Source organism: Oryctolagus cuniculus, chromosome 1 (assembly GCF_964237555.1).
Source record: "Oryctolagus cuniculus chromosome 1, mOryCun1.1, whole genome shotgun sequence".
Taxonomy (NCBI): Eukaryota; Metazoa; Chordata; class Mammalia; order Lagomorpha; family Leporidae; genus Oryctolagus; species Oryctolagus cuniculus.
Window position 1 is genome coordinate 111329186 of NC_091432.1, and position 68480 is coordinate 111397665.

The 68480-nt window shown below is 59.8% G+C and overlaps 2 protein-coding genes across 6 annotated transcripts; one reads left to right on the forward strand and one right to left on the reverse strand.

The window, feature by feature from the left end:
- Positions 1–9423: 9423 nt before the first annotated feature.
- Positions 9424–40724, forward strand: BCL9L (BCL9 like). 5 transcript variants are annotated; one of them, XM_070079473.1, is made up of 10 exons: positions 9425–9563; positions 15251–15302; positions 24852–24953; positions 26077–26462; positions 27076–27195; positions 33639–33849; positions 33978–34062; positions 34172–36473; positions 36775–37038; positions 37426–40724. In XM_070079473.1, exons 3-10 carry the CDS (start codon positions 24928–24930, stop codon positions 38517–38519), a joined length of 4488 nt encoding a protein of 1495 aa, XP_069935574.1. In that variant the 5' UTR covers positions 9425–9563; positions 15251–15302; positions 24852–24927; the 3' UTR covers positions 38520–40724. The 5 variants fall into 5 exon arrangements, with proteins under 5 accessions (XP_069935575.1, XP_069935574.1, XP_069935568.1 ...); XM_070079467.1 differs by having other exon boundaries at positions 15251–15295; XM_070079474.1 differs by lacking the exon at positions 15251–15302 and having other exon boundaries at positions 9424–9563.
- CXCR5 (C-X-C motif chemokine receptor 5) lies at positions 40582–52080 on the reverse strand. Its single transcript, XM_002722702.5, has 2 exons — positions 51897–52080; positions 40582–43157 (listed from the first exon to the last, which is right to left on the reverse strand). The coding sequence occupies exons 1-2, from the start codon at positions 51951–51953 to the stop codon at positions 42090–42092; spliced, it is 1125 nt and encodes a 374-aa protein (XP_002722748.1). The 5' UTR covers positions 51954–52080; the 3' UTR covers positions 40582–42089.
- Positions 52081–68480: the final 16400 nt, after the last annotated feature.

Consider the following 68480-nt stretch of genomic DNA (forward strand, 5'->3'; position numbering starts at 1 on the left):
GTCTAGAGCAGGCTAAAGCCAAGAGCCAGGCACTGCATCCTGGTCTCCCACACGGAGGGCAGGGTCTGCTGCCTCCCTGGGAGCATCAGCAGGAAGCTGAACTGGAAGCAGCGAGGATGAGGGGTACCCACATTGCAGGCAGCGGCTTAACCCGCTGGGCGGCCCCAAGCGAAGTCAATGTGAAGCTGTATTACTGGAGAGACGATATTTGGAATAAAGGAGAGGATGGATGGTCCTGCCTGAGGAGCTGCTCAGGTGTCATCCTGGAAGTGACTGGTTGGTGGGATGGGAGTGTTCGGGCCAGAGCAGAGGAAGGCAGGAGTCCCCAGGGCTCAAGTATTGAAGGGCTGTTCTGGGAGGAATGAGTCTTCCACTGGGGGGACTGCTGGGGGGCGGGTTCAGCCCCAAGCGGAGCTGGCTCGGTGGAGAGTGCTAGGAGACGGAGTTCAGCTCAGAGCGAGGAAAACCAGATGTTCCTAAAGGGAAGGGGCCGCCTCGGGCGGCCGTGCGGTCTCCACTCCTGCGCTTGTTCCGGATGATGCACTGCTTGCCAGAGATGTTGGCAGGGAGTTGAACATCAGAAAGGATCTGAACTTGGCAGTTGGTCTTTGAGATTTGTTCCCACCAAGATCCGGGTTCCTCTCCTGTTTGCTCTTTCTGGGCCACTCACCGACACACGTATGTATTTGGGTTGGGCAGACCCAGAGTGCATTCAACTTATAAGTTCTTTTTTTTTTTTTTTTTTTTTTTTGACAGGCAGAGTGGATAGTGAGAGAGACAGAGAGAAAGGTCTTCCTTTTTGCCATTGGTTCACCCTCCAATGGCCGCCGCAGCTGGCGCACCGCGCTGATCCGAAGCCAGGAGCCAGGTGCTTCTCCTGGTCTCCCATGCGGTGCAGGGCCCAAGCACTTGGGCAATCCTCCACTGCACTCCCAGGCCATAGCAGAGAGCTGGCCTGGAAGAGGGGCAACTGGGACAGAATCCGGCGCCCCAACCGGGACTAGAACCTGGTGTGCCAGCGCCGCAGGCAGAGGATTAGCCTAGTGGGCCGCGGCGTCAGCCCAACTTATAAGTTCTGTGACGGTCACAGCACCCAGCTTGGTGCCGGGGTGTCAACACCCCAGACACAGTGCCATGGTCCAGCAGTTACCATGGATGTGGCCCTGAGGTCATGGGACCCCACAGACAGAAGCATTAGGCTTTACCATTTCCTTACTCAGAGCTCTTTTTATTATTATTATTAAAAATATTGGCCGGTGCCGTGGCTCACTAGGCTAATCCTCCACCTGGGGCACTGGCACCCCAGGTTCTAGTCCCGGTCAGGGTGTCGGTTTTGTCCTGGTTGCCCCTCTTCCAGGCCAGCTCTCTGCTGTAGCCTGGGAGTGCAGTGGAAGATGGCTCAAGTGCTTGGGCCCTCCACCCGCATGGGAGACCGGGAGGAAGCACCTGGCTCCTGGCTTCAGATTGGCGCAGTGCGCTGGCCGTAGCAGCCATTTGGGGAGTGAACCAATGGAAGGAAGACCTTTCTCTCTCTCTCTCTCACTGTCTAACTCTGCCTGTCCAAAAAAAAAAAAAAATTTTTTTTTTTTACTTAGTGGCCCAGTGGGTTAAGCTGCTGCCTGCAATGCCGGCATCCTGTATGAGCACCAGTTGGAAACCTGGTTGCTCCACTTTGGTTCCAGCTCCCTGCTAATGTGCCTGGGAAGGCAGCAGCAGATGACCCAAGTGACTGGGCCCCTGCCACCCACGTGGGAGACCTGGATGGAGTTTCTGGTTCCTGGCTTTGGACTAGCCCAGCCCTTGCCATTATGGCCATATGGAGAGTGAACCAACAGATGGAAGATCTCTCTCTCTCCCCGTAACTCTGCCTTTCATAAAATAAAATCTTTAAATTTTTTAAAATTTATTTGAAAGGCAGATTGAGTGGCAGAGACTTGAGCACTAGAGCCATCTGCTGTCTTCCCAGGTGCATCAGCGGGGAACCGGATAGGAACAGGAGCAGCCAGATTCCAGTGGGTGCTCTATATGGGATCTGGCATCTCAAGTGGAGGCCTGACCCACTGTGCCACAACACTGGCCTCAGAGCTGTATCTTTTTTTTTTTTTTTAAAGATTTATTGATTTGAAAGGCAGAGTTACACATTATAGAAAGAGAAGGAGAGACAGAGAGAGAGAGATCATTCATCCACTGGTTCACTCCCCAAATAGACAAGGCTGGAGCTGGGCCAGTCCAAAGGCAGGATCCAGGAGCTTCCTCTGGGTCTCCCACATGGGTGCAGGGGCCCAAGCACTAAGGCCATTCTCTGCTGCCTTCCCAGGTGCATCAGCAGAGAGCTGGATTGGAAGTGGAGCAGCCAGGACTTGAACCTTGGAAGTGGAGCAGCCAGAACTCGAGCTGGTGCCCATATGGGATGCCAGCACCGCAGGCAGCAGGCAGCCTTACCTGCTACGCCACAGCACTGGCCCCAACCTTTTAAAAACTCTTCCTGAACTGGGATTTCAACTTACCAGTGCCCCAGGGGTTATGAGAAGTTAAAGATCTTTGCACAAATATTTTTGAAAATTTTATTTATTTGAGAGAGAGAACACTCTTGTCTGCTGGTTCACTGTACAACAGTCAAGGCTGTCCCAGAGCTGTAGGTGGCAAGGATCCCACTACTGGGGCCATTACTGCCCCCTCCCAAGGTCGCGTGAGCAGGGAGCTGAAACCAGGAGCAGGAGACAGGCACCCCACGTGAGACCCAAGCATCCCAGCCTGCGTCTTAACCATCAGCCTGGGAGCCAGCCCCAGGTTACGGTTCCTGGCAGGTGAAGACATGAGGCCCAGGGAGGTTAATCAGTTTGCCTGAGGCCACAGAGCAGGCTTCAGGCTGCCTGGGGCTCAGTACATGCCTGCCCCCGCTTTGTGCACAGTCCAGAGATGCCTCTTGGGAGCCAGTGAGCGACATGCACGTGAATAGGGTCGTGATGAGGGGGCAAAAAGGGGCCTGGGAGACGGGAGGTTTCTGAGCACCCTTTCAGGCTGGGGGAGGGGAGGGGTCGATGTCCAGATTGCCTTCCCAGATCCTCTGGCCGCCCAGGGCAATAAGCCAGACACAGGAAGAAGTCCAGTGGAACGCTGGATACCAGAGGCCCAGTGGTGTTGTGGAAGAGTCTGGATGGGGTATTAGGAGGCCTGGGGACTTCTGCCAGCTGTCACTTCCCAGCCACGTGATTTTTTTTTTTTTTTTTTTTGACAGGCAGAGTGGACAGTGACAGAGACAGAGAGAAAGGTCTTCCTTTACCGCTGGTTCACCCTCCAATGGCCGCTGCAGCCAGCACACCACGCTGATCTGAAGCCAGGAGCCAGGTGCTTCTCCTGGTCTCCCATGCAGGTGCAGGGCCCAAGGATTTGGGCCATCCTCCACTGCACTCCCGGGGCACAGCAGAAAGCTGGCCTGGAAGAGGGGCAACCGGGACAGAATCCGGCGCCCCGACCAGGACTAGAACCCGGTGTGCCGGCGCCGCAGGTGGAGGATCAGCCTATTGAGCCACAGCGCCGGCCGTCACGTGATTTTACCCAAGTCCCTTCCCCATCTTTTGCAAGTAGCAGCTCTACAGTACTGCATATAAGAGCAAATTCATGCAGCAACTAAGCATGTCCTGTGGGCACTGTCCCCCAGCCTTCAGTTAAGGGCACGAATTCAATGTTCCCAGCACCCAGAACAACCAAGGTGGGGCGTCGGGCAAGCAGAGGTGCCTGGCTGTGACTTCCTCAGGGGCCCTGCTCCGGTTTATGAACTCCGTCCTCCCAAGTGGACTGGAGCCAAGCAGTTTTCTCTCTCTCTAGCTTGCCATTTAATCTCTCTCTGCAGGGTGAAGAAGGCCTTGCAGACACACTCACTCCTTTGTACATGTTAAGAGACAGAGGCCCGGCGAGAGGGAGTGCCTAGGCCAAGGTCACATGCACTGGACTCCCAGGCCAGCCTCCTCCTGGAATGTGGATTGAATGGATGAGAAATGGGTTGTGTGGGAATGCAGCCCCACAGGTCTCTGGCTGAGACCTCTTGCTGGGCTCCTGCTCTGTCTGGAGGCCCCCAGCGACATGCACCACCTGCCTGAACAGAACCACACCCATGGCTGGAAGAAGTCTCCGCTCCGATGTCATTCCCTGTTCTGGGGTCCCAAGTCTGGGACATAGATCTCCCCTGAGTGTGCCCAAGCCCTCATCACACTGAGTTGAGCCTGCCTGTTACTGGCTGTCAGTCTCCAACCAGGCTGTGAGGGGGGCCAGGACCTCATATGTCTTGTCACAAGCATAAGCAGTGCCCAGCACATGGTAGGACTAAATGGGCGGAGTTGGTCAGGGGAGGGGAAGGCAAACGTTGAGTCGGGTATGGCGACCTGTAGGGGCAGCACTGCCCGCACAGGAGATCTGAGAGGGAGGCGGGCAGGGGAGTGAGTGAGGCAACGGCCTGGCCCTGGGTGACCGTGGGCTCTGCCAATCTGGGAGGGCTGTTGGGGAGAAAGGCAGTGGTTGTGAGCACCCACAATCCCTCAGGGGGGATCTTTTGATGATCTGAACCCAGAAGGCCGCTTGGTTGGAGGGCGGGAAGCTCCAGGGGACAGGACTGCCAGTGAGAGCTTTGAAGCCGGCCAGGGCTTTGCAGGATTCTGGGGTCTGGAGGCATGTGAGCTGGAGGCGGGCCTGGGCCGCAGAAAGGAGAGGCGGATGCAACTCCCTCGCGTCCCTGTCTATTAGATGGCGACTTCGGAGGGCATGGCCTGCATCCTCTGTGTTCTTTCTGCCCGGCTCCAGGTTGTCTGGGCACCTGGGACGCGCGGCGCGGAGTTGCTAGGGCAGGGATCTGTTGGGAGTGGCTGGGGCAGTCCGCTGTGTGGGACAGCAAGGTTAGGGGTCCTGCGAGCTCCCTTCTTCCTCCCCGGAGAGCTCTCCCTCCCTCGGACGGTGCAGTTCTCAGGGAAGGACCCTCTAGCTGTCCCCAACGTCCTTGCGCGAATCCCCACGTGAGCATGTTTTTGCCAGCGGCTGCTAAGCCAGGTCTAGCCACCAGGGGGCAAGAGAAAAAAAACGAGCCGTCCTTAAGGTCAGTGTCCCTCCTCTTCCCACCCACACGCACCTGACGGCCAAGGTGGGCGGGACCACACCTGGCTTTCACGTAGAGCCGGCTAGCTCCGTTAACCCCTTCCGGCCGAGTCCGAGGCGTCTCCCTCAGGCAGAGTCGTTCCCACAAGAATTCGGGGGTGCACATCTGACAGGGGAGGGGCTGGGGCAGGGTGAGGTCAGGGTCTCCGGGGGAGACTGGCACTCTCCGCCCCTGGGGATGGCCGGAAAGGTGGAAGAACCCCGCTGGGGGGCGAGCGAGGCGGGAGCTGTGGTCACCTGCGCGGGGCCTCGGCGGCGGACGCGGGGGAGAACGCCGAGGCTGCTAGGGCACCCAGACTCGCGGGCTCCCCTCGCCGTCGCGCTGCCGGGGGCCTGGGCCGCAGTCAGCGGTCGGGGCGGGGAGAAGGAGGGCAGACACAGGGCGGAGGGAGAGACGCGGAGAGTGCGAGCTGGGCGGGGAGGCCGTTCAGGGTGCGCCGGGGAGCCCGCTGGGGCCGGGGTCTGCGCGGGACAGCCTTTCCCGGCCCTAACCTGCCCGAGTTCCGGGCCACCAGGTGTTCAGCTGCGGGCGGGAGCGGGGTCCGGAGCCCCTCTCCCACAGCGTCCCCACCCCGGAGTCCGCCAGGCTGGGACGCAAGGAGTTAAGTCTGCCCGCAATCTGCAAGACTGGAGCCGGGGAGGGGGAGGAGGCCGCAGAGGAGGGGGGCAGAGAGGAGAAGGGGGAAGCAGACAGCAGGGAGACAGCGCCAGGAGCCCCCTCCCCGGGGACCTGGCCCCTGGGCCCCCAGCCCCAAAAGAGGCCCTGCCCTCCGCGGGGTCGCGCTCTCCTCCCCCGCCCTGCCCCCGCCCCGCAGCTTTGTGTCCCCGGGAGGGTGGGCTGCAGGATTTCCAGCCAAGCCTTGGCTGCCTGCTCAGTTTTTCCAAACCCTCCAGTCGGGGAAGGCGGGAGCCCTGTCAGGATAAGAGTCCCCCCCCCCCCCCCCGCCCCGGCCGGCCCCTCGCCCAGCCCCCGCGGCGTCTCCGAACTCCTCTCCCTCTCCGACCCTGGCCTCAGCGCCCTCTGGCCCCACCTTTACTGGCTCCCGAGTTCCAAGTTCAAGTTGGAGGGGGCCAGGTGGGTCCCACAGTCTGAGAGAGGCGCTGGCGAAGCCACCCGACCGCAGGCGAGACCCTGAGACCTTGCGGGGCGCCGGCCCGGCTGCCAGCCTGGCGCCCGCCGCGCCTCGGGACTCGGCCTCTGGGCCATCTGGGGGCCCGGGGTCTCCCGCCGGGGCGGCGGCGCAGCAGGCTCTGCGCGGCAGGTGCCAGGCCCCGGGGCAGGCTCCGAGGAGGGGCGCTGGCACGGGGCTGCCCGGCAATTCTGTTATGTAATCATCACCCTCCGTCGGGAAGCCAGGCAGCTGGAGAGAGTGGGGGACGCCAGGAGGCCCGGTCCGCTCTTCCTCCAGGGCCCGGGAGGCGTCGCCAGCAAGATGGGGGTGTGGGAGCAGCCCAGCCGTGAGAGGATGTGGGGGTCGAGGGGCAAGTGAGGGGCTCCGGGCGATCCGGCGGCGGCCCCGCAAGCCCCGCCCCCAGCACGCTGACGGACAGCGCCCTGAGCCAATGACTGCGGTCGCTGTGGGGCTCGCGGTTAACTCTTTCTTGGGCGCCCGGTTGTTTGATGGGATAGTCCCTTACCGGGAACGGTCCTCACGGCCTGGAGCCCTCGCGTCTTCCCTGGCTTGTGCGCGGGGCCAGTGAGGGGAACCGACCGGGCAGCCGTGCGCCCCAGCCACGCCGGGCACTCGGGGTGCCCCATCTCAGACGCTCTGCAGGCCCTAAGTAAGCGTGACAGGTGTGCGCGCCCCAGTTTCCAGCGAGGCGTCGCGTGGCGCTGGCACCCCCCACTCGCTGACACACCTGTGACACCCCTCGTGACTCAGTGACACACAGATACACCGAAATCGCCGCGGTTCCCCCGCTCGCCAGTAGAGGGAGCCGCTCGATTCCCGCCGCGGGCTGCCCTCAGCCTGTCTGCTTTGGCTCCTCGCTCTCTCCCGGGTCCCACCCAGAACTCGTGGCTGCCCCCAGTCCGCTCGGCATCCCAACCTGGAGCCTACGCTGGGGCAGTGAGTCACAGCCCCACCCAGGGGAGCGCTCTACATGGCCGCTCCCCAGGACGGGCGCACCGTATGTAAGAGACCCCCTTAGAACCTAGCCATCACGCACCCCTACAAACCCCGGTTTCTGGGCCTATGAGGAACAGGCTCGTGCCAAGGGCATCATATGACCACGTGGCTGGTCATGTATGTAATGCAAGACTGTGCGTGCGCTCTTCTAGAAGCATCCTGTTTGAGAACTGTGGCCTGTATTATCCTCCAGGGACGCCGCAGAGAGAAGAAATTGACGCCTGTTTCCACGGACCAGGCACTAGTGTAGGTGCTGGGATCTCCCACAGCAGAGCTCCGCCTCTCCGGACCTCGGTTCTCTTTTCCTCCCACCTGGTAGGATCGTGCTGCTCCCACCCGTGACCTAACGCGGTGCGTGCACAGCAGTCAGCAGGCACTTGTAAAGTTCTCTTCGTGGATCAAAGCAGGATCCTGCCACTGTGTGCATGAAAGGACTTTGCAGACTGTGATGTGTCAGACACAAGCTGGGCTGGGTGGGTGGAGGTCGTCTTTCCAGGTCGGCCTCCCCCGAGCTTGCCCAGTGCCCGGCGGCTCGCACCGTGGATGCATCAGATCCTGAAGTCCTGTTGTGAGGAGCACAGAGGCCCCAGGGAGTCTTTGGTGGCGACCAGACACGGGCTCAGGGGAAGGAGTTCCAGCATCTGGGTCCTGGGTGGGGTAAAGATGTGACAGGGGTCAGAAGGCAGGGAGGTCAGTGAGGGCTGGAGACCCCGGGAGACCGTCCGTGCGGAGTGGCAGGGGAGCAGCAATTAAATACACTTGCTGGTATCCAAAGCAAGTTTCCAAAGCACGAGGAAACGCTTGTCACCTGGTGATCATTCCAGGGAGGAGGGGTCGAGACCAGTAGGATGGAGGGAAAGTGACTTGGGATAGGGAGATGGAAATTCTAGCTCTGGACTCGCCACTTTCTAGTGTAACCCCCCCCCCCCCAGTAAGTCCTTCGGTAAGGCCCGCCTCAGTCTCCTCACCTGTGTAATGGGACCATATGCTTTCAAAAAGTGCTTTACAGTTCCTTTTGCATTGCATCCACGGTGCAATAGGGCGCGTGTGTGTGATTGAAAGAGAGAGACTGACACTTGGAGGTTAGGAGCCAGCTCTTTTGAGAAGACAAAGGTTTCACTTCCACAATTTCTCAGCATCCACTCAGCTTTGCTGAGGACCGAGATGAAAATGATCATCTGTGTCCTCCAGGACCTCATGGTCCACCAGGAGACACACGAATAAGGAGATGCTCAGCGCATCCTGGATGCGGGTGGGTACAGGAGCAGAGGGGACCCAGAGCTGGGTGCGCGCGGGTGTCCAGGCAACCCCCACTCCTACCAATCAGGGCAGACTGGAGGCCAGGCTTGTCAAATCTCTCCTGAGCCGAGCCTGGGATGCTCCTCCCCTGCTCGGGAGTGGGGAGGAGAGGAGGGCCAGAGCCCCCCTCCCCGCCCCCGGGCCAACCTGCCTCCCGCTAGCCGGCCGGGCGCCTTACCGAGTCAGACCGCTGGGAGGCTGGGGGAGCCGGCTCGGGCGAGGAGGCGAGCGAGATGGGGGAGCTCTTATTTTGACAGGGGCCTCTCCGGGCTCTGGTATGAAGGCAGAAGGAGGCAGCCAGAGAGCCCCGATGCTTATTCAGGCTGGGGAGAGGAGCCGAGCGGAGGGGCGAGCGAGGCTCCGGCAGCGCAGGGGAGCCCGGGGAGGCGGCGGCGCGCGGCGGAGCCAGTGGCCGGACATGCCCCGGACTCGGGGCCGCTGCACCACCGCCGCCGCCCGGAGCCAGCCGGCCGGACGCCCGCACGCCTGGGTCCCCCGGCGCCGCGCCGCCAGGGGGCTGCGACCCGGACCCTCGGCGTCCGACCAACAATAAGCGCCCAGACAGCCCCCTCCCCGCCCCGTGCCCGCCGTCCCCGCGGGCCTCGGGGAAAGTGAAAGGAAGAGGCGAAGGAAGGAAGGAAGGAAGGAAGGGAGGAGGAGCAGGAGCCGGAGCCCTGAGGTTCGGGGCCGAGACCCCAGCCCCGAGCCCCGGCCCGGGCGGGTGCGCGCACTCTCCCGCCGCTGCCCGGCGCCCACGACCATGCTCCGCAGTTGGGAGGCAGGAACCCAGGCGCCCCGCGATTCCCGGACACCCTCTCCCGGGCCGGGCTGGGATTGAGATCAAGGCGTCCAGGATCAAAAGATCACCGCCTGCCCGCCCTCTCCGCACCTCCAACTGTGAATCAGAAGGACCCCAAGCCACCCACCGACCCTGACCTGGTCATGGCGTCCAGCTCCGGCCTGGCGTGAGGACCACCGGACCCGCGCGAGGTGAGGGGTGGGTTGGGGGCGAGGGCGAAAGTCATGCCAGGCCAGCAGAGGTGCGAAGAAGAGAGCACCAGTTTGAATTGGGGAGGGGGAAACACAGACTGATTGTCTCTTGCCTGCTGGCACACACTCCCAGGCTGTTTAAGGGGTGGGGGACACCCCCAGGGCCGGCAGAGGCTACTCTTGGGCACCCCATCAGGTTGGCAGCCCCAGAGCCCAGAGAGGAGGGCTTAGGGGCAGCAGGGGGACCCTGCCACCCTAGCGCAGAGAACAAGGCCGGCCTTGGGCCAGCTGGAGCGGGGAACCCTGCCCTGGGGGCTTCTGGGAGATGTAGTCCCCTCCCAGGCTCCCCCATCCCGTGGGTCTCAGCACCCCAGCCCTCCTCCCCTGGGCTGCAGAGCCAGTGGAAGGAGGTGGGTTAGGATTGGGGGAGCGCCGGGGCCACCCTCTGCCCCTAGCCACTGCCTGTGAGCAGCAGAGCCTGTGGCTGCTGGGGATTCTGAGTGGTGTGGGCTTGGCTGGGGGTGGGGGTGGGGGTAGGGCAGTCCCACAGTTCCTTGGAGGTGTCCCCACACTGCTGAAGGGAGGGGGCCCCTGCCTTGGTCCACAGGGGTCCTTGGGGAGGAGAATGTGGGGGAGAGAAGTGAGACTCCACAGGAGGGGGGACGACCCATCCCTGCGCTGCCCGGAGAGGCCAGGTCTGCCCCACTCTCCTCCCTCGTGGGGGCTGAGGAAGACACGAGTGCTCAGAAGCGGGGCGGCTGGAAGGTGTCTGCGCCAAGCAGCGGAGCCCCGCTCGGCTTCTGTCTGTCTGTCCAGCTTCCTTCCTTCCGGGTTGTGCTGACACCCCCTCCCTCCTCCTCCTCCTGTCTGCCTGCTGCTTGGGGTGTGTGTTTGTGTCTGTGTCTGGGGGACGGCTGCTGCCAGGAGGAAGAGTGTTGCCCTGGGAAGGGGGCTCCCGGGCCCCCTCGGTCTTTCGCCTTCCCTCCCAGGCTCCGCGGACCCTTCCCGTAGGAGGGCCAGCTGCGCACTGTACCTGCTACAACCCTGCGACCGGCCCTGAGCAGCTCTCTCCAAGAGAGACCTCTGGGGCGGGCAGGCGGGCTTCCACTGCCTGCTTCTCCCCTCTCCCTAGCTCTCCAAGGAGCAGCTACTTTTTCCTGACCTGGGCCACCGGCTCCTCTGCTGGCCCCCAGTGTAGGCTGGGCTGTCTCCTCTGGGTCAGGACCACAATTTCATGGCCCCAGGGGAAGAGCAGGCTCGGGCCCTGTCTTCCTGGTGTCACTCCAGAGGTCCTGCTGGTAGAAGCCTCAGGACAGAGGGAGAATGGGGCAGGGAGGGAGACAGGGCATCTGGTGTCAGAAAGGTGCTGGCTCCCGGGGGTGGGGGCCTCTGCCTCCTTGGCCCTGGAGGACCAGGCCTTGGAGGCCAGCGTCTGGCCACCTCTTTCGGGGTTCTCTGCTTACCTGCGTGGATCCTGGTGGAGCTGGGCTAGGGGTTCGTGTTGAGAAGGATGCTGGGGAGGGGTGGAATATCTTTCATCTTGAATCTACAGTGACTCTTGTGCCCAGGGTAGCAGGGTCCCGTGGCTAGAGACAGTCTCTAATTATGGCTATGACAGGGCCCTGGGGGGCTGCTGGTGCACTGAGGCTGGCCAGCCAGTGGTGAGCACACCGGTGGTGATCTGGGACCTAGTGACCCTGCATTGGGCCCCCATGACCCTGCTGAGCTCCTAGCTCCTGGGTTATGGAGGAGTCTTGGGCAGTGTACTCAATGTCCATGACCAAGTCCATGACCAAGGCCAGAGACCTGGCGGGTGGCAGTGTCGACTCAGCAAGGGCTGGAACGCTTGGCACCTGCTTTAGATTAAAGGGGGGCTGCCTGCCGGGGTAGGGGGTGGGGAGCGGCTAGGATGGAGCTCAGTGGAGACCAGGAGTGGGGTGGGAGAGCAGCACCTAGGTGGCAGACAGCAGCAGCTCTGGCAGGAGTGGAGGGAACCAACAGTCACCCAGGCCTGCAGCCTCCCCCCAGGGAGTCTAAGAGGAAGGGCCGGGGGTACCCACCTACTGCTTCTGGCACCACAGGCTGCGGTCCAGTCCCAGAGCCCCGAGGCAGCTCCTGGGAGCCAGGGTGTCTGTATCCAGGCTTTCCAGGATCAGCAGAGGCCTGCAAGGGGGGGGGGGGCGCACTTTGGGCTTCCTGCTGCCTTGCTGCTGGGTCACTCATCCCGGGCTTCCTGGTTGCTGAGACTGGGGCGCCGGCAGGGCCTGGGCACCCAGGGTTGACAGGGAACGGCACCCTGGGCTTTCTTGTACCAGAGCCCTGGGCACTGCCCGGGTGCTGACCTGGGGGAGAGGGTGGAGGGGGATGGCACCGTGGGAAAGTGGGCAGCCGTGGGAGCCAAGCGGGCACAGGCTGGGTGCCGCGGGCAGGGAGCCTCTGCCAGGCCCGCTCTCCCTGGGGTGGGGCCGACTGTTCCAAGGACTGGCTCAACCTGTTGTACGCCTGGCTGCTCCGGCTTGGCATCTGTGCCCCTGCCTGCCAGCTCCAACAGCTGCCCACCCAGAGCCAGCCTGTGGGACCTTGAGAGAGGAGGCCCCCACTGGCCAGAGGGGCTCAGCCGGGGCTCAGCCCGGGCTGGGAGAGGGGTCCTGAGTTTCCTCAAGCCCGTCCTCTAAGTCCCGTCCTCTAAGTCCCGGAGCTGGAGCCAGGGGGCTGGGCGGCCAGGACCAGGGGCTCAGCGGCTCAGGGAAGAAGGGCCCCCGGCTGCACGGTAGCTCCTGAATGTCACTTGGACTGGTGGCCCTGAAGGCGGCCTGGAGTTACAGCCTGGAATCTCCTCCGCTGGGTGCCAGGGCCAGGCCTCCAGAGCCCCACCCCCAGCCTGGCCTGACCTCCCCTGGAGGTTGGGGGAGGGGCAGCAAGGGCATTCTGGCTGCCCTGGGAGGGGCGACTTCCTGGGTGCTGAGCGGATTGCCCTGACTCAGTCTCCCCCAGGGTCTACCCTCTCTCTGGAGGGGAAGGAAGCCTTGGGTGCCCATGGGACGCCCCCATCTTGCTCTGAGAGTGGAGAGCCCTGGAAAACCGGGGTCCCTGAGTCTTAGCTTTCAGCCCCCCCGGGGCTCTGCTGGCTGCTGGGGAAAAGGGGCCAGGGTGTTACTCTGGAGGGGAGAAGCTGGTCGCCACTGCTTTGATGGGGAAGGGGTACAGGCACGCCCCCCACCTCCTTGCTTTCCCTGTCCAGGGCCAGAGCCGGGGCCTCCCTGTGGCTTCCTCCCCAGCAGCCCAGGCCCTCCCTGTCCCTCCCTGCCCCTCCTTGCCCCTCCTTGCCCCTCCTGACCTTGGTGGCTCTTTCCAGGCCCCCTCCCCAGGGGCTGGGACTCCTCCCGTCCAGCCCCTGTCCTCCTGCAGTGCTCTGGGAAACAGGCTGCTGGCCTGTCTTCCCCTCCCCCCCTTGCTCTCCACCCGCCCCCTCTAAGCCTCAACTGGGAATGGCCCTGAATCCAGCATTTCCAGCATTTCGAAACCAGGATTGTTTTGAAATCCCTGAGCACTCCCCACCCGCCCGACTCCCCTCCCCACGCTGTGCCTTGCAAGGTTGCGTGTTTGAGTTTGTGCGCCAGCACGTGGCCCACGTACTACCTTGTGTGTGTCCGCGTGTGGGTGTCACTTCTGTGTGTCTCCTGAGCTCTCGGGTCTGCCTCCATGGTGTGGGAGTCCCTTTGGGTCTCAGGGGTCACTCCTGACGAGCTGGCGGTTGTTTCGCTGTGGCAGGGGCTGTGTGTGGGGAGTGTGTGCTGGCCGTGGCTCTCTGAGGTGTGTGCAGGGCTTTGCCCGTCCCTTCGCCTCTCTCCTCCTTCCTGGGAACATGGCTGGCGTGTGCGGTCACAGGTCTCCCACAGCGCCCTGGGACGCGCAGTCCTCTGCCTGTTGATAGGGACGTTTCCTGGCGTGGGGCCCAGGCTTCTGGCAGGTTCTGTGGTCCTTGAAGAGCGAGCGAGTGGGCCGTGGAGCAGGGAGACTGGGATACACCAGCTCGTGCCACCCCTTGTGGACACCCAGCACTTTGAGGTGTCCCCACCAGCCCCCTCCCCATTCTGTGTTCTGATGACATACAGGGGCAGGGCAGGGAACCGTCCACCCGTGGGGTTACTTGCTTCACAGAGGGCTTGGGGACAATTGTACAGACATTCAGGAATGCAGACCTCTCCAGCAAGGGACAAATACAAAACAAGACAGGACCCTCATATGTACAGCCCGTGGAGCAGCGAGAGGGGCCGCCTGCCACTGTAGCCCTGGGCCTGGAAAGTCCTTCCTGCTGTTTAACCTCCTTGCCTCTTGCTGCAGCCAGACAGTGATCTGCAGGAGGGGAGGAAGAGGGTGGGGTGGTTTAGCCAAGGCCAGGATGGTGATGATGGAGTTACATCTGCGAGGATAAAGGTGCTGGAAGCTTCATTATCATACTCAGTCTCCCATCCTGGGGTCCCAGGCTACGACTGGAGTATGTGAACAACTCAGTGCAGGAGAAGAGGGCCAGGACACCGGCTGTGGGGGCCCAGAGCCAGCGGAGGAAGCACAGGAGGTGGTCACAAGGAGAAGCTCTCCCTTTTACTCCCCCCGCAGCCCCTGGTCCCAGAGTGCAGAGGGAGGAAGGGAGGGGTAGAGGCACAGGTTGGTACAGTGCTCAGTGACCCGGCATGGGGAGTGCCTTGGCAAGGAATTTTCAGTTTGTTTCTCAATGTCTGTCTCTGAGACACGCACACACACGTCACTGCAGACACCTTCAGGAGATGAGCCCAGAAAAGTCACCCAGGTGGCCACGGGGCCGGCAGTGCCAGATGGGGCCTGTGGACCCAGCCGCGTGCTGGCAGATGCCCTGTGCTGCTTGCCCCCTAGCCTTGGAAGCCGAGCCCAGCTGCAGGCCCCCTGCCCAGCAACTCCAGCCTGGCTGGGAGCAGTAGGCTGGAGAGGGTTAAGTCTGGTTGGCAGGGACACCCCCCACCCCCACCCCCAGTGCAGTGAGAGAAAGGGAGGGGCGGTTAGCAGCTTGCTCTAGTTGGCTTCTCTCCCAGAATTCTTCGGAAAAGAACTCCCCTTTGACCCCCAGTACAAACTGAGCCCAGCCACCAGCCTCCCTCCGCCTGTCGTGGGGGCTTCAGCCAGCTCCCCTCTGCTGCCTCCCTGGGTCCTGGCCCTCCCACCCAAACCAGGGCCCCAGGCCTTCGTGTCTTAAGGGGACCAGGGCCCTAGCTGAGGAGCCATCATTGTGATGTTGGAGCCATAGCCATTCTTTTCCAGGGGTGGCTGGCCCTGGGAGCCCGGCTCCCCAGGTCCCCCCCAGTGCCCTCCCCTCTCAGGCCAGGCCATGGGAGTCCTCCGCCCCTCCTCTCTCCCTGTGGGGCCAAGCTCTTGGGAGCACGGAGGTCTTCCAGTGCCTTCTCCTTTCCTGCTTCCAGGATAGGGAGGGGGAGTGGCATGGTGGGGCAGCTGGGTCAGGCCTGGCTGCCAGCCAATCCACAGAAGTCCTGTTGGTGGTGGGGTGTCTGAGCAGCCCAGAGACTTCCTGGAGCTGCAGGCGGTGTGTACGTGTGTACATGTTTATGTGCTGGGTGTGGGGCTGGGGCCGGGCTGGGAGGAGCAAGGGCCTGGATTGCTGGTGGGAGCTTCCATCTGTGACCCTCTCTCCACAGGGAGCCCCCATCCCGAGCCTGAGCCTGACACCCACTAGTCCCGAGGTGAGAGGTCCGTGTGCTTGCGTGCGTCCTCCTCAGCCTCCTGCTCTGTCCGCAGTGGCCGCGTCACCCCGGCTTAGCCTCCTGCTCGGCTGTTTTGTCTTTGGGGCTCCCTCCTGGCTCTCTGTTCCCACTTCTCCCTTCGTTTCCCTCCCCCACCCCCCGGGGGGAGGCCTTCTGGGGCTGCCGCTGGGCCAGTAGCCTTCAACAACCTGGAACCTGGTTGCTTGGAGCTGGGAGTGGGGGCGGGGCTGGGTGGGCTGGGTCCAGCCCAACTCCTCTGGTTCCAGCCCTTCTCCAAGCTTAATGTCCTCCCTCCCCCTCCTCCCTGTCTCCTCCACCCCCATGGGAGGCGGGAGATTCAGCCTGATCACCCTGGAGGGCAAGGTACTATTTCCTGTTCCTCCCAAGTACTTGCTCCTTGCTCCCCTTATTGGCTTTGGCCCCCTCTGGCTGAGTCAAAGCCACCTCAGTGTGGTTTCTGCCCCGTGTAGGCAGAGGCGCACACCCACACAGACCCCCCCGACATGCACAGACACATGCACACACATGTATAGACATACATGCATAAGCAGACACACATACAGATACATATGCATAAGCTTGCACAATGCATAAGTTTACACACATGTAGACACACACATGCACAGATACACACACAGCAGACACACATGCACAGGCTCACACGCATATGCATAAGCAGACACATACACACACAGCCCAGGCAGACACACATACACACACAGCCTCTTCTCCTCCTGCCAGCCCCCTCCTCCCCTCCCTCCCTTCCCTCCTTAGCAACAACTCCCTGAATTCACAACAAACACTCCTGTGGGCTCCCAGTCTGACTAGGGAAGCTGGAGAGAGCTGGGGACAGGGAGGAGGTGCTTTGTAGAGTGCCCTCAGGAGAGAGGGGCTTCTAGTCCTAGGCCCCCCTGGCTCCCTACTGGAGGCCACTCCCCCTTGACGCTTGGGACAAAGTGGTCCTGCTTCCAACTCCGGCAGTGAAAAAAGTGGGGTGCAGTGGACAGGTGTGGCTGCAGGTGGGTGGGGCGGGGCGGGGCTTGGATTCCACCTCACTAGGGAGTCCCACTTGACCTATGATCCCCACGGCGGGGAGGGGGGGGGCGAAGAGCGAGCAGCAGCTCCTCTCCCGCTGGTGGCATCTCAGCAGGGGCCCTGTGCTGTCGTCCCAGTAGCTTGCCTTGCTCCTCTGACCAATAGGGACCCGCGTGTGTGAGCACATTGCAGACTGGGGATGGGCAGGACGGGGAGGCCTGAGAACTTTGCTCTCTCGGAGCACAGAGCAGTGGGACACTTGTGTTGGGGGTGGGGAGCGGTGCTGTCTCTTTGATCTCTTTCCTGGGCAGGAGCTGTGTTCTTTAAAGCAGACCTGGTACCCATCAGGCCTGGAGGCAGGGTGTGGGGCTGAGAGCAAGGCCGGACCCCCATTCTCTCCCGGAAACAGAAAGGACCATGTCACCGTGACTCCGTATTTTGCATTGGATGGGAATCCAGCTGCTGGAGAGTCTGGTTTCAGATCCTGACTTTTCTAGAGGCTCTGTGCCTTGGGCAAGTTGCTTAACTTCCTTGTGCCTCTCTTATCTGTAAAATGGAGATAACAAAAGTACTTTCTTAGGAGTTGTTCTGACAGGCTCCTTGGGACATCCGGCATCACATGTTGGGCTCCCGTGAATTTGTGTGGCAGCTCGGCTTCCAGTCCAGCTTCCTGCCAATGTGCATACGACGGGGCAGCAAATGATGGCTCAGGCACTTGGGTCCCTGCCGCCCACATGGGAGACCCGGATGGAGCTCTGGGCTCCTGGCTTTGACCTTGCCCAGCCCTAGGTGCTGTGGAGCATTTGGGGAGTGAATCAGTGTATGGAAGATCTCTTGTCTGCCTCTCTGCATTTCAATAAGGTAATGTTTAAAAGTTAAGTAGTGCATGTAAAGCAGCTGGGTGAAGGCTCAGTAAATGTTAGAGATTCCTCATTATCATTAGTCACTGCTCTTCCTAGGAGTTCTTGACCTTCCCAGGGGCTGGAGCAAGGAAGAACTGATGGTGGGGCGGGGCGGGAATGCTTCAGAATCCTGTATTGAATGCCCTTCCACACCCACCTTCTTGTTGCCTTGTTTTCCCCACTGTTGATGTCAGCTGACAACTTTAAAAATTTTTATGTATTTATTTGAGAGGCCGAGAGACAGAGGACAGACAGAGAGCTCATAGCCACTGGGTTGCTCCCCAGATGTAACAGCTGTGGCTGGGCCAGGCTGAAGCCAGGAGCTGGGTACTCAGTCTGGATCGCCCACGGGTGGCAGAGACCCGACTACTTCAGGCATCACCACTGCCTTGCAGGGCCTGCGTTAGCAGGGAGTTGGAGTCAGGAGCCGGACGTGGCAGGAATCAACCCTGGCATTCCTTAGTGGGACACGGTCCCCTAACCAGCATCTTAACCACTACGCTGAATGCCACTCCCTCCAGGCTGAGGTCTTGGTTGCAAGTTTACCAAGTAGCCAGAGGCCTGGAGGAGGACCTGAGGAGGTTCGGATCTGTTGCTTTCCCTATCTCCCCAAGGCTGCTGGGGCTGAGCCCCCCCTCCCCCAGGCCCTTTGCTCTGTTCAGCTTCAGCGCCCCTCCCAGCCCTGCTGCTGTGTTCTTTTACCAGGCAGAACGAGACATTCCCTCCTTAAATGGCTTCAGCGGTTGCCTCCTCTCCTTCCTGGCTTAGGGGTCAGCGACCTTCCTTGGGAGGAGGAGTGGCAGCTGTGAGAACTGCCCCAGGGCTCAGGGTACCCCGTGTGCCCTGCCTGGGTATACAGGGGCAGTTGCCCAGGCCTGCGATGTGTAGAGAAGCCAGGCACCTGAAGGACGCAGCTGGCAGCCAGGGGGTGTCCTCAAGGTGTCCAGTGGACATCTGACATCTTCCCCTGGGGGGCGTGGGTGAGCGTGGGCTGTGCCGGAGAAAGTTCAGGCCAGGGACAGTGTGCGTGGGGCTGGGCGCCGGCGTTTCCAAAGGCCCTGGCATGGCAGTGGCATGGCGGAAGGGCTGAGGCCTGGAACTTCTGTGCGAGAAGCCCCGGGAGTGGGCAGCAAGGGTTGGGAGCCCACTGTGAGGGGGGCTGTGCAGACAGGTGGGTGGGATCATGTGGGGACTAAGACGTGGCAGAAGCACCTGGGAAGCCAGGCTCCTGGGTCTGAGGTCTGGGCCTGGCTGCAGGTGCCCTCTCTGGACTGAGACCAAGAGGGGTGGGTAGGAATCCCTGGCTCTGCGCACCACCTCCTCCCGGAACCAGAAGGAACACCTCCCTTCATGGGCCTAGAGGTGAGGGCTCTGTCTGCCTGGGCTGTGCCTCACTGCTGGGCTGGCCATGCCTCCTGTGCCCGGCCCCTGGGGCCCGTTCCTTGGGCAGGCTGGGGCTATTTTTGGGATTGGGCTGGGGCTCTGGGGCTGGTTTCAGATGTTCCAACGTGAACAGGAGAAAATGGGAACAGATGGCTGGAGGGTTCTGATCAGCGGGTCGTGCTGGGAGCAGGTTATTTTTAGGGCCTTGTTAACCCTTTGGGGGTTGTGGGGCCACCCTGAGAGGTGCAGCCCTCTGTAATGGAGAGGGGAACACAGCTTTTTCCCGGACTCTGCTCAGCTGCTCTTCTTCCTCTCCCAGACCCTCCACTCTTTAAAAAAAAAAAAGAGATTTTATTTATTTGAGAGGTAGAGTTACAGAGAGAGAGAGGGAGAGAGAAGAAAGGGCTTCCATCCACTGGTTCACTCCCCAGATGGCCACAATGGCTGGAGCTGGGCCAATCTGAAGCAGGAGCCAGGAGCTTCTTCCAGGTCTCCCATGTGGATTTGAGACCCAAGCACTTGGGCCATCTTGCACTCCACTGCTCTCTCAGGCCATAGCAGAGAGCTGGACTGGAAGTGGAGCAGCCGGGTCTAGAACTGGCGCCCATATGGGATGCCGGCGTCGCAGGTGGAAGCCTAGCCTACTACACCATAGCGGCAGCCGCAACCCTCCACTTTTTTTTTTTTTTTTTTTTTTTTTTTGACAGGCAGAGTGGACAGTGAGAGAGAGAGAGAGACAGTGAGAAAGGTCTTCCTTTGCCGTTGGTTCACCCTCCAATGGCCGCCGCGGCCGGCGCGCTGCTGCCGGCGCACCGCGCTGATCCGATGGCAGGAGCCAGGAGCCAGGTGCTTTTCCTGGTCTCCCATGGGGTGCAGGGCCCAAGCACTTGGGCCATCCTCCACTGCACTCCCTGGCCACAGTAGAGAGCTGGCCTGGAAGAGGGGCAACCGGGACAGAATCCGGCGCCCCGACCGGGACTAGAACCCGGTGTGCCGGTGCCGCTAGGCGGAGGATTAGCCTAGTGAGCCGCGGCGCCGGCACAACCCTCCACTCTTTAAAGAGCTCCATGGTGAGAGCGTAGTAGTCTTGAGTGCCCCCCCACCCCAGCCTGATACCTCAGGGTGACTGCCAAGGGAGCCTTCAGAGAGGTGCCTGGTGGAGAGGAAGTGCCTCCTGTCCCCCCCCCCCCCCCCCCCCGACAGGCAGAGGAGACAGTGAGAGAGAGAGACAGAGAGAAAGGTCTTCCTTTTTTGCTGTTGGTTCACCCTCCAATGGCCGCCGCAGCCGGCACACCGCAATGAGCCGAAGGCAGTAGCCAGGTGCTTCTCCTGGTCTCCCACGGGGTGCAGGGCCCAAGCACTTGGGCCATCCTCCACTGCCTTCCCGGGCCATAGCAGAGAACTGGCCTGGAAGAGGGGCAACCGGGACAGAATCTGGCGCCCCGACCAGGACTAGAACCTGGTGTGCTGGCGCTGCAAGGTGGAGGATTAGCCTAGTGAGCCACGGCGCCAGCCCCTCCTGGGGTTTTAAGGCATAGACCTCACGGTAAGAGAATGGACAGCTGCCCGTTGGGTTCACGCTCTGGGCTTGAGGGGCGTGCAAGCAGAGGGAGAGGGCCTCTGCTAGAAGAGTAGACGCAAAACCAAGTCTTTGTCCTGGGTGCCACCACTCAGAAGCCCATGGGCCCTGCTCCCCGGGGCCCCCAGAGGGCAAACACTGGACAGTGCCCACATCCATCAAACGCCCGCATACTTGGGTGCTGTGGCAGGGGATAGAGAAGGGGGCCGGCGGCAGGCACCATGAGCCCACTTCACCACGCGTTCTCTCTTGCTGTATCCCATGCTCCTCACGCTCACGTTGCAGGTGAGAACACCAAGGTTCAGAGGGAGAAGGGGATGGTGAGGCTCCAGAGCTCAGGGGAGACACGGCATGATTGGCAGGCACCCGGTCTGCCTGGCAGCAAAGCCGGTTCTCATGCCACCACACACAACGCCTGCCAGGCTCCCAACCCCAGCAGGCGAGGCTGCTGTGGGCACCGGGCTTCCCCAGGGAGCAGGCCTGGGGGCAGGGGACCCTGCCTGCCACTGCCCTCACAATCCCCTAAGCTCCTCTGGCTGGAAGGTGCCAGGACTGACACCAGACACCCCATTTGGCCTTCCTGTCTCCCCTGCAGGAGGATCACAGGCACACATCCTGTCTCATCACCCTCACCCCCACCCTGTCCTGGCCCACATGCCCCTGCTGCCTGCAGGGTCCTGGCAGTCTGGATGTCATCGTGGGCAGAGCTGGAAGGCCCTCTGGGTGCTGCTGGTGCCCTTAGTTTAGGCCAGGCAGGCGAGGCGAGGTGAGGGGCTCTGCCTCTGGCAGCACCTGGGGGAGAGCAGAGCCGGCGGCAGGCCTTGGGTGAGGTCCCGCCCCATGGTGCGCTGGCCGTGCCAGCAGTCTGCCCGCACTCGCTCCTCCCACAATGGCCCCATTGTTCCCAGCAGCCAGGCAGTTTGGAGGAGGTTCCTCGGCCACCCTTACCCCCCTAAACCGGGGCCCCGATTAACCCCTTGGAGGACTGAGGCCAGGTGGTGGCCCACGGGGAGTGACTCTGCCCTTCTGCCCTGTTCTGGGAGTCCAGGCTTGAGAAGCCACTTTCTGCCCACCTGTACCCAAGCAACAGGTCATCTCCTGAGACTGGCGTCTCCCGTGGCATGGGGAGTAGCACCCAGACCCTCTCCCACCCCCACCCTGGTGCAGGTGCCAGGGGGCAGGAAGTGCCAGTGGGGTGGCGGGTGGAGACCAGATATATTTGGGCTGGTGGGGCTAATTCCAGCCACCACCGCCTGCCCTACTGGCTCCAGAACTCCTTTCCTTCCTGTGAAACCAGAGCTGGGTTGGGCCTAGCTCAGGATTTCGGTGGATTTAAAGAGGCAGGCCCATCCCTGCCAGTCTGGCTTCCTCTCCCCCTCCCCAGGTAGGGTCTGTGGCCCAGCACTTACTGGAGTGCCTCCTGCCCCTCCCTTGCCCTGGGCTGACCCTTGGCCCTGGCCGCTGCAGTTGGGGTACCAGGCTTCTGACACTCCTCTCTCCCAGCCTGGGGCGGGTGGGGTGGGCGGGGGTGGGCTGTGGTTTCCTGTGTTGGCTGTTTGTGCCTGGCGCACAGTGCCCGCTGCCTGCCTGCCTGGCCTTCCTGCCCTGTCTTACTTCCTTGTGCCCCCCCCACTCCTATCCCCCTCCCCGAGGGAGGGAGAAGCCGGAGATCGGGCAGCAGTCTGGGGGGGGGGGCACCCCCTACGATTGCTTTCCAAGGCCTGGCCACACTGGTGAGGGCTGAAGGAGCCAGAAGAAGTGAGGTGGCCTCAGGCCGGTCCAGGCATGGCTATGTGAGCCTGCAGGCCCCAGAAGGAGCAGCGGCCTGGGGTGGGCTGAGGTCCCTGCCCCTAACCCCAGCACCCCGCTGGAAGGTCCCAAACTCGGAGATTCCGTGGCCGGGCAGGGGTTGCCGCAGGGTGGGTGGGGGGCGGGGCTGGAAACTCCCAGGTGAAAATGGGTGATTTGCATAATCTCCTTTAGCTGGGCTGTGGGGTTGGGGGGAGAGCTGCTAGGAACCCGAGGCGGGGAAGAGGCCCCCGAGCCTGGAAGTCCCCCGTGTAGAGGGTCCCAGAGAAGCACCTTGGTCCTTGAGCAGATTTCCTGCTGGGCTTCGAATCCTTGACCTCCCCGCCCGCTGAGTCACCACTTCGGGAAGAGGAAGTGACCTGAGAGGTAGAGGACGTCTGCTTAGGACCAGGAGTCCTGACACCCAGGACGAAGGGGACCTGGACCCTTCTGTCTGGGCGGCTGTCCCCAGGGGGTCCTCCCTAGAGGCACCACCCACCGCACGTGGGAGCATGCACTGTCTGAAGCATCTCCCTGCTCTAGTGGTGTGGTTTGGAGCTGGGCGCTGAGACTGGGGCCCTGGCAGAGGCTCCCAACGTGGGGGCAGCGGCAGCAGGCAGGGGGGCTCTGGTGGGGGTGGTGTGTGGATGCCTCCCCTACCCGAGGCCGGTCTGTCAGCAGAGCTGCTGGGTGACACCTGTAGGCTCTGGGCTTGGAGCCTTCCCTCCTCACCCGTAACCCCCTGCTGGGTCAGGCCCCCCCCCCCCTTAGGCTGCTGGCTCTCTACCCCCTTGGGGAGGGGGGATTGTGTCAAAAGATCTTGGGTTCTTTGTCTCCGAAGCCTGCGGGCGCATTCTCCTGGGTAGGCTCCGGGTCTTTCACTCAGGCGACTCCTGCACCTGCTGCTTGTGAGCTGGTCACCTCTCCCCACCCTACCTTTTGGGCTCCTGGTCTCGTGCTCGGATACCGCCACCCCCCCCCCCCCGCCCTCCTCCCTGCAGTACCACCCCTGGGGGCAGTCCGGCAGGCCCTCCTGCTGTCTTTGGGGACTGAGAGTGGAGAGGGGGAGGGGTCTTTGGGGAAGTGGGCCTGACTCCTGGGGGGCGGAGGGGGAGACGTGAGATGGGAAAGTCCTGACTCATCCTTGCTTGACTCAGCTCGCCCTGCGGCTGGGTAGGAGGGCGGGGTGGAGTCCCAGCAGGGAGGGCCACTGAGATTCTTCTGGGGAGGAGCCTTGGCCTCCCTGGGACCCCTGGAAAGGGCCTACACCCTCTCCCCAAATTATTACAGGTCTCCAGCATGGCGGGTAGTGGGTGGCCCTTGCTCTGCACGCCCCACACCCATCTGTGGAAGGTTCTGAGGGGACGCTGCTGTGTGCTGGGCACGTGCCCCAAGGGCGGCGCAGGGCGAAGGGGGTAGCTGCTGAGAGTCTGCGCCGCCGGTCCGCCAGAGGCCTGGCCCTGAGCTCAGGTGCCCCCGCCTGCCGCCTGCCTCTGCTGCTCCCGGACTGGGATGCAGGGAATGGGGGTGGCAGCTGCTTCCCGGCCAGGCCCTGGACTTTGGAACCCTTCCTCGCCAGAGGCAGAAAGGAGTAGGCAAGGCTGCTGTGCCCTGGGGTTACGTTAGGGTTAGGTTCCCAGAGCGGGGCCGTGAGGCCCCCCCCCCCCCTCCAGTGCCAGCCCTGCAGGGAGCGGCACGAGTGTGCACCAGCGTCTGGCTGCGCCTGTCACCGGGACAAGGCTCGGCCCGCCGGGACTCCTTCCCTTCCCTCCCCCACCTTTTGCGGGCGGGGATCAGCAGTGGCTGGCGGTTGGCGGGACGGGTGGGTGAGGTGTCCGTGTAGGTTTGCGTGGTGGTGTCTCTACCACGCTGTGTGCCTTTGTGAAGACCAGACTCCTCTCTCCAAGGCTCTCTGGCAGCCGGGCCTCAATCTTCTTATCTGCTCAATGAGTCGAGCTCCCCACGTAGCCCTCGGGCGGCCTCGGCGCGCGCCCGGGGCCGTGCAGGGGCTCCCTCCGCGGGCCGGCTGTGAGCGCGCCCCTAGGTGGCCGGGCTCATGCGTGTCTTTGTCTCCCTGTCCACGTGTGTGCTGTGAGTAGTGTGGGAGTCAAGAGTTCGGGGCCTTGTGGGTCGCCGAGGCCCGGCCTTTGCCGGGCGCGTCCGTGCGTCCATCCGTCCGCGCGCGCGCGCACGGGCCGGTAACCACGCTGCAGCCTTGCCCGCCTCCCGCGCCCTCGCCCGCTGCCTCGCTGGCTATGTCGCTCGCTCGCTCGCTCGCTCTGCCTCTCCGTTCGGGCTCTGCCGAGGGGGCGGGGTGGGGGCCCCGGCGGGGGAGGGGAGGCTCCTGCATTCTTGCGGTCGGGGAGGAATCCGAGCCAGCGTTACTGGTCTCCAGAAGCGCCCAGCTGCAGCCCCGGGGCCCCGCCAGGCCTCGCGCTGCCCGCCCGGGCCTGCTGGGATGGGCACGGGCTAGGCCTCGAGCTGGGGGCGGGGCGGGGCCTGGTCCCCACGCAGGCCCCCGCCGCGGCCCGAGCGCCCCGGGGCGTGGCTCGGCGCCGGGGGCGGGGCGAGAGGGGTTCCCAAACCCTGGGTGAGGGGCGTGTCAAGGGAGCGGGAGTCCCCCCTCCCGGGGGGGGGGCACCCAGCTGCTCCGTGCAGTCCACCTCCGCAGCCCGAGACTGCACGCTCCTTGAGGGCCAGGTGCACGCAGCTCGGGGGTAGGGCTGGCCTCTGGGGTCTAGCCCCCATCTCTAGTGCTCCCTCTCCAGCTCCCTAGTCCCAGGGCTGTTGGGTCCTCCCTTCTCCCCTCCCCAATCACAAGTTTTCTCTTTGGGGCTTGTTGCTGCAGTCCGTGCTCCAGTACCGAGTACCTGGCTGGGCCCTGGGCACGCACAGGGGCCGTAGCCCCACTGTGTGTGGGAACCATGAGGATCCTGGCTAACAAGACAAGGTGTGTGGGTGTCGTGGCGGGCGGGGAAGGGAAGGGCCCAGTGGTGCAGGGCCTGCTGTGCTGATGTGGAGAGCACGTCTCCTGGCCACCTGGCTCCCCCGGCCACCAGTGGGCCCACGGGGGTTCCGACGGGAAGGAGGACAGGCCCTGGGCTAGGGGCCTGCCGCCGGCGCTGCCTGCGGCTTCTGGTGCCTTCTAGCTCTTCCCTCCTTAAAACGGTTTGAGCAGACCCCCGCCCACCCCACTGTGGGGTCCAATGGCGCCCTCTGGCCTCCGTGTGGCTGGGGGCGGGAGCCTGCCACCGCCTCCCTCCCCTCCCCGGGAGAAGCCGGCCGACTGGGCCAGGCGGCAGCAGCAGGACAGCAGAGCTGAAATAAATCTGAGCTGGTGTGGAATGAGGGGGGATAAATATCCTCTCCCGTGATGTGATCTTTCCAGCGGCTATTAATAGGTCTCCGGGGAGGGGGAGGCGGCGGGGGGAGCGGGCTGGAGCTTAAAGGGCCCGCAGCCCAGGCTGCTGGAATCCTTGGCTTCAAGCTGCGCTCCCGTCTGCTCGTCACACCGCGCCCCTCCCCCCTCCTGCTCCCGCCTGCCCGCCCGGCCTGCCGGCCCACCCTCCCCAGGCCTGCCCCTGCGGCTCCGGGGAGCTGTCTGGACCAGTGGGCACCAGCCTTGGGTGTGCTCCTCCCACCTCCCCCTGGGAATGGGGCTGGGGCAGAAGGAGTGACCCCTCAGGGCTGGTGGTGGAGTTGAGCTTTGGGTCGGATGGAGTCTGAAAGGAACCAGCCCTAGACGAGAAGGCGCTCGGTGCTGGTCAGGTGCCAGAGGACCAGGCCTGCCACGGGAGCCTGTGGTCTGGTGGAGGCTGGGGCTGGGGCGGGGGTGCAGGGTCTGCCAGTGCCAGGCCCTGGCTGGGGAGTGGAGATGGGGCAAGGTAGACCATGGCCTCAGCCTTGTCTGAGGGGCCGTGGAGGGAGGGAGGGTGGGAGGAGGGGAAGAGTGGGTGGCCTGGAGGTGCCATTCAGCTCCCCCTGCCCCCTTAGGTAAGGCATGATGGGAGAGTTAAAGCCCAGGTACGCTACCCCTGGCAAGATTAACTTCTGTCTCTCCTGCCTTCTCCCAGGTTACCCCATCCCAGGAGGAGAGAAGCTCCGGGGAGCCCGCCGCTGTCCCCCCGCGGCCACTGCCCCCCTGCCCCAGCCAAGCCAATGCACCCAGAAAATAAACTGACCAATCATGGCAAGACAGGGAATGGCGGGGCCCAATCCCAGCACCAGAATGTGAACCAAGGACCCACCTGCAACCTGGGCTCGAAGGGCGTGGGGGCGGGGAACCATGGGGCCAAGGCCAACCAGATCTCACCCAGCAACTCCAGTCTGAAGAACCCCCAGGCAGGGGTGCCCCCTTTCAGCTCGCTCAAGGGCAAGGTGAAGCGGGAGCGCAGCGTGTCTGTGGACTCTGGAGAGCAGCGGGAGGCTGGGACCCCGTCCCTGGACTCAGAGGCCAAAGGTATCCCCTTCTTGATGCTCCACACCTAGCACCTCCCACGGCTCCAGCCCCCAACTGGAGGCTGGAAACCTGCCTCCCTCCCGCTGGCCCGACCCTCACAGCATCTGTGCAAGGGCACGCACCAGGTCATTCAGGAGTGGGGTTTACCAGGGTGCCACCCAGGGAGAGGCCGCGCAGGGTGACCAGGCCACCGGTCTCATCGCTCTCCTCCCTTCCACTGCAGCCCCAGCGTGGGGCCAGGGAGGTGCTCCGGGGTGAGGTACAGAGCCAGGCACCTCCCTGCAGCCGCCTGTGTCTCTGGCTGGTGGGAGCCCTCTGGGAGCAGCCACTGGGGCCTGGAAGAGTAGCAGTGGCTGCCCCCCCCCCTCCCCCCCTAATTAGAACCAGTTGTGGTTGGGGATTATGCAGTGCTTGGGGGGGGGAGGGGAGACGGGCAGCCAGGGCTGCAGGGAGAAATCAGAAACAAATGGTGGTGTGGCGGGGGCCAGGGACTGGCAGAGTGCCCGCCGTGGACTGGGCAGTGCCCTCTGGGACCCGGGAGGGACGGTGGCCGCGTGGGAGGATGGGGCTGTGGGCACTAACTCTCACCCGCCTGCCGGTCCTGCCTGGGCAGAGGTGGCGCCGAGGAGCAAGCGGCGCTGTGTGCTGGAGCGGAAGCAGCCATACAGCGGGGATGAGTGGTGCTCTGGCCCGGACAGCGAGGAGGACGACAAGCCGGTCGCGGCCACCCACAGTGAGTGTTCCTTGGCTCCGAGGCCCTGAGGGAATCTCTTGTCAGCTCCCCCCTTACTGTGCAGCCGGCCCCTCCTTGCGTGCGTGCGTGCCTGCGTTGGCCCAGCCCCTGCCTTCCCGCTCACTGGGGACTGGCGGTGGGGTTCACGCAGGTGGCCCCTTCCTTGGCCACCTCACCTACACCTCTCCGCGTGAATGCCTGGCCTATGCTGCCACCTACTGGTCAGCGGAGAGAGGGCGGCGAAGGTCCTTCCTGCTTGGGCGTGGGACGCTGGCTCAGCTGGGCAAAGCCACGCTAAGCCTGGGTGTGAGCTGACAGTTGGCGCCCTTCCCTAACCTCTGCGTGACTCCTGGCAGGGCCGGGGTGTGTCCCCAGGAGGCGGAGTGGGTGTGGATGGGTGCCCACTCTCTTGTTGATCAGTGTGTTTCTGGACCTGTCTCCCTGGGGAACCCTTCCACAGTGACGGGTGTCCCCTCAGAGCTGTTCAGGGGCCGAGACAACTTTAGGTGCAAGAAACTAGCCGGAGAATGTGGACTTGTGGCTTTGTTGAAGGCAGGGATCAGGGAAAGGAGGAGAGAACTGTGTGGCTGCTTTGGTGCTTTGCTTATGTGTTCCTGTGAGGCAGGCTAAGCTGTGTGTTTCAGAGAGAGAAACAGATGTGGACTGAGTGCTGTTGGAGGAGTGTGCAGGAGAGGGACCCAGGGCACATAGGATGCACTCAGCATGTTCACGGAAAATGGATTTAAAAGATCAATTTATTTTGGAGCTGGTGTTGTGGTGTAGGGGGTAAAGCCATCTGTGATGCCGACATCCCGTATAGGTGCTGGTTTGAGTCCCAGCTGCTCCTCTTCTGACCCAGCTCCCTGCTAATGCACCTGGAAAAAGCTGCCCAGGTGGTTGGGCCCTTGCCACCCACATGGAGACCAGAGGAAGCTCCTGGCTTTGGTCTGGCCCAGCCCTGGCCATTACAGCCATCTAGGGAGTGAACCAGCAGATGGAAGACCTCTAAAGTTTCTCCCTCTGTCTCTGTAACTGTCTTTTAAATAGTAAATCTTTAAAAAAAAATTATCTTGATGCAAAAACATTTGAAATCCATGCATATAAGGGGTTTTCAAAAAGTTGATGGAGGGCCGGCGCCGCGGCTCAACAGGCTAATCCTCCGCCTAGCGGCGCCGGCACACCAGGTTCTAGTCCCGGTCGGGGTGCCGGATTCTGTTCCTGTTGCCCCTCTTCCAGGCCAGCTCTCTGCTGTGGCCAGGGAGTGCGGTGGAGGATGGCCCAAGTGCTGGGCCCTGCACCTCATGGGAGACCAGGAGAAGCACCTGGCTCCTGCCATCGGATCAGCAGGGTGCGCCGGCCTTAGCACACCAGTCACGGCGGCCATTGGAGGGTGAACCAAAGGAAGACCTTTCTCTCTGTCTCTCTCTCTCACTGTCCGCTCTGCCTGTCAAAAAAAAAAAAAAAAAAAAAAAAAAAAAAAAGTTGATGGAAAAATTCATATTAAGAAAAAAGTAGGTATGGATTTAAAACATTTTGCATTAAAATAAACTTATCTTTTTAAATCCAGTTTTCATGAACCTAAAAAAATTTATGTGTTTGAAAAGCAGAGTTACAGAGAAAGAGGGAGAGAGGGAGAGAGAGAGAGAAATCTTCCATCTGCTGGTTCACTACCCAAATGGCCTCAATAGCCAAGGTGGGGCCAAGTGGAAGCCAGGAGCCAGGAACTCCATCTGGGTCTTGCATGTGAGTGGCAGCCCTTCTGTTACCTTCCCACGTACTTCAGTTATTTTTTTATTTTAATTTTTTTTAAAGATTTATTCCTTCATTTGAAAGAGTTACAGAGAGGCAGAAAGAGAGAGAGAGAAAGGTCTTCCATCTGCTGGTTCACTCCCTAGATGACTGCAATGACCAGAGCTGCACCAATCTGAAGCCAGGAGCCAGGAGCCTCCTCCGTGTCTCCCATGCAGGTGCAGGAGCCCAAGGACTTGGGCCATCTTCCACTGCTTTCCCAGACCACAGTTGAGAGCTGGATCGGAAGTGGAGTAGCCAGGACTTGAACCAGTGCCCATATGGGATGCTGGCACTGCAGGCGGCAGCTTTACCTACTATGCCACAGCACTGGCCCCTCCCAAATACTTTAGCAGGGAGCTGAATTGGAAGTGGGATGCCATCCCTGTTCATTAACTTCTTGAAATAACTTTTATTATTATTTTTATATGAAAGGCAGAGAGACAGAAAGGTCTCCCATCCGCTGGTTCGTTTCGCAACTGCGTGCAACAGCTTGGTTGAGCCAGCAGTGGGAGCAGGCAGCTCCATCCAGATCTCATGAGGGTGGGAGGGGCCCGAGTACCTGGGCCATCACCTGCGGCCCTCCAGAGTGTGCGTTACTAGGAAGCTGGAGCTGGAAGCAGAGCCGGAGCTAGGACTTAACACAGATGCTTTGTACGGGATGCAGGCATTTGAAGCAGCATTTTGACTTCCGTGTCAAACGCTAACCCCCCGAACTTTTGAAGTGCCCCCATTCTGAAGCCTCTACAGCTCTCTGGGACTCCAAAGACCATCGGTCCCAGGTCCCCCCTCCCCCAGGAGACTGACTTGTGACCCTCCAGCGTCTGGCTGAGCCCCTCAGTGATGGCACCCCACACTGCCTCCCAGGACAGGACCCCCCACCCCTACTCCCAATTCATTTTTTTTTTTAAAGATTTATTATGGGGTCAGTGCTGTGGCATAGCAGGTAAAGCTACCACCTGCAGTGCTAGCATCCTATGTGGGCACCGGTTCCAATCTTGGCTGCTCCACTTCTGATCCAGCTCTCTGCTATGGCCTGGGAAAGCAGTGGAAGATGGCCCAAGTGCTTAGTTCCCCGCACCTGCATGGGAGATGAGGAAGAAGCTCCTGGCTCCTGGCTTTGGATGAGCTCAGCTCTGGCTGTTGCGGCCATCTGGGGAGTGAACCAGCAGATGGAAGACCTCTCTCTCTCTGCCTCTGCCTCTCTGTAACTCTGACTTCAAGTAAAATAAATAAATCCTTAAAAAAATTCATTTATTTTCATGTACATGAAAGGCGGAGGGAAAGAGACAGAGAGATGGTCTGTCTATTGGCTTACCACTTCCCAAGTGCCCACAGCAGCCAGGGCTTTGCCAGACCAAAGCAAGGAACCAGGAACTCCATCCAGGCCTCCCACGTGGGTGACAGAGGCCTGAGCACTTGGGTCATCACCAGCTTCCTCCCAGGATGTGTTAGCAGAAAGCTGTGTGAGAAGCAGAGTAGCCAGAACTCAAACTGGCATTCCCATATGAGATCCTGACACCCCAAGTGGCAGCCTGACCCACCATACCGCATACCTGCCCCCCAGTGTTCCATTTCTTTGGTCATTATCATTGTACTGCGAAGTTCCTTATTGACATAAACTCTGCCTCCCCACCGAACGTGTCCAGCAACCAGCCCTGTTCCCTGGGCAGCCCCCACACCCTGAGGCTGGCTCTCAGGTCCCTGACCCCCACCCCCGCCCCGTCCCCTGCCAGCCCCATACGGAAGCCTCCGCTCCTGTGTGTCACACAGAGCGGCAGTCGGAGCAGGACCATCGTGGGGTGCATCTGTCAGAGAAGGCTCATCACTGACTGGGAGCCCGACACCTGGCTGGGGACGCAGCGTCAGGCTGGTAGCTCCTGAGTGTGCCCGCCCACGGATGACCCACTGACCAGCTAGTGTGCACCGTGGGACAAAGCTCTCGGTGCTTGCTGATCTCTTTGGGGAGGGCGTGTGCATCCCATTTTCCTGGCATACAGCTCCTCTCCCAAGTGCTGCGTGTTTTGTAGACAAGTTGACTGAGAGCTTCGGGGCGGGGGGGGGGGGTGTGTGTGTGTGACCTTGGTCGCTCGAAACACTCAGGCAGGATTAGTGGAGGGGACATTCAGCCCCACCCCCAACCTGAGGCTGGGAGAGGGGCTGAAGGTTGAGCTGATCAGTCCTGCCTACCTAGTGAGCCTTCCAGAAACCTCCAGGAGGACTGGGTTCAGGGGGCTTCCGGAGAGTTGAGAGCCTGGAGGTTCCTGGAGGAGGTGCACCCGCAGAGGGCACGGGGGCACCAAGGCCTTTCTGCAGGCGCTGCCCTGGTGTCTCCCCATATTCTTTGTGAGCTCCTCGGTAGTGGAGGTGAGCGTTGCCCTGAATACCATGTGCTGCTCTCGCCAATGAGTGGAACCTGAAGGTGGGAGTTCTGATGTATAAGACGGTTGGTGGAAAGTGGAATCAAGAGAACGTCAGGGCGTGGGCACGTGACACAGTGGTTAAGATGCTGTTTGGGACACCCGCACCCTCGTCAGAGAGCCCAGGGTAGAGTCCCAGCTTCCTGCTAATGCGCCCCTTGGAGGCAGCAGCTGGTGATGCAGGCGCTTGGGTCCCTGCCACCCACACAGGAGACCTGGATAGAGTTCTGGGCTCCTGGCCTCAGCCTGGCCCAGCCCTGGCTGTTGCAGGCGTTTGGGGAGTGAATCTGTGAGTGGATGGTAAGTCTCTGTCTGACTGTTTCCGTCTCTCTGCCTTTCAAATAAATGGTTGAGATACTTGCATCCCTGTGGGAGTACCTGGCTTCAATTCCCGGCTCCAACCCCTGACGCCAGTTTCCTGCTAATATGCACCTTGGGAGGCAGTAGTGACGATTCAAGGAATTGGGCTCCTGCCACCCGCAGATGACACCCAGGCTGAGTTCCCAGCTCTGGCCATGACTTAGCCCCAGCCGTGAGGCTGTGTGTCTGTCTCTCTGCCTCTCAAATAAATATGTAAAATAAAAAGTTTACTTTGAATGTACAAAAGTCATTCAGCTTTTTCATCATGTACATTTTCCATGAACTTCTTTGGGGGAGGGAAAGACTTATGTAGTTGGAAAGCAGAGTGACAGGGAGAGGGGCTCCTTGGTCTGCTGGCTCACTGCTCAGACTGCGCTGTGCCAGGTGGAAGCCAGGAGCCTGGAACCCCACCATGTGGGTGGCAGCACTTGGGCCTTCCAGAAACCTCCAGGAGGACTGGGTTCAGGGGGCTTCCGGAGAGTTGCGAGCCTGGAGGTTCCTGCAGGCCGTCATCTCCTGCTTTCCCAGGGCCCTTAGCAGGAAGCTGGATTGGAAACAGCAGCCTGGACTCCCGCTGCCGCTCTGACATGGGATGTGCGTGTCACAAGTGCCCACTGGGCCACGTCACCGGTCCCCTCTGTTTTCCGCAGACTTTTTAAAGTCCCTGGTAGCAGATTGTTCAGAAGCAGGATCAGAGCAACCTGTGGCTTGCAGGCGGCATCTGGAGTAGAGGTAGCCTTGGGGGACGAGCCCTCAACCTGTGGGCTGTGACACTGTCCCTGGGCCGACGGTGGCTGATGGGGAGAAGTGTGCCCACCCCACACACACTTGGCACCCTCAGGGCTTGCACAGGCTACCGTGTGGAAACGCATGGGAACCGCATGCGGAACCCACTTTGCTGCTTCTACATGGCCTTTTCCAACTCTGTTTTCCACGTGGATTTTTTCAACTTGGTGCCATGGTTCTGAATATGTTAAAAATAGGTTTCTTTGCCCTGTGCAGGGTCGAGGTTTGTGTGTCCATTGGACAGACGAGGAGATGAGGCTTAGAGAGGTGTTGTGATGCAGCGGCACCCCTTATCAGAGTACCTGCTTCCAGCTCTGGCTGCTTCCATCCAGCTCCCTGCTAATGCACCTGGGAGGCAGGTGATGGCCCAAGTGCGTGGGTTCCAGCCACCCACGTGGGAGACCCAGAGTGAGGTCCGGGCTCCTGGCTTCGGCTTGGCCCAGTGCTGGCTGTTGCAGGCATTTGGAGAGTGAACCAGCAGATGGAAGATTCCTCTCTCTTTCTTCCTCTGTTACACTACTTTCCTTTTTTTTTTTTTTTTTTTTTTTTAAGAAACTGGGTCTTAGAGGGCCGACGTGTCCCAGAGGCAGTGAGTGGTGAATCGCGGGTTTGTGCAGCCTCTTTGCCTTCTCCATGCCGGCGTCACTAGGCAGTGTGTGTGCACATGCGCAGACCACAGCGTGCTGGGCTGAGCAGACAGGAGCAGCGCTGCCCCGTCCTTGCCCTGGGCCCGAGTGCTGGCTCCCGTTCTCTGGCTGTGTAACCTGGCCTGAGTTGCTTTGAGGCTCCCAGGCCGCCGCCTCCTCTGTACAGTGGAGTGCCCAGGAACGTGTAGATTAGGTGAGTCACATCCACCAGCCCCCAGCCCAGTGCCAGGCAGGGATGGGCTGCATCTCCCCTTTGCCTCCTCTCCCCGCGTTCACCACCCGGCTGTCCTGGGCAGGTGAGTGTGGAGGACCACAGAGTAGGACCCCCTACGGCAGACCATTGTGAGGCAGTGCACCTGCCTGGGCTGGGGGCGCGGCCGGTCCTGCTTGCTGCCTGCCTCCTAGCCGCTTACCCTCTTCCCTGTCTTCTCTCCTCACGCAGATTGTAATGTAGCAGACCCAGCCATGGCGGCCCCGCAGCTGGGCCCCGGCCCAACTGCCCAGCTGCCCCTCAGCGAGAGCAGTGCACCAGGGCCCCCGCACGGCCCCCCACCAGGCCTCCGGACAGATGCGCCCGGGGGCGGGGGTGGGGGCGTCGGGGGCAAGCCAACCTCTCAGTTCGTGTATGTCTTCACCACCCACCTGGCTAACACGTGAGTGCCAGGGAGGCCGGAATCTGCCGGGCCTCCTCCCGCCCCAGCCTGGGCCGTGTGAGCGCGGTGGGAGGGGGGACTCCCTCCTGGGCACAGTCCTGAGCTGTCTGCGCCCCACTCTGGTGCAGGGCTGCCGAGGCAGTGCTGCAGGGCCGGGCCGACTCCATCCTCGCCTACCACCAGCAGAACGTGCCCCGGGCCAAGCTGGACCAGGTGAGTGTGCTGCCCGGGGCGGGCCTCCTCCCGGGCCCCCGTGTCACCTCCAGGAACTGCACCAGACGTTGCTGCACCTATCTCACGCTTGGTTTTGGTCCTCCCACAGGCCCCCAAAGTGCCACCCACCCCAGAACCACTACCCCTGAGCACGCCATCAGCAGGTACCCCGCAGTCTCAGCCACCTCCGCTGCCGCCACCGCCACCACCACCCCCAGCCCCCGGCAGTGCCCCCCCGGCTCTGCCCTCCGAGGGACCTCCTGAGGACCCCGGTGGTCAGGACCTGGCCCCCAACTCGGTGGGAGCTGCCAGCACGGGCGGTGGGACTGGAGGCACCCACCCTAACACCCCGACGGCTGCCACCGCCAACAGCTCCATGCCTCCCGGAGGAGACCCCGGTGCTGCCCAGGGCCCTGCCCTGCTGGGGGAGGCGGCCCCTGCGGGCAATGGGCAGCGCGGCCTGGTGGGCTCCGAGGGCCTGTCCAAAGAGCAGCTGGAGCACCGGGAGCGCTCCCTGCAGACCCTGCGAGACATCGAGCGGCTCCTGCTCCGCAGTGGGGAGGCCGAGCCCTTCCTCAAGGCACCCCCAGGAGGAGCTGGCGAGGGGGGCGCCCCGGCGCAAGCCCCGCCTGCTCCCCAGCAGCCCGCGGCAGCGCCCCCCAGCGGGCTGAAGAAGTACGAGGAGCCCTTACAATCCATGATGTCGCAGACGCAGAGCCTCGGGGGCCCCCCGCTGGAGCACGACGTGCCTGGACACCCCCCCGGCGGGGACATGGGGCCGCAGATGAACATGATGATGCAGAGGCTGGGCCAGGACAGCCTGACGCCCGAGCAGGTGGCCTGGCGCAAGCTGCAGGAGGAGTACTACGAGGAGAAGCGGCGGAAGGAAGAGCAGATCGGGCTGCATGGGGGCCGCCCCCTGCAGGACATGATGGGCATGGGGGGCATGATGGTGAGGGGGCCCCCGCCCCCCTACCACAGCAAGCCTGGGGATCAGTGGCCGCCCGGAATGGGTGGCCAGCTGCGTGGACCCATGGATGTCCAGGATCCCATGCAACTCCGTGGAGGCCCTCCCTTCCCTGGGCCCCGTTTCCCAGGCAACCAGATGCAGCGGGTGCCCGGGTTTGGGGGCATGCAGAGCATGCCCATGGAGGTGCCCATGAATGCCATGCAGAGGCCTGTGCGGCCTGGCATGGGCTGGACCGAAGACCTGCCCCCTATGGGGGGCCCCAGCAACTTTGCCCAGAACGCTGTGCCCTACCCAGGTGGGCAGGGGGAGGCCGAGCGATTCATGACCCCTCGGGTCCGGGAGGAGCTGCTGCGGCACCAGCTGCTGGAGAAGCGGTCGATGGGCATGCAGCGGCCCCTGGGCATGGCAGGCGGCGGCATGGGGCAGAGCATGGAGATGGAGCGGATGATGCAGGCGCACCGGCAGATGGATCCCGCCATGTTCCCCGGGCAGATGGCTGGCGGCGAGGGCCTGGCGGGCACCCCCATGGGCATGGAGTTTGGAGGAGGTCGGGGCCTCCTGAGCCCGCCCATGGGGCAGTCTGGGCTGAGGGAGGTGGACCCACCCATGGGGCCAGGCAACCTCAACATGAACATGAATGTGAACATGAACATGAACATGAACCTGAATGTGCAGATGACCCCCCAGCAGCAGATGCTGATGTCACAGAAGATGCGGGGTCCTGGGGACATGATGGGGCCCCAGGGCCTCAGTCCCGAGGAGATGGCCCGCGTTCGGGCCCAGAACAGCAGTGGCATGATGGGCGGCCCGCAGAAGATGCTCATGCCCTCTCAGTTCCCCAGCCAGGGCCAGCAGGGCTTCTCCGGGGGCCAGGGGCCTTACCAAGCCATGCCACAGGACATGGGCAACAACCAAGACATGTTCAGTCCTGACCAGAGCTCCATGCCCATGGGCAGTGTGGGCACCACCCGGCTCAGCCACATGCCCCTGCCCGCTGCATCCAATCCTCCCCCCGGGCCCGTGCATTCAGCCCCGAGCCGGGGGCTGGGCAGGCGGCCTTCAGACCTCACCATCAGTATTAACCAGATGGGCTCGCCAGGCATGGGGCACCTAAAGTCGCCCACCCTTAGCCAGGTGCACTCGCCCCTGGTCACCTCGCCCTCTGCCAACCTCAAGTCGCCCCAGACCCCCTCCCAGATGGTGCCCTTGGCCTCCGCCAACCCGCCGGGACCTCTCAAGTCACCCCAGGTCCTCAGCTCCTCCCTCAGCGTCCGGTCGCCCACTGGCTCGCCCAGCAGGCTCAAGTCTCCCTCCATGGCGGTGCCTTCTCCAGGCTGGGTTGCCTCGCCCAAGACAGCCATGCCCAGCCCTGGGGTCTCGCAGAACAAGCAGCCACCTCTCACCATGAACTCTTCTGCACCCCTGGGCAATGTGGAACAGGGTGAGTAGACCAGTGGGGTGCCTCTCAGGTGGGCGTGCTCTCCTGGGCAGGTGGCGGTGGCTGTGCTGGGCTCGCTCAGGGAGCACTGCACCCATCTCCCGGGTATTTTGCTTGGGACTTGGCTGGGGGTGGGGTCTTCTGCACTTCAGAAATTGCTTGAAAAGGGTGGGCTATGGTTCCCTGGGACATAGGTGTGCCTGGGGGAGTCCAAGGGAGACGTGGGGAGCTGAGCTCGTCCCAAGTCCCCCAGTACGAGCAGCCCAGTCACCCCTTGCTCTCTTTTGTCTCTGTGCTTCTTCAGGTGCCCTCCCACCTAGCGGCCCCCGGAGCAGCTCCTCCGCGCCTCCCGCCAACCCTCCCAGCAGCCTCATGAACCCCAGCCTACCGTTCACCTCCTCCCCAGACCCCACGCCTTCCCAGAACCCCCTGTCACTGATGATGTCGCAGATGTCCAAGTACGCCATGCCCAGCTCCACCCCGCTGTACCACAATGCCATCAAGACCATCGCCACCTCCGACGACGAGCTGCTGCCCCCACCACCGCCTCCGCAGGGCTCTGGGCCAGGTGTGGGGACAGCTGGGGGACCCCGGGGCTGGGAAGAGTAGGCACAGCGAAGACCTGCCCCTGCAGCCATGCTGGCTTTTCTGCGCTTCCGCGGCGGCCTGGGCGTGGGAGGTGGGGAGGGGTGTTGAGGTCCTAGGCTGCTGGTGCCACTTAACTGCAGCCATTCAGGAAACTCCTCTGCAGTGTGTCAGTGGCACATGTGGTCAGAACTTGGGCTCCGGGCTTCTGGATAGATCTCTCCATTGCCCTCGCGCTGTGTCTCTGGGATTGGGGGAGGCCAGTGGGGCAGGCTGGTACCGCCTGGCTAGGGATGGGGAGGCGCTGAGTTGTGCACCCTCTCCGTGCTGGGTACACACGGCTCTGACCCCTTGTCCTTTTGCCCCACAGGCATCAGCAACAACCAGCCCAACCAGATGCACCTGAACTCGGCTGCTGCCCAGAGCCCTATGGCCATGAACCTGCCAGGCCAGCAGCCCCTGTCCCACGAGCCCCCGCCTACCATGTTGCCCTCCCCCACTCCCCTGGGCTCCAACATTCCACTGCATCCCAATGCGCAAGGGACAGCAGGGCCCCCTCAAAACTCAATGATGATGGCCCCCGGGGGCCCAGACTCCCTGAATGCCCCCTGCGGCCCTGTGCCCAGCTCTTCCCAGATGCTGCCCTTCCCCCCGCGGTTACAGCAGCCCCATGGTGCCATGGCCCCCACTGGGGGTGGGGGCGGGGGGCCTGGCCTGCAGCAGCACTACCCTTCAGGCATGCCCCTGCCCCCAGAGGACCTGCCCAGCCAGCCCCCGGGCCCCATGCCCCCCCAGCAGCACCTCATGGGCAAAGGCATGGCTGGGCGTGTGGGCGACACCTACCCGCCGGGCGTGCTCCCTGGGGTGGCGTCCGTGCTGAACGACCCCGAGCTGAGCGAGGTGATCCGGCCCACCCCGACGGGGATCCCCGAGTTCGACTTGTCGAGGATCATCCCCTCTGAGAAGCCAAGCAGCACCCTCCAGTACTTCCCCAAGAGCGAGAACCAGCCCCCCAAGGCCCAGCCCCCCAACCTGCATCTCATGAACCTGCAGAACATGATGGCGGAGCAGACCCCTTCTCGGCCCCCCAACCTCCCAGGCCAGCAGGGCGTCCAGCGGGGGCTCAACATGTCCATGTGCCACCCCGGACAGATGTCCTTGCTGGGCAGGACAGGAGTGCCCCCGCAGCAGGGCATGGTGCCCCACGGCCTGCACCAGGGAGTCATGTCCCCCCCACAAGGCCTCATGGCCCAGCAGAATTTCATGCTGATGAAGCAACGGGGCGTGGGGGGCGAGGTCTACAGCCAGCCCCCCCACATGCTGTCCCCGCAGGGCTCCCTCATGGGCCCCCCGCCCCAGCAGAACCTCATGGTGTCCCACCCCCTGCGGCAGCGCAGCGTGTCTCTGGACAGCCAGATGGGCTACCTCCCGGCGCCGGGCGGCATGGCCAACCTGCCCTTCTAGCGGTCCCTGTGAGGGCGGAGCTGGGGCAGGCTTGCAAATATGCTAACCTAAAGAAAACTTCCCCACTGTGTTGGGATGGCCTGGGTCCAGGGGTGGGGTGGAGGGGGGGCGGGGGCTTGTGTGGGGGCGTGGCATTTGTGGAGACCAGATGTGCTGGCAGCCTAGAGGGAAGCGGCAGAGCTGGGCGGGTGGGGGTGGGGGGGATTCGGGATTGGGGTTGGTTCCGTTTTGGCCACCAGGACTGCCCCTCCCCAACCCCTAGGCGTCTCCTTTCCCTCTCCCTCTCCCTCTCCCTCTCTCTCTCTCTCTCTCTCTCTCTCTCATTCTCTCTGCAAGCCCCGTCCCTATCCCCACCTCCTCCTGCTGAGCTTTGGATCCTTAGGGGAGGGAGGGTCCTTTCTGCTGCTGTCTCCCGTCTTCATTTCTCCGCCTCTGGTTTCTCTGCCCCACCCCTTTCCCTTCTGTCTTTTCCTGCCTTATTCCCACCCCCACCTGCGATGTGGCTGACCCCCTCTCCCACCCCTCCCTGCAGGCAGCTGGCCAGGTGGGCAGGTGCCAGCCATAGCTGTAAATAGAGCGCTGGGCTTTTGTGCCGGTTTGTGTGTGTGCTGTATTTCTGTGTTTTGATAGAAGTCACACAAAAAAAGAAAGGATAAAAGAAACCCTCCCTGCTCCTTCAAATGCTTGCCCCTCCATCTCCCAGGACCGAGGGACATGCCCGCCCACTGGGTGCCGTGTCTCTGCGTCCCTAAAGGTGTCCGTTCCTGTCCCCTCCCCAAGTGATGAAATGACATAGATGCCCCACACCACCCTGAGGTCAGACCACCGAGGCTTCCACCTGGTGAGCCCCAGCGGGGCGGCGGGGAGAACGAGTGTGCACCTGCACGCCTGTTAGCCCATGCCGGTGACATGGGGCCCTGGTTTTCCACTGCTGATGTCAGTGCCTCTGCTGCTACATCTTAGCCAGAACTTGAAGCCCTTTGTCCCATGCTGGGATGAAGGAGAGGAGGAGGAGGCAGTAGCTGAGTAGCTTCCCCCAGGGGAGCCATAGAGGGGGTGATGCGGCCCCTACCCCCCCCCCCCCAGTGGGAGCCTGTGGCCACAGTACCCCTGGCCAGGTGGCCCCTGGGCCCTGGCTCCTCAGAGCCTGCCTCCCACTTCTTACCAAAGAAGGAAGGAGCAGCGCTCGGTTGAGTCAGACTGCTGCTCTCCAGCCTCCACCCCAGAGGGAGCGATGGGGAGTGCTAGGGGTGGGGGCAGCCTGCCCAGAACGACCAGGCCCCCTGCCCCGGGGCTCCAGGCTCCAGGCCTGCCCGAGCCCGCCCAGGCGCAGCCCCTGCTTTCCCTTAGCCCCTTGCCCTCCCCTGGAGGAGCACCCCACCTGCCTCTGGTCCGAGCTGAAGCCATATGCGACTCTTGGCCCCAGGAATTCAAAACTCCTTTTCTCACTTCCTTTCCTGCCTTGTGAGGGGGCGGGGCTGCTCTGGGCTGCAGCCTCTGGCGCTCTGCCCCCAGGGCCAAGGGCCATTCTAGACAGGGTATCTTCTGCCAGGGCCCCGCCCCAGCCCCCCTGGCCTGCAGGGCCTGGTTTCGCATTGGCAGCTGTAATACAAAGGGAATTCGCCCCCACTTCTCCCAGTCTGGTGCTGTCCACTCAGTCCACCGTCAGCCGGGTCAAGCGCCAAGCGCCACTTCCTGCAGGGCTGGCTGCAGGATCCTGACCCCCGCCCCCACCACCTCCCAGGGGCTGAGGCTGGGGCCTCTGTGTTGGGGAGCACCCTCCAGGCGCTGTGCCCGCCCTGCCTCCACCCAGGCCTTGTGCCCGGGAGCCCCCACTCCTGTCCCAAGACTGCCCGAAGTGTCTAACTCTGAGTGTGTCCTGCCCCGAGGGGAGAGAGTGCAGGCTGAAAAGGGCCCCACGCCCTCCCTGCTCCCCTCTCTCCCTCCCCCCCCTCTAGCTTCCCAAGGTGAACTCCACAGGCCAGCCTACTTCCCTCCATCCATGGCCATACCCCCAGCCATTTTGTACCATTATATAAATATATATATATAAATATAAATATATAAATACAATATGTGAAGACATCCTCTTGGTTTTTATTTTGAAACAATTTTTAGGCTTGTTCTGGGGGTCTCTGTGCTGCCTGTACTGTATTGACCTGTTTTATAGGTGCCTTTTTATTAAAAAGAAAATTCAAAATCCAACCTCTTGCCTTTTCCTTCTGTGTCTGACTCCTCCTTAGCCAGCTTCCTTCTAGATGCAAGGAGGAAAAAGGGGGACTCCAGGGCTTCCCGGATATGCAGGCACAGGGCCCCAGGCCTGCTGTAGGGGACCCTGGGCTCTCACCCACAGTCAGAGGCTGGGGAGGGGGAGGACAGAAGGCCGCACAGGTGCCCCCACCCCCGCCCTGAGTGTGGAGTGCCCCCAAGCGCGGAGTCGCTTCCTCTGGTTGCATCTGAGTGGTGTCCTCTTGGGGACAGGGCTTCCTGGGGACTGGGGACTTCCCTGCCCAGGTCTGCTTCTCACGCTGCTCAGCCTCAGGTGATACTGTGGGGGCGGGGGCCTGGGTCAGGTGGCTCCCAGAGGCCCCTCTCTGTCTGTCTGCTCCAGGGGCTCTCCGTCTCCAACATGCGAGCTGAGACCCACCCCCCCACCCCCCAGCCTCAGCTTCTGTAATTTCCATGGGAAGGGTGCCAAGGAGGGGACGAGTCTATCTCCTTCCCATCAGTGTCCAGACATCCAGGCCCTGGACCACGCTGGGAGCTCCGCACCCACTGGTGCTTGGCGGAGGAGGCAGCTGGGTCTGACTTACACTTGTCCTTCCCTCTTCCCGGTTAGAGGGGAGTCTTTCCTGTCGCACCTTGGGCTCCGCTCCTAGCTTGCCCTTAGCTCTTCCTCGGGGCGCTGGCTGGCCTCTGAGGCCACCTGGAGTCCACCCAAAGTCTGAAGACCTCCCAGGACCCAGAGACACGGGGCTGACCCAGTGCCGTTTGGGTCAGAGCCAGGGCAGCTGCCCGAACTCCATCAGTCTGAGCCTCCTGCTTGGTTGAGATGGCTGCAGGGTGGGGACCCTGGCAGAACATCTGTGGCGAAGCGACTGAGACATGTCAGGGCCACACGCTCTGCGAGCAGCTGGTCTTTCCGCAGCCTTAGCTTCCACCCATCCCCTGGTGCTTGGCTTCTCCTGGCTTCGCTGGGCAGCTGGGGTAGGGGAGGTGGGCAGCTGTGCAGGGCAGTGGCCTTGAAGATGCTGGATGGCTCTGTGGGAGGGGACTGGCTTTCCCTATTGGCGAGGGCAGAAGTATCAGCTGTCGCTGGTTAGGGGGAGAGGAGGCATGCGGGTCCTCCAGCACGAGACGCTGTGGGAGGGTTCAGAGAGCCTTTGCTTTGCCTTTGGACTGCTTCCTTCCTCCTCTCCAGGGCTAGAAGAGCTCTGGGAAGAGGGGTTGGTTCATCCAGCTGCCCTGCACAAGGATGCGGCCCAAGGCCAGCCCTTTCTTCCGGGTGGAAGGGGTTCCTGCCTCCCCAGACGCTCTAGGGAAAGCAGAAACGCAGGGCCGTGCCGGGTCCTAGAAGGTGGTGAGGGAGGTGGCGTTCTCGGACTCGGAGAGGCTGCTCTTGCGCCAGCTGGGGAAGAGCTGGCACAGGGAGGCGGGGCCGGCGCAGCCCAGCTTGGTCAGAAGCCGAGAGAGGTCGCTGCGGAACTTCACGCCGGCAAAGGTGTAAAGCATGGGGTTGAGGCAGCAGTGGGCCAGGCCCAGGAACTCGCACATGGTGATGGCCACCGGCAGAGAGCCGTGCAGCTCGCAGCTGTTGCCCACGGCCTTCAGCCTGGCCAGGGTGTCCAGGAAGATGACAACGTGGTAGGGCGACCAGCAGAGGAAGAAGATGCTGGTCACCAGGATGGCCACCCTGACTGCCTTCTGCCGCTGAGGGCGCCTCTGGGCCTGGCACAGCCTGTGCACCACGCCCACGTAGCACCAGCCCATCACCAGCATCGGCAGCAGGAAGCCCCCGACGTGGTAGAGGAAGCGGGAGATGAACCAGGCGTTGGTCTCGGCTTGGTTCTCCTGGGAGAAGGTGCAGCGTGGCAGGGAGTCGTTGTGGTGGGGCCGGCTGACCTTGGCGAAGAGAATCTCTGGCAAGGCAAAGAGGAAGCCCGCCAGCCAGACAGTGGCGCAGGTGATGTGGATGGAGAGGAGGCGGCGGTGGCGGTAGGCATGCACGGCGTGGACGATGGCCAGGTAGCGGTCGACAGCGATGCAGGCCAGGAGCAGGCTGCTGCAGTAGAAGTTGATCTTGTGCAGAGCGATCACCGTTTTGCAGAGGAAGGTCCCCAGGACCCAGCCCACGGAGCCCTCGGCCACGGCGAAGGGCAGGATGAAGACGAGCAGCAGGTCGGCCACGGCCAGGTGGAAGAGGAAGGTCTCGGTGGAGCTGCGAGTCTGCCGGTGCCTCTCCAGGATCACCAGCACAAGGATGTTGCCCAGCATGCCCAGGAGGAAGATGAGACTGTAGGCCACGGGCATGAACACAGCCTTGAAGGAGCTCAGGAGGGGCCCCTCGGCGCTGGAGCAGAAGTGGCTTTCCAGTTGCGTGGGCTCCGTGCTGTCATTGTAGTTGAGGAATTCCTTGTACTGCAAGGACAAGGAGATGGGAGGGTGAGGAGCTGAGGACGCTGCTTTTCTGCTCCCAGGGGAACCTGCCTCCCCCATGTACTTTTCCTACCCTTCTGGGCTGACTGCTTTTGTCTCTGCATCCCCAAGTGCCCCACTGCCCAAATTCCAATTTTCCTTAGTCTATCCCTTCTTAGAAGTTATCTATGGTTATTATTAGAGGCAGAGACAGACAGACACAGCTTCCGTCCACTGGTTTACTCCCCAGATGCCTGCCACAGCCAGGGCTTGTCCAGAAAGCGGGGTCTCCCATGCAGGTGGCAGGAACCCAGCTACTTGAGTCAGCACCCTCTCTCTCCCAGGTGCGCATCAGCAGGAAGCTGGACTCAGGAGCCGAGTCAGGACTCAAGCCCAGGCATTCCAGGACGCGACAGGGCTGTCCCAAACAGTATCTTAACTATCGTGCCAAAAGCCTGCCCCCTGAGTGTATCCTTGCGCCAATCAGCTTGTCTTGCCCAGCTTCAGTTTTTTGTCTATAAGAAGGACTAATTCTTCACAGGTGGAAGGATACCCTGAGGGCGGCGTGCTGCTCGCCCTGGCGGGCTGTGCCCCCGCAGATTGGTTTGTGCATGGGTGTTCTCAGGGGTGGAAGGCTGCACGCTCTGGGGCTGGAATCAGAAGTGCAGCCTGGGGGCCGGATTGGTGGGGACTAGGAGCCAGCTCTTGCAGCTCTGAGCAGTAGACATTAGGAGCCTGCTGCGGGCGGGTCAGGGGCAGACTGAAGCGGCTGGCTGGCTTCCCTTTGATTGGTCTCTGTCTTCCTGTCTTCATGATCATTGAAAGTGTGGCAACAGCCTCCCTTCTGGTTTCATCCACACACGCTTGGGTTATGCTAGCCTTATGGATGTGTCTCGCGGAAGACCGAGTTGGTTGGATTCGGTGTTTGGCTAGCCGCAGAGCCAGTACGTGCGCCGTTCAGCCGCACTGCCTGGACCTCGCTCTCAAGGTTGCTGGGAGGGAGCGTGGGCAAGGCCTCTACTACATCCCATGCCTCGCACACCCCCCACGGCCAGGAAGCAGAGACAGGCATAAGGAAGTGCCGGAGACCCGGCACCGGGCAGGGGAGGAGGCTGTTCCAAGCGAAGGGGGCGTGCCCACTCTGCCTGCGGAAGTTCCCTCCTCCACATCCTCCTCCTCGCTCCCCAACACGGCCTACCCCATCACCCCCCCCCCCCCCCACCCCGGGCTCAGGTTGTTTACCCGGCTAACCGCAAAGGAAGACATGGTGCCTGTTTTCATACCTTTCACTCACAGCTGTTCCCTGCACCTGCTGCACCTCACCTCCCAGCTCTGTTCTTCCCACCCCTCTCCAACTGCCCCCTCCCCGTGGCAATTCAAATCCACTTAGGTGGGATCAGAAAGGCGATTCTGTAAATGATGAGCCTGCTCTGTCCCCTAGGCTGTAGGTACTCTCAAACTGCTCCCGAGCCAGGACAGCAAGGGTTCCCGGGGAGCAGGGGACGGCTGTGCTGGCCTCCACAGAGCTTTCTTGCTGCCCTGGGACAATTGTAGTCACGCCTGTCCCCCAACGGTGCAGAGACCCATGCCCCCACCTGTGTCCTGTCTTCTGGTGCCAGGAGTGGGTCCTTAAGAAGGAGGAGGGAGGAGACACACAGTGCAGTGACAGCATCCACGGCTCGCGCCCGTGACCCCCTGCCATGGTCCCTGTCCAGCTCGTCTTCACCCCGAGGTGCGGGACTACAGTCTGTCTCCACGACCCTGTCCCGTCAGCTTTTCCCTGTCCGCCTCCTGCGCAGGCTGAGTTTCCACCCCACCAATCCCACTGCATGCGTCTCGGCAGCTCATCACCTGCGAGCAGTGGTTTTCCTTTCTTTTTGTCTTTATCTTTTTTTTTTCTTTTCAGTTTCACATTTCATAGCAAAGTCAATTACAAGTATAGGAAAAAGTTATTTTTGTGATATCATGAATGGAGATCAGAGTAAACCAAACCGAGCTGGGCTCGCACAACAGAATTCAGCGCCGCGCTTGGAGAGGTTTGTGAGCAGGTCCTCCGAGGGCAAGATGTTCCACACGTTGCTAAATTTCAGAGCCACAGGCGCGATTCCCTGGACTCTGAACAGCGCCCATGACTGCAGGCACCACAGGCTTTGCCTGGGGCCACACACCCTGTGCGGTGCGGGCTCCCCTCCTTGCCTCTAAACCAGAGCTCTCCACTGCTTGCCCGTGTGGGGTGTTCAGAAACACACATGCCTTTGTTTAAGAAAAGGGTTCCGTTTTCATCTGCACACCATGGCCCTGTAGGGCGAGGACTGACTCCCCAGCAGGGCCTGTAAATGCCACCAGGATGCAGAGTTCTCTGACATCCGAGCTGACCTACTTTATTGCTTCAGGCCCCCGATGCTAGGTGCACTGTTCTCCCGGCTGCCCACACTCCAGCGCTGTCCTGGTCCCAAACCTTTGTGCAAATTCTTCTTTTCGCCTGGCCGGCCTTTCAACCCAGTCTGCCCATCTAAGTCCTCTCCTGCCTTCAAAACACAACTCCACCTTCCTGCCTCCTCCCTAGCTCCTCCTTCCACTCATAATGCGCGTGCATGTGCTGCGGCACTCAGGCTTGGCACGTTCACTCTCTCTCTCTCTGGATGCAGAGCTCCTGCGGCCAGGCCCACTGCCCACCCCACGACGCAGATGCGTGCTGAGCTGCTCTGAGAGCAGCTTCCCAGAGGGCGCCGGGGCCGTGCTGTTCCTGGGCGGGAAGCAGGCGCCTCTTTAAGCAATGCCCGCCTCCTCCCAACACCTTGGCCAGTCCGGAGCCCATCTGAAGTTCTCGCTCCCTGTTGGGAGTTATTTCCAACATCGTCCCGAGTACAACCATTTGACTCAGAGTGGAATTCAGCAGGAGTTCCCAGGGACATGCAGTGAGCAAAGGAATTCAGAGGGAGGAGCGAGCAGGGCCTGGGGCGGCCCGCAGGGCTGGACTCCACCTGCCTTGGCAGTGGCTGCAGCCTGGCTGCCTCTGTGCTCCGGGGAGGGCTTAGGTCCAGCCAGCCTGTCTGGCCCAGAAGGCTCTTTCATGACCCTCTCGAATTCCCACCCTCCAACGCATCCAGGCTGCTTGGCGTCCTGCTGTTTTATTTCACCGCTCATTTGAAGCCGAGGCAGTGGAACTTGTCCTCAGGGCCCCTCGGCTCTGAGAAGCCAGGTTTAGGGGAAGCCTGGGGAGGGGGTTTCTGCCCTCTCTCCAAGAGCTGTTTACTTCATGAAGCGCTCAGCAGCCAGGGCAAGGGAGAGGAAAAAGCTGGTGTTGGGGTGGTGGGAGTTGTTAGTACATGCAGCGGGAGGTGTCAAACAGCCATTGTGAGGGCCTGGGAGTGGCACATGTTGAAGCCACTTCTCACACGCAGGGGTTCTGCCGCCCTCTCCTTCCCCACACCGTGGAGAGACGTCCTAATTGGCTCTGGCCCGGTGGGAAGTTGGGGAATCAGAAATCCTGGATGTTGTGTGGCCCGCAGTGCCAGCTGGAGCCCTCCAAGCTGCACGCCAGCAGTGCGGCTGTGGCTTACTCGTTCTTTGACATACAAAGCTGCAGAAACCCAAGGCCCTGGTGCACGCACACTCAGACAGCAACAGACATGTGCCCAGATGGGCCACACCGGGTGGCATGGGGCATAGGCAGACGCCGACGGAGACAACAGCCTGTACACGGGCCAGGACTGAAGCTCAAAGTCAGCAAGAAAACACGGCAGCTGGGTGGAAGCTGAGCACGGAGCCAGGCTTCGGGTTAGAAAGTCGCTGGGAGGGCTGGGCATTGGTGCACTGTTACGAAGTTGCATGGGAGGCCGGCATCCCTGGTTCCTGGTTGGAGTCCCGGCTCCCCTCTATTCCAGCTTCCTGCTACTACACACCCTGGGGGGCAGCTGCTGATGGCCCAAGTAAAGGACTTGGCTTCCTGCCACCCCCGTGGGAGACCCCAATTGAGTTCAGGGCTCCTGACTTTGGCCTGATTCAGGCCTGGTTGTTGTAGGCATTTAGAAAGTGAACCAGCAGATGGGAGGTCTCTGTTTCTGTCCCCCTGCCTTTCAAATAAAATGAAAATAAATAAGAAAAAAAGGATGAGGGACTGGAACGGGGAGGGACGTGGGGAGAGGGGTGGGGAGGTGCAAAGTGCTTGGCCTGTGGTGGGTGGGACCACAGATGTTACCGCCCCCATCCCCCATCCCCCACCCCCAGGGCACTGTAGGACCCAGCCTTTCCTCAACACTGACGGCTCCGGTCCCACCCGACCTCTCCAGATACGCGGAGGCTGCCTCTCTGCCTTACTCTGCCTGCAAGAAGCTGCCCTTGCCTTTGCCGATGGGATTCTCTGTGTGTGGGGGGGGACCTGGGGCATTCTGCAGGGGTTGATCCTGGGTACCCTCCTCCTTAGCCTTGGGGAGGACGAGGCTGGTGGACACTTTCGGACAATGTCGGATTCTCCGTGAGCCGGAACCATGGGCCCAAACTAAACAGATGGAAATGCACTGGGCAAAAGTACAGAGCTGGCCTTGGGTTTGTACCATCAACCGTCCAGGGACAAGCCAGCGAAGGCCTCCTAACGACCGCTCGTGGGAAAATGACTTGTCACTCTGGTGACCGCAAGCTTCAGATGAGTCACCAGGGCGACGTGACTGTGGGAGAGCTGCTGTTATCTCTCTCTAGGTGGACAGAAACCTCCAAGTGGGCGGCTGGACAGCAGCCCTGCTTGGTGGTCACAGCAAGGGAGACCCTGCCCTGGGAAGGAGCTTTCAGTCCGGACAGGAGCCTGTGGGCGCTGTCTTCAAGGACTGGCAAGAGGCCTCAGGGCCAAGAGGGCTGGAGTGGGCCAAGGGGTGAGCTGCCAGGGGCCAGCCCAGGAGCAAGGGGCGGAAGTTGAGGGGGTGGGGTTTCGGTCAAAGGATGGACAACTTCCCAACAGACAGAGCTATCCTACACCAGGATGGGGCCCTTGGTAGGGAGGGGACGGGTGAGCCCAAGTGTGTGGGGGGGCCTCCTACCCTGGGAAGGAGGCTGGACCCCTGCTCACAGCTCCCTGCTGTGCCCTGCCCGGTGCTGAGCTGGTTCTTAGCGTGATCCTCATGTGCCTCAGCTCCCGGGAGCCTTCCATTTTCTAGACTGTTCTGCAGCCCCGCCTGCCCCCGCATGCCCTTGCTTCCCAGCCCCAGGGAGGGGGCGGTGGTGGTGGTGGGGAGGTGGGGGGTGGGCAGAGCTGCCTGCCAAGTGCGTGGCTCACTGAGCGAGCCCAGGGCCCTGAGGTCTGAGTCATACTGGCAGCGGGAAGCCGGTCATCGCTCTGGCCGAGGGGAGCGGGCAGGCTCCATCTCCTTTTATGTCCCTACGTGGGTGTTCGCAGCTGAGAGTCAGGCGTGGAGCGTGGAGCCGGCCAGGGCCCCTCACACTCCAGCCGTCAGTGGCTTGAGGGGTGCAGGGGGCACTGAGCCTGGGCTGGGGTACAGGCGTGAGTCTGAACCCCTTACCCCACTTTTCCGTCAGCAGACCCATGCTCCCTGTAGGCCGTCTGAGACTCTGGCTTGTCCTTTGTTACACTGCCCCCCTTTCTCACCCCCCACCAAGAGAGTGCTGCCAGAGTCCAGTCCATCTTGACCCCAAGGGTCCTGGCCACCAGGAGCATGGTCCTGGGTGTGGCGCTAGAGGGCGATTTCTAAGCTGTTCTTGGAGATGGAGCTGAGACTTGAACCTAAGAACTCTGATATGGGATACAGGTGTCCCAAGTGATGTCTTTTTATTTATTTATTTGTTTTCACCTACTTAAAAGGCAGAGAGAGAGAGAGAGAGAGAGGTCTTGCATCTGCTAGGTCACTCCTGAAATGCCCACAACAGCCAGGGCTGCTGGGGGAGCCAGGAGCTCCATCCAGATCTCTCATACTGGTGGCAGGGACCCAAGCACTTGAGCCATCATCAGCTGCCTGCCAAGTATGGTAGCAGGAAGCTGGATCAGAGGCAGAGCAGCTGGGACCTGAACACTCTGATGTGGGACGCGGGCATCCCGAGCAGCGACCTCACCCACGGTACCACAACGCCCGCCCCCAAAGTGATGTCATAACTGTTGTACCAAAAACCCACCCCGCTCTGGGACTTTTGACTTGACTGTGGCGGGGGATCCACCCCTCCTCCAAGGTAAAAGCCCAGAGGCAGTCTGAGCAGGTTTTGGTTCCTCTTCTTCACCCCTCCTTGGTGAAATGAGACAGTGCACGTGGACGGGCTCCCTCGCCTCTGATCCTCTGGTCACTCACGGGCGATGGTGATCACCAGGCCTGGGCCGCCTCACCCCTCTTGCTAGCGGCTTCCCCTCCTGGCCGCCTCCAGAGGTGCCCAGCCCAGGCCTGCGTGCTGTTGGCAGGAGGCTCCCCCCACCCACCAAGGGTCCTGTGCACAGGGGCTGCTGCCTCCCCAGCAGCATGGGTCCCTGGCAGGCCTGCCCCAGCGACCAGGCTCCTGCTTCCTGCAGGTTCTTAGCCATCTAGTTTTCTCCTTGGTCCGTGAGATTCCAGCAGGGCAGCCTCAAGAAAGCAGACGTTTTACGCAGCTGGAGTTGATCTTAGAAGTCAAGAGGAGAACGGGAGGGCACTCAGGTTGGCCAACACTCGGCCTACACACTCGAGCCCTCGGTTCTGAATCCAGCACTGGGTGCAGAAGCCAGAGCTTAGTTTGGATGAGAGCAGGGTGGGGACCGGGAAGCCCAGGGCCAGGAAGTCCGTTAACTCCAGAGGAGAGGGGGCGCAAAGGCCGTGAGTGATTCACAGAGGAAAGAAAGAGGCTCCGGCGCCACAATCTCTGCCTCTGTGCTATTGTGCACTTGGGGGAATCTGCCCTCGCTGCTCAGGGCCCTGCAGGGTGTGTGGGGTGGGCAAAGACAGCCTGCGTCCCCGAGGGGAGCAGCCCTGGCCCGAGTGCACGGGAGGGAAGTGGAGGCAGAGCCCAGCAGCGCAGAGCCTGGGTCGGGGGTGCGGTCTGGAAATGTTTGGGTTGCCTGGCCCAAGACTGCTCATTTGAGGTGTGCCATGAAGCCAGCCGAGAGACACGGCCCCCGCCCCCCACCTGCCTCTCGCAGGTCACGCAGTGGAAGGAGGCGTGCAGTTAGGGGAAACTTTTGAGGTTTCTCAGAAGCCAGGAACGGCCAGGTCTCCAGGTGGTTGCTAAGATATCCAACTGGGTCAGGGCCCGTGGTCAGTTCAAAGCTGGGGGCACAGGAAGACACCAGTCTCACCTAATCAGGCGCGGCCAGCAGCCGGGGTGGGGGGCCAGGCTAGGAGCACAGTACCCGGCCAGGGCAGTGGGCTCTCAGGGTGCCTGGGGGCCTCGCCTAGGCCCTGTGCGGAGACTCAAGGCAGCGTCTGATGCGGGGACCCCATGTAGCTGCACACAGAAGGGCTCTGGCCTTGGTTTAATGCCTGCTCTTGCGGCCCTCACATTCTCAATCGGTTCTCAACAGGGGGCCCCGTGTTTTCATTTCACACTGGGTCCCACAGACTACGCAGTGGGCTGCAATTTTCACCAGGGATTGGGTCTGGGAGGCTGGACTCTAGGTTCTGAGCCCTCCCTCTCGCTTTCCACCCCTGTTCTACTGACACTTCCCAGCAGTGGGCTCTGGGCAAGCGAGAGAGGGACAGGCTTTTCCCGGCAACTCTGGGGACATAGTTGGTGGAGGGAAGGTCACAGGCGAGGGGCAGCTGGGAGGGTGGGGCAGGGTCTCAGGGTGAGTTTCAGGTCAGAAGACCTGGTAGGGACCAAGCTTTGGGTCCTTTAGGACCTGGCCCAGAATGTAGCTCGGAGAGACGTTGTTGACCCCATGCCGAGAAAAGACCATAAGGACATTTCCAAGAAGTCTGCACCCAGACACCCCAGGGTGCTCTGGTTGAGCTGCTCTCCACACACCCTTCACAAGCCCAGTGACAGCCAAGTCAACCAAACCATTATGCTTCACTGGAGAGACCCAGGTGTGGCAGAGTGGGGCTGGGGACCATTTTTTTAGCCCACCCAAGAAACCCTTCCAAGAACACCCTATCTCTAGGGACTGCAGTCCTCTGAGCGTGGCCACGGCATGCTCTAGACCTTTCCAAGTCCAACACAGGGCTCCCTCGGCAGCCTGGCACCCCCTGCGCCCCGACCCCGGCTCCCTAGGGGCCTCTCCCTTGTTGCCATCTGGTCTCACACCAACCCCGTTGGGCACAAAGTCATCACCCAGGAGCTCGCAGGGAGCGATCTGTCTCTTCTTGGCCGGACCGAGTCCTCCCCTTCTCCCTCCAACACAGAGCCGACTGATGCGACAGTCATTCAGCGAGGGAGCAACACGGGCACGCTGATGGCTCCGTTAGCAGCGCCAGCGCCCTGGCATTAAGAAAGTCTCCAAAGCACGCGCCCGTCCAGCGCCCGTCCCAACCCCGAGAATTGAAGAGAGGAGCCCATCCAGAAGAAAGGAGGGCCACACAGCGAGGCAGGGGAGGCTTGAGCCCTGGTCTCCCAATGCCCTCCAAAAGACGCCCGCAAAGTGCGACAGCTCTGCTCCCTCCGGAGACTGGGAGAGAGAACACCTCAGAAGACAGGAGCCCGTGGGCCTGTCCAGATTCGACAGCCCCGCAGTGGGAGGGGACTGGCAAGCTGTTCCCTGTCCCCTGGATGCTGGCCCAGGAGATGAAGAATTCCAAGCAGGGCCTGGGCCACAGGGAGCGTCCGGTCCCTACTCACCACGTCCTCCAGATTGTAGTTCAAGAGGTCCACATCCAGGGTCATGGGGTAGTTCATGGCGGTGGCCGGGACTTGCCAGACCGGTCAGTATCTGATCAACCGCGGGAGGCTCTGCCCCAGTGCCTATAGAGAGCAGCAGGCGGCAGCTGCAAATGTAGGCAAATGAGCTGCGCTCTGTCTCCTGGGGCTGCCGGGGGCTGCTGCCTGCTCACAACTCATCATTTTTGTTTCCACTGTGTCTTTTCTGTTTTTTTTTTTTTTTTTTTTTTTTTTTGAAGAAAAAGGGAAAATCCCCCACAGCCTCAGTGCCAGTCAGGGTTTAAGCTTCTTTCCTGGCAACCGTTGTCTCGACTGGGGCTGATGTCTAGTGTAGTCTGCTCCCCGCTTCTCCTCTGGGACCCCCAGTTTCCACGACAACCACGATGCACATGACCAACCCCCCATAGAAAGGCACAGGGGAAACACTCTCCCAAGACCTCTCCCCCAAGACCAGCTCATACCTTCCTCTTTCCTCCCCACCCCAACTCAGGTGGCCAACCTGCCCAGCGTGCCCAGGACCGAAAGTCCCTTGTCTTGGGGAACCCCTCAGTCGGACACACCAAGGACCCAATTCCCCGCCACTCCTTCAACTTCAGAATAGTGAGCCCAGGAGCTCTCCAAAGGAACAACACTGGAAGGTGGAAGTGGACTTGCTGAGTTAAAGCACAGCACAGGCATAGCCACACAGGGTCATGTCCTGACTCCACACGCTGACCTTCTGGCTACAAATGAACTTGATTGGCATGTAAATGATTGACGTAAATGACCCAGGCCAGGAGGGCTCCAGAGGTCAGCCAGTGCCACCCCCAAGGTTTCAGACAGGCTCGGGGCTCAGAGAAGGGGATCCAGTGCTCACCACGGGGGGAGCTGGCACCGAACCGGGTCTCCTGACTGCACATTCAGGGCTTTCTCTGCCGCACCAGGCTGCCCCTGGCAGGGTGCGCCTCCCCCACCCCTGCCCGCCAGTCCGCCCGCTCTATCTGAGAAGCCCCTCTGGAGAGGTGGATGAATTTTCCCCTCCATGTCTCATCTTTGTACTTTCTTCCATGAGAAGGCATTTCCTGTCTTGGTCCACAATGACGTAAAATCAATTACTGTACACACAGCGGCACCCCGCCCCCGCCCTTGTCCTCGCTGTCCCCTGGCAGCCCCATCGCCAGTGGCTGGGGTCCTCCACGTGCCTCTGCCCCCTTTCCCTCGGGTGTGCGCACTGACAGCCCCACCTCACCCCAACAGGTGTGAGGAATTGTCAGCCTACTGCGTGCGCCTTCCCCACCCCCACCCCACCTTGCCTTCAGTAACTGCTTTCAGGGAGGGGGAAATCCCAGGACAAGAGGTCAGACCTCCTGTCCAGACTTCCGGTGCTGGGACCCCATGGGAGGAAGCTGTCTGGCTGTTTCCAGGGCGCTCAGCTGGCCGGGGGCCCTCCTCAGCCTTCCATCCCCCACCCCTCAAACATTGCAGCCCCTCCCAGTCCATCTGCATGTTCAGCTTAGCTTGTGGGATGCTAAGACATTGATCAAGAAGGGAAGAAGGCATTTGGCCCTGCAGTTACCATGCCGCTAGGGACACTGCGTCCTGTTTCTTCCAGGTGTGAATCCCAGCTCCACTTCCAATCCGGTTTCCTGCTGATGTGCCTACAAGGCAGCAGGTGATGGCTTAAGTACTGGGTCCCTGCCACCCACGGGGAGACCCAGTTGGAGTTCCTGGCTCCTGGCTTCAACCTGGCCCAGCCCTACTTGTTGTAGGCATCTGGAGAGTGAACTGGTGTAAGGGAGAGCTTTGTCTCTTCCTCTGCCTTTCAAATAAAATGAAAATAAATAAGAAGGAATAGAGCATCTAGAATCATCTAGGAACCGAAAGGGACTTTGGAAGACAAGCCACTCCTTCCTCCCGCCACCCCCACCGCCAGCAAGTGCAAGTTCTCATCAGTGAATCCTCTTCAGATGGCGTTGGTCAAACATCACAGGTTGAGAAGTGTGATTCTGGGGCCTGGCTCCGTGGCTCACTTGGTTAATCCTCCGCCTGCGGCAGCGTCGACATCCCATATGGGCACCAGGTTCTGGTCCCGGTTGCTCCTCTTCTAGTCCAGCTCTCTGCTGTGGCCCGGGAAGGCAGTGGAGGATGGCCCAAGTGCTTGGGCCCCTGCACCCGCATGGAGACCAGGAGAAGCACCTGGCTGCTGGCTTCGGATCGGCATAGCTCTGGCCGTAGCAGCCATCTGAGATGTGAACCAACGGAAGGAAGACTGTTTTCTCTGTAACTGAAAAAAAAAAGTGTGCTTCTTCCAGGAGCTCCTGTTGCAGTGTGGGACAGCTTAATGATTAGAATCGCATTCCTCACGCTGAGTCAAAAAACATCTTCCTGTGACTCATCCCCCAGGGTCCCGGCTGTGTCCCCTGCCTGATCATCCAGCTCCTCTCCCAGTAAGCACCCCCTGAAGACAGAAACCACATCCCCATGAGGCTTCTTGGCTCCAAAACACACAGTGTCCTCAACCATCCTTCAGAGATTTTTTTTCTGGGTCCCTCAGTAATTTGTCCCTTGACCTCTGGGTGATTTTGCCCTATCTGATTGGGACAAAATATGAGAAGGTGAGTTCCTCGTTCAGGACCCCATACCTGGGGGCTGGCCTTGTGGCATAGCCACCGTGTGTGAAGCGTGCTTCCCATTTCACAGTGCTGGTTTGAGTCCCGGCTGCTCTGTTTCTGATTCAGTTCCCGGGGAGCAAATTCAGCTACCGCACCTGGGAAGGCAGCAGAGGATGGCCCAAGTGCTTGGACCCCAGCCACCCGTATGGGAGACCAGGATAGAGCCCCTGGTTCCTGGCTTCAGCCTGGTCCAGCTTTGGCTATTGCAGCCACTTGGGGGAATGAACCAGCAGATGAAAGATTTTTTCCTCATCTGTCTCTCTCTGTCCCTCTGCCTTTCAAATAAATAAAATAAGTCTCTTTTAAAAACACTCAACTTGAAAAGAAAGGCCTCACACTTAAACAACTACAGTCCAGGTGGGCTTCCCTGTGGGCCCCCAGCCACCTTCACCACATGCCTAATGGGTTTCATTTCGACGCTTCAGTCCTTTGTTTCAGCTGATAAAGGGAAACTTGTGCGGTCCTGATTTGGGCGTCTGGTGATGTGATGACAATGCAGATAAGACAGCCTCGAGTCTCTCCAAGTCCTGATATCGACAGGACAAAGCCAAAAGCAGAACCCTGCCTCGTGCCGGAAGAGACCCACTATTCTCCAAGGTCAGGAAGACTGCATGGAAGAGGGGGGACCCGAGTGGGGTACAGTCAGGGGAAGAGGGGACGTGGGGGTGTCAGAGATGACAACCACGGTGTGGAAGGAATCCTGCTGTGCCTGGGACGGCGTGGGCACGTGGAGTGTGCCGGGTGTGGCTGTGGTAGGGCTGGTGGTGACGATGGTGGGAGGGAGGGGAGACACCAGGAGACTGAGGTGTGCAGAGGTCAAAGTCACGGTTGTTATTTTGGTGCCTTCTTCTTTTGTGTTCTTCGCACAGCTGTCCCCTTCCCAGGCTGTGCTGCGAGCTGGAAGAAGGGCCCAGGGCAGACCAGGACTTTGCCACCCTCTCCGCCGCCACCGTCACAAGCACTGGCATGTGGTTTTGAGGCGATGGGGCAGCGGGAGCCCAGGCTGTGAGCCTTTGGCCTTCAGATGCGATGGCAAGGTTTCTACCTGTGTGCAACGATCAGCCAGGAGGGAACCCTTCCAGGTGAGGCAGCTCAAATTTCTTTTCAACTTGCCTCTACTGTGGCTCTGTGAGATCCCACTTCCGAGCCCCTGGGTAGCTCGCTGAGGCTGGCTTGTTTCCTAGGCTTTTCTTGAAAATGACCCGTAAGTGACGGATGGGCATTGGGTACAGTGGTTACGTCACCACCTGGAACATGTACATCCCTTTCCTGAGCACCTGGTTCAAATCCCATTTCCACTTCTGATCCAGCTGCCTGCTAACGTGCACCCTGGGAGGCAACAGGTGATGGCTCAAGTGCCTGGATCCCTGCCACCCGCCTGGATGGAGTCTCAGCTCCCGGCTTCAGACTGGCCCAATCTTTGGCTGCTGTAGGCATTTGGGGAATGCACAAGCAGGTGGGAGATCTCTCTCCATCTGTCTCACTGTCTCTATCTCTCTGTCTTTCAGATAAAATCAAAGTAAATAAATAAATGAAATTTTAAAGAAGAAAGAAAATGACCGCCGGGGGCAGCCACCACGCCAGAGCTCATGTCTGGTCCAGGTGGGAGCGGCTGCTTAGTATTAGCCCGAGTGGATTTTCCCCGTAATTATGATTTCGCGGTTCATGGAATTTATCAGGTTTCTCTCTGTTCCAGATATTGGATACAATCACTCATCTTGGAGTTGGGTTTCCACATTCCACAGAGAAAGGAACTTATTCCACAGTCTTGGGTGCTGTTGCAGGAAATAGGCTGGCGCTTTGCCCAATTTCCTTCATGGCCCTGGGCCGCTCTCTCTCCCTGTCTTTCCCAGGCTCCCGCCCAGCAGTTCTCAGAGCAGAGCCCCACAATCCCCTCCCTCGCCAGCCACAGAGTGGGGGCCCAGGGAGAATCACAGTGACACTGCACAGCATTCACCCACGCACGCGGTCCCGCACGTCTAAAATTTAATTTCTGCTTAACCTTCATATCCCACTTTATCGTCATGCTTCGTCATATGTGACCCACAAAACCCTTTGTGCACCTACATCCCTGGCTGTGGTTTCTGGGGGACTGATGCAAGACAGTCCCATGTTCTTGCTCATGATGGCAGCGGGCCTCAGGGTCTACAGTCGGCTCGGTGGGCACCGATGTGAGGGTCTCTCTCAAGACCACACAACCTCCTCTCAGGGACCCCATTTTGCACAGGAGAGGCATTTTCCCCGCCATGGGCTGTTTATCACGTATTTGCAGGTTGGGTACGGAGTGAGCAGCAGGCGGAGGGGAGACTCTGATGGGGCACTTTGCTGCACAGCGAGGCAGAGCAGATGCAGGTATGCACACACACACTCACACACACACACACACACACCATGAACTGTGCCGCGTTCTTCAAGCACACGGCTGCCTTTCATCCTCAGAACAGTCTTGAAGTGTTGGATGCTTCGTTACCATATCACAGGCGTGGAACCGGCTTCAGACAGCGGTGGGAAGTCATGCAACTGCTAACAGCTCACCAGGCACGAGGGACCCAACAGCACGATGCAAGCCAACACAGGAAACGGGGTGGTAAAGGTTGTCACTGACGGGAGCCAGCACCCACGCACGGCTCCCTCTCTCATTAGGTGACAGGTAGGGGTCCTGCGGGGAGGAAATGGGCTGCAGGTGCTGGGGCAGCTCCTCTCAAGGTTACCGCAAGGTTACAGAAGCATGAGTGTGTTTGGAAGCCCCGGGCTGGACGCAGGCTGTATGGCCAGGGTTGGAGAGTGCGTTGGTGCTTGGACCGTGGATTTACATACTGGGTACTGACTGAGCATCAGCTGGAGATGAGGCTGTGTCCTGGAGGACTTGGCCTAACAGAGAAGGGAGAGCAGATGCTGGTGCGCAGACTCTCACACTCACACTCACACACTCTCACACACACACACACATCATGTACACACACTCTCATGCATCACACACATCACATACCCACACTCTCACACAGTCTCACACTCACATACACACACACTCATAATACTCTCACACACACCACTCATACACTCTCACATACATACACATTCACACTTGCACACTCATACATATTCACACACACATACACTCACACACTCACATAAACACACTCTCACATACACTCTCACACACACTGTCACATACACACACTCACACATATCACATACACTCATACACATACTCTCACACATTCTCACACTCACATACACACACTCTCATACATACTCTCACACACCACTCATACACACTCGCACACACTCTTACATACATACACACACGTACACTTGCACACACTCATACATATTCACACACACATACACTCACACATTCACACAAACACACACACTCACACTCACATACACACACTCATACACATACTCACACTCACATACACATTCACATAACACACTCTCACATACATTCTTACACTCACATACACACACCCCCCACTCATATGCACACTCTCACACACATACACACACTCACACTTGCACACACTCATACATACACACATGCACACACATACACTCACACATACTCACACACACACAACTTGTGAACAGTTTTGAGCACTACGTGAAACAGTGTGGGTGGAACCCAGCGGTGCAGAAGGCACACATGACAGAAGGATACACGCAGCTTTCTGTCACACGTGATGCTACGTGTGAATGTGCCGGGTAAACTGTGAGGCAGAGTGGGTGAAGGGCAGAACACGGGATTTGTGCCAAACATCCTGGATTGTAGGCCTCGCCTGTCTGTTTCCCAGGGAGTCTGCTCTTAGAATAGGCCTGGCCAAGGTGTTCCATGACACACGGAACACAGGCAACCCCGTAGCCCCAGTGAGTGGTCCTCACACATCCTGCCTCAGGGTCACACAGAGGGCTCAGGGCCCCATCCCGGGGGGGCTCTGTGTCAGGAGCTCTGGGCTGGGGGCTTGAAAAGCGTTGGCCTAGAGCTGCACTTTGAGAACCGCTGTCCTGGGCTGTGTGGGATTGGTGTGTGCAAATGGACAGCAGTTGGTCCCCTTGCCCGGACTGGAGGTGCCAGCCTACTGGGCAGGGCTCCCAGCCTTCCATCAGGAGACACCACAGCTGAGGCCTCTCCAGGGCACGTGACAGCACCTCGCAGCTCGGGACCATGACCCCCATGGTTCTCCGCAGAATGCCGGGCTTCCCGGGGCCCGCCCTGGCACAGCTGAGAGTTATGTCGCCCCTCCCCAGGCTCCCACTGGCTCCCCCCTGCACTTGCACTGTGCCATGCCACCCTGTCACCTTTTTATTTATTTATTTTAAGATTTATTTGTTGGAAAGGCAGAGTGACAAAGAGAGAAGAAGACACACACGCACACACACACACACAGATCTTCCAACGCTGGTTCACTCCCCAAATGGCTGCAACAGCCAGGTCTGAACCAGGCCAAAGCCAGCAGGCAGGAACTCCACCCCCCCACCCCCCCATCTTCCCCGTGGGTGGTAGGGGCACGCGTACTTGGGCTGTATTCTGCTGTCTTTCTAGGGGTGTTGTCAGGAAGACGCATTGGAAGGAGAGTAGCTGGGGCTCAAGTCCATGCTCTGATATGGGATAAAGTCAGGGAGGGAAGGAGAGAAACTACGAAAGAACTCCCATCAGCTAGCTCATTCCCCAAATACCCACAATGGTTAGAACAGGGTCACACCAAAGCCAGGGCCGTAACTCAGCCCAGGCCTCAGACGGCAGGGACCCATCTGCTACCTCCTAAGGTGAGCATTAGCAGGAAGCTGGAGACAGGAGCTGGGGGTGGGACTCTAATCCCGGTGTGCAGAGTTGGGGTGCTGGTGTCTTCATGGCCAGGCTGCACGCACACCCTCAATCATGCCTTTGTAAAGAGTGGTGGGAAAGAAAGGAAAAATTTATTTATTTATTTATTTGGAAGGCAGAGTTACAGAGAGAGAGAGAGAGAGAGATGTCTTTCATTCATTGGTTCACTATCCAAATGGCCACAATGGCTGGAGCTCCAACTGTTGCAGCAATCTGGGGAGTGAACCAGTAGATGGAAGATTCTCTCTCTCTCTTTGTAATTCTGCCTTTCAAATAAATAAATACATCTTTAAAAGAAAAAAAAAAAGAACAGGAGGTGAGGGGGCAGATGCTAACAGGCCCGGGAGCTCGTCTGTGTGCAGGGATCACAGAAGGGTGGCAGAGCCTTCAGGGGTTTTTAAGGAGATGTCTTCATTTCCACTTCCAAAATGCATTTATTAATTGCCTACTGCATGCCAGGCTTGAGCAGTGAACAAGGCGGAGTAGTCTGATAAAATCTCCAGTAGGGATGGGTGGCAGGGCCACAGACAAAGGTGCCTTAATCATCCGTGACATTCCAGGCCCAAAGTGGGTGTAGGGAGGCTGAATAAGAAACAAAACCCAGCGTGGCTCCTGCTGGCGGCCAGCAAGTGTAGCTGCTGCCTTCCTGGCCTTGGGAGCCCTCTCACGTCCTCTGTCTCCTGGGGGGTCTCATCAGCCAGGAGTTCTCAGCCCATTTTAGCTATGGGAGCTGTCAGGGCGTGCAGGCCCCCCGGAGTGCGGGCGCTGGCTGCCCCCACCCCCCGACCCGGGCTCTGCCCTGCTGGAGCCAGAGAGACAGTGCCCACTGTGGCCGGAGTGCCCACTTGCTCTAGAGGAGGCCCTCAAGCGGCGAGTGGCATGAAGCTCATGGTCCCGTTTTCAGCACTGAGTCTCCTGGCCAGGCTGCTGTGGGGCCCTGTGGTCAGTGACCCGAGGTCAGAGGCCAGGCCTGGCGTGGCTCAGAGTGGGGCCGGTGGGCCTCGGTGGCGCTGTCGGCAGAGGCAGGATCCCCAGGCCGAGGCACCATCAAAGGCAGCCGCACCGACCCCAGCAGTGAAAGTGAACCGGGCCCAAGGCGGAGGTGACAGGCCAACGAAACCCCTACCACATTCACCTCCGAAATTGGGGCCAGGGGAAGGCTGGCCCAGCTGCCCTGTCAGCACCTTCCTCCCGGCGCTCATCAGAGAGGTTTCCGAATGACTGGGCCCTGCTGCCCCAGGAAGGAAGCTCCGGGCTGCACCGCGGGGCCGTGGGGTGTGGGCCAGGCCTGTGCAGGCGAGTAAGTGATGACACAGCACTGGGGCCAGCTCTGCAGAGGGCAGAGGCGGAGGAGCCACCTGGCCTTACCTGACAAAGAGCCGTCAACGGCTGCGCCAGCAGCAGGGCCCCGCTCCGCAGCGCGGCCTTCTGAGGTTCTTTGTAGTCGGGCCTAGAGCTATGATTTTCATTGCTCCCGGCACACAGCCACCAACCACGGTGACTCGTGTACTCTCTCTTTCCCTCTACTCCACTCCTTTCTTAGATGTTTCTGGAATCCAGACAGCCCTCCTCCCATGACTTGGCATGACCCAAACCAGAAGAGGATGGGTGGGGAGGATGGGGGCTGGGAAGTCTGGGGCGGCCGTGTTCGGCCCTCCCTGGTGGTCCTTCGAGGCCTGCACCTGCACGGCTTGTGCTGAGGCAGCAAGATCTCAGGCGAAAGAATACAAGCTTGGGGCCGGCGCTGTGGCACAGTGGGTAAAGCCGCCCCTGTACCCACGTGAGAGGCCCAGAAGAAGCTCCTGGCTTCGGCCTGGCACAGCCATGGCCATTTGGGGAGTGAGCCAGCAGATGGAAGATCTCTCTCTCTCTCTCTCTCTCTGTCCCACGAGGTTTGGCTCTCACCTTGATTCTCAGTGGCTGTGTGACATTTGACGAGTTTGTATCATCCTCATGTATACATGAAACCAAGGTTCACGTGAGGATCAATACGTGATCATTACCCAGTGTCTACTTGCTGATGAATTGTGTCGCCAGGAAGATTTTTTTTTTAAAGTAACACATGCCTGGCAGCCAAATCTGTTGTCTTGGAGTTTAAAATCCTGGGCTGGCAATGTGGTGAAGCAGGTGGAGCCACAGCTTGTGGCGTGGGCATCCCGTATTAGAGGGCTGGTTTGAATCCCGGCTGCTCCACTTCCGATCCAGCTTCCTGGTGATGCGCCTGGAAAAGCAAGTGGATGATGGCCCGAATTCTTGTGCCCCTGCCACCCATGTGGGAGACCTTGATGGAGCTCCTGCCTCCCCGCTTCAGCCAGGCCCAACCCTGGCTAGTAAGGGCATTTGGGGAGTGAATCAGTAGGTGAGAGATACCTCTCTCTCTGCCTCGCCTTCTTTCTCACTGTCTTTCAAATAAATAAATGCATAAATCTTAAAGAAAATTGTACTTGTGATTAAACGAGGTGCCCTGGGGACTACATGACCATGAACAATGGCTGGGGTTCTGCTTTGGACAGGAAGTATTGTGAGACCCTCCAGGGTCCCTGGCCAGGTGCTGGGGGCGTGCAGCCCAGATACAGCAGCGAGGAGAGAGGCTCAGCTTGCCCACGCAGGCAGTGGCCCTTGGCTTAATGACAGCTCAGAGATGCCCCAGTGTTTTCCGCCCTTCCCAGGCGTGGGGTGGAGGGGAGGAGAAAGCCACAGTGCACTGAGCCCAGTCCCAGATAATGGACATTGGCCAGACTCATGGCCGTGGAACTCTGTCCTGGAGAGAGGCCCGGGGCTGAGCCCTAGTCAGCTGCAGAGGGGGCTCCTTGGGCTGGCCAAGTGGGGAGGAGAGTGGCTGGGGAGGTGCCTGGGACAGAAGGGGCCTGAATCAGCCTCGCTAGCTTCTCACGCCTGCGGCCGCTGCTCTAACACAAACAGAGTGGAGCACATCAGAAATGAAGGGCAGCCCACGAGGCTGAGGCCAGTGCACAGGGACGTGGCAGGTGTGGGTGCACCCAGGACACAAGGGTGCTTTGCTGCTGGTGGCTTTGCCAGTGGCTGCTGAGCTGCAGGAATCCACAGTCAGACTGCCCTTGGGAGGCCCGGCTCTCTCCAGGCAAACAAAACCCGTGTGGAGCTCCCTTCCAAAGGGCCCATGCACCCTTCCCTCCCCAGGCTGGGCGTCTCCCATGGAATGTTCTTGCTGTCCTGCTGGAAGCAGGGAGGAGGGGAGAGGGTGTTCCCAGCACCCCGCCCAAGTCCAGACCAGACCTGGAGCCACATCCTCACAGGCAGGGGGAGCTTCCGGGCCTCTCCAAGCCCCACGTTTGTGCTTGAGGGAAGGCGATTTGAGTGTGGGCAGGAAAAGAGCTGTGTTGCTTCGAGGAGCTTTAGTTACAGCTTTAGTTACACTTTGTCTTCTTTAAGAATTTTGAAATGGTCTCTTCTAGCTGACCTTAAAGAAAATACAAGCACACAGTATTTTTGTCAATGATTCGAATATTACAGCAGAAGTCCTTTGACCAGATCCGTTCTTCCCAGGGAGAACTCCAGTGGCCAGGCCTGTCTGGCCACCACAGAAAATGTAAGACATTTTCAGTTGTTGTTTGGAGAGGCAGACAGACAGAACTCCCATCTGCCAGCACACTCTCCCACCTGGCTGCAATGGCCAGGGGCTGGGGCTGGGGCCAGGAGCACACGCCAGGTCTCCCACGTGGACAGCAGGGACCCAACTACTCAAGCCATTGCCACTGTCTCCCAGCGTCGGTCGGTGTTAATAGGAAGCTGGAGTCGGGGACCAGAAACAGAAATGGAACAAAGCTGCTCCCCTGAGCATTTCACTGCTAGGCTGGGGGCTCACTCTTGCTGCGTTTTCATGTGAAGAATGTTCATATTTCAGTAAGTTAAATTTTTACCTTATTCTAAAAGTAACATTATATATAATCAGAAAACAGCAGGAACAATCAGTCATAATGTTGTAATGAAAAGTAACATAACTTTGGCCGGCGCCGCAATCCTGTACAGGCTAATTAGTACAGGCTAATCCTCTGCCTGCAGCGCTGGCACACCGGGTTCTAGTCCCGGTCGGGGTGCCGGATTCTGTCCCGGTTGCCCCTCTTCCAGGCCAGCTCTCTGCTGTGGCCAGGGAGTGCAGTGGAGGATGGCCCAAGTCCTTGGGCCCTGCACTTGCATGGGAGACCAGGAGGAAGCACCTGGCTCCTGGCTTTGGATCGGCGCATCGTGCCAGCTGTAGCAGCCATTTGAGGGGTGAACCAACAGAAGGAAGACCTTTCTCTCTGTCTCTCTCTCTCACTGTCTAACTCTGCCTGTTAGAAAAATACCTTTTGAAGTTTTCAGCCTGAATGTCAATGCTTGAAATTATTCTTTTTCTCCCTCTTACTGCTTCCAAAATGTTAAAATATAATCATTGGAGTTCACATGTATTCATCCAATTTCATCAACAATTATTATGAAGAAGCTTTTTTTAAAAAAAAAAAAACATTACAGTTACAGAGAGGCAGAGGCAGAGAGAGGGAGAGAGAGAGGTCTTCACTCTGCTGGTTCACTCCCCAGATGGCCACAACAGCCAGAGCTGCACTGATCTGAAGCCAGGAGCCAGGAGCTTCCTCTGGGTCTCCCACATGGGTGCAGGGGCCCAAGGACTTGGGCCATCCTCTACTGCTTTTCCCATAACAGAGAGCTGAAGTGGAGCAGCAAGACTCGAACTGGGGCCCATATGGGATGCCAGTGTGGCAGACAAAGACTTAACCTACAAAGCACAGCACTGGCCCCATTTGTTGAATTCTTTATTTAGTCAAACGATTTTAACTACAACATAAGTTAAAAATATGTTATCTCAAAAATAAATAAATAAAATATTAAGTTGGAGAGAAAAAAAAGCCCCAAGGACAAGCCATTCGAAGACCCAGCGAGAAGGTGGCTGTGCACCAGGGAGAGAGCCCTCACCAGAAACCAGACGCGGCCTCCAGCACTGTGGTTTAGGGCACAGGGTGGGCACCGTTGTATTAGGGCAGCTGGCTAAGGCCCTGCCTGGGGAGGGCCGCCTGCCTGTCTGCTCCCAGGGGGGTGTAAGTGAGCGCATCACTTCCAGCCTTGCAGGAACTACAGCCGGGAACACTTCGCACAGTGCCTGGGCCTTGACAGCTGCTCAATCAGTGGCAATTACACTGAAAACAGCTGTGATGGGGGGCGGGCGGGGGAGTGTGTGTGCAAAAATCCACAGAAAGAAGGATGGAGCGCAATAGATAACCCGAAATCTGCCCTGTTTTCCTGAGCCCCAGGGAAGGGAAAGGGAGAGGGAGGGGGAGGGGGACGGAGGGAGAGGGAGAGGGAGAGATCTTCTGTCCAGTTGGTTCATTCCCCAAATGGCACAACAGCTGGGACTGAAGGAGCCAGGAACTTCCTCCAGATCTCCCATGTGGGTGGCAGGTGCCCAAGGACTTGGGTTATCTTCTGCTGCTTTCCTACGCACATTTGCAGGGAGCTGGACTGAAAGCAGAACAGCCGGGCCCCAACCGTCACCCTCATGGGATGCCAGTGTCACATGAGGCTACGCTACAGTGCTGGCCCCATCACGATTTTTAACTCTTAGACTTATTGCCCATGGGCTTCCATCTGTGTTCTTCCCAGCTTTGGCCTTTGGCAGGGACAGGCAGAGCTGAGGGCCTATGCAGCTGGAATTCTTTTCCTATGGGTGGGGAAGGAGAGGGAGGACACACACAGACCCTTGATGCTTGAGCCCTGATTGAAATTTGACCCTAAAACCTTTGAAGGTTGTTAGGAATGGGGAGGAAATGAAAAACTGTCATTTCAAAACAGACATTGATCCATTTTCACTCTAAGAAAGTTGCTTGAGAGGACTTTTAGTTATGCAAATGTAGGACACAGCTCTCCCTCTGAAATGGAGGTGCGTGCGTGCATGTGTGTGCACGTGTGTGTGTGTGGCTGGGGTCCCTGGAGCACTATTTCTCCATCAGATAATGCCAGTGGCTGATATTGTAGGGGGAAGGGGTCTTTTCAGATACTATTTTCCTTTGGAAAAGTTTGATATAAAATCTCACTTACACAATTAATATTGAATGAACAGTCATCATGTGCTAGGTACTATGATGGACACTTACATTGGTCATCCCATTCTATCTTCAGAAGAGCCGATACCCACTGCATTTTATAACTGGGGAGTCTGAGGGGCTGCAGTGGAGGTACAGTGGGCTAAGCCACTGCCTGCAATGCCGGCATCCTGTATAGGGGTGCTGGTTCCTTCCAGGCAGATCCACGCCTGATCCCGGGAAGGAGGCAGAGGACGGCCCGAGTACTTGGGCCCCTGCCACCTCTGTGGGAGACCAGGAAGGAGCTCCTGGTTCCTGGTTTCAGCCTGGCCCAGCCCCGCTGGTGTGCGAATCTGGGGCGTGAATCAGCGGATGGAAGATCTCTTTCTGTCTCTCCCTGTCTCTGTGTCACTCCGCCTAGAACCGTAACAAATGCATCTTTCTTTCCCTTCTTTTTACGTTTTAACAAAAACTGCCCATCTTGTGACTTAGCTATGATGATCTTGTGACTTACCTGTGACCAGTCTTGTGACTCGACTGTTTGTCTAAGAATTTCAGGACCCATTATCTTCCCTGACCTCCTGTAATGACCCTGTCTCTTGCTGCCTGCAGCCTGGCGACAGTGTGATTGGGACCACAAAGTCTGCCTACCTCTCCTGGGGCCACCCTAACTCTAACGAATGGGCTGTCTCCTGCCCTGACCCTCGTCTCCGGGGTATTGACTGCCCAGCATCGAGCAGTCCAAGCCCAGTTGTTCCAGTAACATGCCTTTCTTTTTTTATTTTTATTTTTATTTTTTGACAGGCAGAGTGGACAGTGAGAGAGAGAGACAGAGAGAAAGGTCTTCCTTTGCCGTTGGTTCACCCTCCAATGGCCGCCGCGGCCTGCGTGCTGCAGTAGGCGCACCGCGCTGATCCGATGGCAGGAGCCAGGTACTTATCCTGGTCTCCTATGGGGTGCAGGGCCCAAGCACTTGGGCCATCCTCCACTGCACTCCCTGGCCACAGTAGAGAGCTGGCCTGGAAGAGGGGCAACCGGGACAGAATCCGGCGCCCCGACCGGGACTAGAACCCGGTGTGCCGGCGCTACAAGGCGGAGGATTAGCCTAATGAGCCGCAGCGCCGGCAACATACCTTTCAAATAAATAAATCTTTAAAAAAAAAAAATGCGGGGGAACTGAGCTCCATGGGTTTAAGTAACTTGTGCAGCTAGCAAGGGAATTGGAGCCCACGTGTGACCCCAGAGCCTGTGTGCCACCTCTAACACGCTCTGGAACATTTCCAGGCCGTTGACAATCCTCTGGCATGGAGGGCCCAGCCGGGAATGCCAGGCTCAAGACTGGTGCAGCCTGGAGCAGAGGAAGAGAAACCACCACCTACTGGAAGTGCGTCCAATCTGGGCCAACCTTGGCGACTTCAGGAGAAACTTGTCTCTTGTCCCACGAAGGAAGGGACGGAGCCACCTAACGACAAGGGCACGAAGATGCCCTCTTGGTAATAGGCAGGAAGGAGCCGGAACCTAGACCAGGCTGGGAAGAGTTGAGCTCCAGGAGACCAAGGGTGATGTTGAGGACAGGAGCCAGAGGGGTTTTGCAGAAGCTCCCTGAATGGAAGCCTCTGGCCAGAGCCAACTGCTGGGCTGGGGGGGAGCAGTGATCAGGATCCAGAGAAGAGCCCCCTGCCACCCCGTGCTGCAGACTGGGGCCGGGCGCTGTGGAGCAGAGCGGTGGATACAGCAGGAGGGCATGTCCTTGTCCTTGGGGCTGTAAAAACCTGTCAGGCTTAAGGGGACATTTGTTTGTGGATTCAGCTTTCTTGAGTTTAAACTTTATCAAACCACATGGTTAGCAGTGTGCAAATGCTACACGCCTCCCAGCCACTCTGAATTTTTTTAGATGCTCAGGTCAGGGCTGGAGCAAAGGAAATGCAACTGCTCTCTCCTCCCCACGGCTTCCCTCCAAGCAGCCCTGCCTGTTTGCCCCAGCTCAATGGTTACAAGGCTATGGATGCTTCTTGCCATGGCGTTACAAGCTGTTGGTTTATATTTAGCTTGTGGTTGACCTAAACTGCCAGATCTTTTTCATACAAACTGCTGTCAGGCCGGTTCTTCCCATCCTGTGCCTCTAGTACACGTGCAACTGCCTAAAAATAAAGCAAAATGCAAATGTGAGACATTCCACATAAAATTTCATTTTGATTCTGGTCTGCTACAGTGGTCAGAGTGTATCCTGTCACCTTTCTAACAGTCCCCTTGCCAGCTTTGTTGTTGATCCTTTTGTCTCATGGGCACTTCATATGCTAAAGCAGACCAAAGGGAGTTCTGGGGGGTCCCACCAGCAGGGCTCCCCATGTAGTCTGAGAATCTGGGAGCACCCCCAGACCTTTTCAGGGGGTCTGTGAGATCAGAACTTTTTTTTGAAAGATTTATTTATTCATTTGAAAGGTAGAGTTACAGAGAAGGAGAAGTCTTCCATCTGCTGGTTCACTCCCCAAATGCGCACCATGGCCAGGGCTGGGTCAGGCCAAAGCCAGGAGCCAGGAGCTTCTTCCAGGTCTCCCACATGGGTGCAGGGGTCCAATCACTCGGGCCATCTTCCGCTGTTTTCCCAGGTGCATTAGTAGGCTGCTGAATCAGAAGTGGAGCAGCTGGGGCTTGAACCGGTGCCCATATGGGATGCCAGCACTGCAGGCAGTGGCTGGACCCACTATACCACAGCGCCAGCGCCCCACCATTTTCATAACAATGTTAAAATGCCTTTTTTCACTCTCATTCTATCACTAATAAACTGGAGTTCTCCAGAGGCTACAGGACGCGGGCTTTTGGTCTACATGCAGAAACAAGAAAATCCAGCTATCTCCACTGAAGACAGGGATTAAAGAGTTTCACGAAGATATAAAGCAAAGCCATTCTTCTCATCATTTAAAAAATAATCTTTATTTCTCACAAGAATAACTCTTGGGTTGCTAAAACAAAACACCTTAGACCCGGTAATTTATAAAGAACGGAAACATTT

Coding starts and splice junctions, on each gene's coding strand:
- CXCR5 (XM_002722702.5), bottom strand. CDS start 51,953: ATGAACTACCCCATGACCCTGGATGTGGACCTCTTGAACTACAATCTG. Junction 43,158..51,896: donor ACTACAATCTGGAGGACGTG/GTGAGTAGGGAC, acceptor TTGTCCTTGCAG/TACAAGGAATTCCTCAACTA.
- BCL9L (XM_070079474.1), top strand. CDS start 24,928: ATGAGGATCCTGGCTAACAAGACAAG. Junction 26,463..27,075: donor CCTGGACTCAGAGGCCAAAG/GTATCCCCTTCT, acceptor CTGCCTGGGCAG/AGGTGGCGCCGAGGAGCAAG. Junction 37,039..37,425: donor TCCGCAGGGCTCTGGGCCAG/GTGTGGGGACAG, acceptor TTTGCCCCACAG/GCATCAGCAACAACCAGCCC.